A 72,089-nucleotide genomic window follows, 5' to 3' on the forward strand; every position below is an offset into this window, starting at 1 on the left:
CCCATAAAGATTGTGTCTGTATAATATCTTCTGCCTTTGTCTGCCTCCTGCTGCTCTCTGCCCGGCTCCTCTCCTCCTCATCTGCTCCACATGGGGGGCTTTTTCCTCTTTCCCTTATTCCACCGTCTCCCTTTTTACTCGTACCTTTTTCAGCTGCTCAGTGTGGAGACTCTTCATCTTGGCTCTTTCATCCCTTTAACTTGCCACGACTCCCTTTAATTGTACACTCATCAGATGGCTTGTCAAACACGGACCTGGCGAAACGACTTAAGCTCTACTGTCTGAACACTGTCACTGGCAGCTTTCAGTCTCTTTGTCAAGTTGGATCAATGAACTTCACTCTCTCGGCTGCAGCCAGCCAAGCGGGGGAAACTCTTCGAAGTTGGAGGGCCAAAGGCTGTCAGCAATTTTACAATACATGCATGCTTTTGATCTTCGCTTTGCTTTGTACTTGAAAGCTTGAAGTTTTATAAAACTCGCATTGTAATAACTTCTACTTACAAGCATCAAACAACCAATACAGACTGTGAAACATACAATGTGGGCATCTGGATTAAAACAAATGTTCTGGTGTGTTCCAACAAATAAAGGCAGTTTTGATAACTTGGAATCATTAAAAATCTTATTTTCAGGTGACTAATAGTCATTTGGTATATTTGTATATACTGCAATGCAGTATTCTTCACTGCTATAGAAATCTAGCAAAGCCTGCAGATATCAAAATAATTATTTTTATCCAATAGTTGCTGCTGGTGGAGACAGATGCCACAATTGGGCAACAACAATAGAAAGCAGAATTAGTCAAATCACCGAATTATACCCCCCAAAAAAAGGTTTTATGTGAGTTACTGCTCAGTTAAATGGATTATTGTAACATTTTGACTGCCTTTGTATGTAGTATTGATTACAAGCTCGGAAATTAAGTACTTTTGGTGTCTGTCGTTGCTCATATCACAAGTCTACTTTAGAGGTAAACAAAAGTACATATACAGCTGCTTCCATTTTGCAACCAAAGGTCCACATTTTGAGCAATGTCCTCTTAGTCCCTGTGCTTATAGTATCCTGGCATGGCTCTTTTGTCTGAAGACGTATTACCCAGCAAATTCCTCGACACTCTTTGATAAACGCCCCCATCATGAAAACGTCTTACAGTTACACACGTTTTGTGAGAAATCACAGTGCTGGTGTTTGCGGCTCCTTCTTAAATGTAAAGAGTTCAGTCAGAAGTCATTGTTTATTTTCCAGCTTCAACAACACGCGTTTGTTTCCAAATGAATCAAAGACGAGGTTTATTGATCCTTCGTCATCCCCATTTCTGAAATAATTGTTTTATTTATTTTTGTTTTCAAATGAGCTGACAATTGAAATCTCTGTTTTGAGATGCACAAACTCCTCAGGTGCCAAAGCAGGGGCATTCAACAAATTCTTTAATCTACCCCATTGCTTTATAACCATGTTTGTTTCATATTCTTCACTGACAAGTGCTCGACAAAAGAAAATCACCAGCAAAATAACTTTCCTTATGCAGCATTAAGTGAAATACAGTACTGCTGCATACAAATATATTATTTGCAACACTTTTCCTTCATTCTGCTTTTAATCTTATAAATTGTACTTTTTCTCATCTGCCGATAACATTTAGACAGCTTAGTCCCAAACCAGCAGTAACAAACACACTAAGAAAAATAAAGAAATTGCACTTTAACTTAAGTATAGATGTTGCAAAGTGTTGTACAGGCAATCGGCACGATCCAAAACAACACAGAGTACGTGCTGCAACGCGCAGGCATGACTTGGGCAATCAACTGAATCAAGCCTTGTAGCAAGTCTGAAGCTTTTCCATACTCCGCTTATGTAAAATCACTGACATGGTAAAAAAAAAAAAAAAAGAACATTCCTGCAGGAGGTTTTGCATCCACTGAGTGAGGTTACTAATTTCACAGTTGTAATATGGGTCACATACTGTAGCCTCCAAAGAGCCGTCCCTCTGGGCTGCGCAAAGTTGGTGCAGTGATTAGAAATTCAAGCAGCCACTTTCAGTTTTTTTCCCCCCATATTCCAGAGAAAAATGGACAATTCAAGTTAAGCGATCCACAATGCGTTACTGGGTCTACTTTGGAGCATAGGTGGGATTGACTATTTTCTCGCTTGGCTTACAACTATGTGACACACTTCAGGATCCATGTACTGCAGTGCATGTCACTGTGTCCGTTATTCTATGGTGTTTCAAACTAAACTAATAAAAAAACTCATTGGGAGTATTAGAAATGACTCACCTTACCCTTATAAACTGCTGAATCAGCGTTGCCTTCATCAAGCGTTGACACTCCTTTTCTGACATCTTCTGCCAACATGCAATGTTAATCATTGGTTAACAACGAGCCACAAAGAAGACGACTAACAAAAACAAAGAGCTCAGAGTTTATTTATATTATATTTAACATTTATATGAACTATTATATTATTTTTAATAAAAAAAAAAGCTGAATGGGCAAATAGAATTAATGTGAGTTTTTGAAGATGTTCACTTGCATGTACTAATTTCTTGGACTGTTGGAGCGAACGATGAGAAGACATCACCTCAGGATGTGTTAAATTTGCAGCAGGCTTTCCACTTACATTTTTGAGACAAAGCAAAGGATAGTTTATAGTAGAAGTTTCAGTCATTGTAGCATTTTGTAAAAATAAGTCTGCCTCTTATTCCACTTTTAACATTATCTAGAATTATGACACTTCATCAACAGCTGATATCAACTGGCAATAAAAAGTAGCTTCTCCGGTTGGTAAATAAACTGTAATCTTTTATAGTCTTCTATTATTGTGTCACAATTCATGTCAACAATGATTTATTTAAATCATAACATTTTCCATACATGCATATATACTCACTTGTATTCAAAGTTATTGTATAAATGAACAAATATCCTTACAGGTATTGATTTTACATCCCCTAATACGTCACGTGCACGCAGACATTAGTCATGTATGAAAAGGAATATGAAGAAGCAAAGCTTATTTAATCTTGCATAGATTCTTCTGTGTGCCTACTTTTTTCCTCAAATAACTTATTTTCATCTCCATTACACAAACTGGAAATTCAGCCCAAAATTATGTTTTAATGAAAATATTACAACTTTTTCCACAGGATTCTGATTTAATTATCTTTTCAAATCTGGATGTATTTTTTAATTTTTTTTTGTCTTCCCTGACCCTGTAAGCTCCGTGGCACCTCTCCACAAAGTTCCATAAACGGTTTTTAATAATCAAAGAGAGGCTTTTGAAATAATCATATCGAGGTTTGATATTCCACATTCAGAACATTTTCTGTAACCCTTACATAAATTAAAAAAAATACATGAATGGTTAAAAAAAACAAAAACAAGAATTCCACCATGGAGCTATAAAGCAGGCATCCTAAATAACTCAACCAATATCAGGCTAATTGACCAATGATCTCATGTGTCCTGCTCTTTTTGAAAAGGATGTCAAGTGTTGGAGAACGATGGACTTGATTCATGTCCAGGAACAGCTTGGCGGATGTAGTGCTTATGGCCGAAAAATGGCCAAACATGAGGTGATTAGTTACATTGTGTAGTGACGGTATGTTGCCAAACGACTTGGCCGAGCGGGGCGTCTCTGTGACACGGCCAAGAAAAAGTCACTTTCTGCCTGAGTCAGCATGATGCCTCAGTCTGAGATGTGCTCGCACCTTTTGGCCAAACTATAATCAATACATACTTCCGTTGTTTGAGCACCACTATAGTTTAATCACCCATATTTGATTTCTCTTCAGGGCCTCCTATAATGCTGGCGGATCATCGCTTTTGGTCCTGAAATGGTGTATGAAGCACGTATGAAGGTCAAGTGTTGCAAAAAAAATTGTTTGTCATAAAAAAAAAAAAAAGTTAGTCACCATAGCCAATCTGATCTTAGTGGCTCTTTCAACAGTCATTAAAATTTTCAAGATGGTATTTCTCACATTAGGGAAATTATTGCAACAGAATGGTCAAATTGATGTGCATCTATTCATCTTCAGAATGGAGATCCTCTAATAAAAGTGAGCTGTGTACATAAATGGGCAGTCATTTCCTGCCTGCCTTAATTAAGACAACTTCAAATAACTAAACCCAGACAAAAAGACATAAAATCCTCATTACTTCTCATTTAGTTTTACCATTACATTTGATTATTCTCCCTTTTAAATGCAGACCCCAATGAAGTGGCCCTTTAATCTTTTTTTCTTCTTGGCTCTTTTGACGTTTTTCTTATTCAATAGGCACAAATGGCAGTGTCAGGCATTTCTTTAAAAGTTGCTTTTGATATTTCTGGGAAATGTTCTAAATTAATTAGTGATACTTTTAATCATATTGCATGTGGTATGGTTACAAAAGTACAGAAATCCTGAGGGCTGCCCCACTACAAAAGTGTAGAAACCTCACTTAATCTATGTCCTGGTATTGAAAGTTTAATATAAACTAAGTCATGTTTATGACAAGTACAAATGAATGTTGTTGGTGACGGGATGGAGGAAAAATGCTAATCGTATGAAACAGCATACACGTTCACTCTGTTCTCACATTCTTCAACATGCCTGTTGTGCGCTATGTTGAACAGGTATGTTATTTATCTCCATTTTCCATTGGCAATGACAGCGGCAGTATTTTAGTGTATTTAGAGACCCAATGTGCATGCAACCGACAGCCATAACGAGGCCCATCATAAACTCTTCCCAGTAGACCAGCCAGTCGCTGTGTGAATTTTGAATAACCGCAACAGCCATCCATCTTCCACATCTGCATGCTGAAGCCAATCCCAGCTGACATTGGCGGGGTACATCCTGGACATTTCGCCACTCAGTCACAAATGTGTTCAGATTGTGGAAGGCAACCCAAGTATCGGAATAAAACGGACGCGTCCACCGAGAGAACTGGCAAAGTCTAAACAGGCTCAATAAAATGAGGATTTTTTTTCTAATTGAATTCATTAAATGTTTTGTAAATGTACTTTCATTTTTTTTTTCTTGTAAGCCTTAGTAAAGCCAACATATAAAATAAAGTTTCTGCTGACCTTAATGAGGATCAATTGCATCTTCCCAGGTTGCTCTAATTATAAATAGATGCACTCTTTCCGTCCAGCATAATTTCCTCTACTAGCATGATGCTCCATGAAGTCTAAAAAGGCCTCCGGTCCAAATTCAGATGGTCTCTTTAATTAATTGGACTCATAAACTCAGTAATTGGTGAGATGTCACTGCCATATGAGGCTCGCAGACAAAGACAATGTTCCCAGTGGTGACAATGAAATGTCCATTAAGGGTACATCAGTATTGCTCACTCTACACCCCTCAGTTACTGCTGAGTCTAATGGCCATTAGACTGCAGTGCAGAACAGGGCCGGACAACTGCCACTGCCGATGACAGTTTAATCAAATGCTCCAAGCAGCTCTGCTGTTCTTTTCCTTTTATGTTCAAAAATGTGTTTACGCCGTTACTGAGAGTCCCGTCTGTGTAAGATTAGGACGGAGTTCGTGAGTGTGATTGTCCGAGGCCTTGAAGACACACATTTGGAAAGTGTCTTGCAGACATCGGATGTAGCTGTAACATTTACTCCTCAGCTCTCCATAAAATATCTATCTTTCCTAGGTGCTAGTTTGTCAGCAGTTCTTAGTTTCGCTATTTACTCCCGGCGAGGTAAACTCAGTTGAGGTTGAGCAATTTTAGCAATTTACCATGAGATAAATAAGTGGGTCTAGAGCTGCAAGATGTTGGCAGTTGGTGTTGATGGTTGATATCTTGAATTAGTGACACACTTCCAGGCTAACTGTTTTACCTTGGGAGATCTGTGACCTCCAATTTGCCTCTATTTTGCTTAAGTCAGCAGGGTACCGTGTGTCATTTCAGTGAGTGGATAACAAAGTGCGCCTCAGATGCTATTTTTCTTGTGGTTTGTGTAGGTTAGGGAGGACAGGAGTGTGTGTACATGTGTGTGTTTGTGTGCATTGATGTATGAATTGCAAATTATCAGTCAGCAGGAGCGCTGGCATTCTCCAGATATGGCTGATTTATTGGCTGTAGATTTGATGAATGCTTAAAGGCACTAAGTCGTTAAGATGGCATGATAGGGAGAACGGATGGCGAACATCAACAAAGTTTGCCCGTTTCTAACCCCCGTGTGACTTTCAGTGACTTTCATGCAGTTCAGGATTTTCATCAACATGCATCTAAATTAAAATGTTCCAAAGGTATTAACAAAAACACAATGAATGACTGTGTGTTTAGGGATTTCTTTTTCATATTATACTGTATTGTGTTATAGTCAAACCTCTTACCTGATTAGAACCTTCGTCTTTACTGTATTCCTTGACCGTCTTCCTGAAGAAATATTTTGGCTACTGTAGTTACCAAATGTTGACTAATGCAACCTTGTGGTGTTACAGTTAGGCTGCGTTCACACCTTTGATACTCCTTTCCGATTTCCTGCTGAGATTTACTGACGCGAATCCTCAAGGATTAATGCGGTCGCCTGTGTCTACCATGTCCGTTTCTTCCCATTTTTCCTCACACATTTTTGACGGTGGCACTTCCTCTGAAGCAGATTTGTCAGTCTCATGTTAATGACGTAGAAGTCTCATACACGTGACTTGACCATTCAGACAGCGGTCACATTGAAAGACATCAGAGACGTATCCCATTTGGTACCAGATAGGATCGAGGCTTGGGGTCTGGCGTGCAAATATCGGAATTGCATCGTTCAAACAGTCACAAAACTGATCAGACATGCGTCAAATATGTGCAGAAAATCAACAGTGTTGCATTTGCCTGCAGTGTGAACACAGCCTTAGATGATGCATCTGCACATGTGTTGTTTCATGTCTAAAGTGAGAGGGCTGGAGATATTGGGAGCTCAAGTGTATTTACGCCTGACCTGTGACCCGGATTCACGGGTGTCTCCATTTCACTTTGCACTGGGTTTTTATTTGAGCTGGAGCAGCTCATCCCTCCGAGGTGTGAACCACTCTTGTGAATGTATATACAAGTCTGTATTTCTTGGCAGCTGGCTTGAAAGGGATTTTTAATCCCGCTCCCTGCAATCATTTTAATAGTGTCTTAATGCAGCCAAATCCACATTATAGTCACACCTATTAACAGTTTCTCTTGCTATCACCCGTCAGACACTGAGCTGAGTCTGAAATTTGATTATGGCCTATTAGCTCTGTGTTTACTGGCAGTCTTTAGCAAAATAATCAATAATGGCATCATTGACAGCACGCTGTATTTTAAGATTGGGAGTATTACTTATCAAATTAAAAGAGATGAACCAAGCAGGTATATTGCAGGTTACACAGAACCTGTAATTTTTCCAGTGGACATTGGTGATGGAGTAGAAAGGTGGTTGCCAGGTTTTATTATTTGTGTATAATGACTTATTTTGTCTTTTTTCTTTAATATACCTTCAGCCTGAAGCCTCCACTGATGTACAGTTTGGAACACTTAAACCTTCACCCACGAAAACACAAAAGCGCAGCACAGTTCAAGACAAGCATAAATTTGGCATCGGGGTGTGTCCCGAAGCCCGCTTTCTCCCGGCCCTATACGCCACCTCTGCCCTCTTGTTCCTTCTTGGCTCTTGCTCTCCCTGAGGATAATGACTTTAATTAAAACACTTCTGCTCCGCAGGTCAGGACAGAGGAGCGTAAGAGGTGGGTAAGATAAAATTTCTGAAGGGGGAAAAAAAAAAAAAAAAATCCCTTCCATCCCTCTATAATGTTCTCTCCTTCACTCATGTTGTTCTTTTTCTTTTCGGGTTAAACTACTCAGCCTCTTCTGTGACTCATAACCTCAAAGTTAATCACAGCAGCGGCCGGCGCGTCCATCTGTCAGTCTGCCATCAAGTCACTGAAACTTCAAGAGCTCAGTAATTGACTTCTCTAGTCCCCTCCAGTGAAACGTGCACAGTATACGAGACGTCGTCGACTCTTAAATTTCATCCTCCATCATATCGCCACTTCCCACTATACTCTCATGCAATGCAGATCTTATTTGTACTCCTTGAGGATTTTCTTTTTTTGTGACAGAAATGTGGGCATATTCGTTTCACTTGTTCTGAAATTGCTTTCCCGTGTCTTTTTCTTTACCCACTAGTTACACTTTTCTGGTCATATTTTTTTTTGCTTTTGGCAAGCTTAAATGTAAATGAGTCTGTGTTTGAGAACATGGTGACTGAAGCATGCTAAGCTCTGTGCTGTCACAGTTGCTCACTGAATGGTATAGAAAACCCAATTGTTAAAAGAAAATTCTGCTATTGACAGCAAAAAGTTTCTGTGACCTCTTTTGCATTTTCTATATTTTCATTATGCAATACAATATCCAGTATATTTAGTCATTGAGGCCTTTAATGTGAAGTGTTTATAAAATACTTAACAAGTTCTTCTTTGCTGTTGTATAACTTTACCATTCATTTCAAACTTTTGGACCGATTCCCATGCTAATTTCATTAAAAACTCAGGTTTTATGTTTTTTAATTGACATATCTATTGAAGCGAAGAACATTTATTTATACATTCTCCGCCTAGTTTTCAAAAACACATTCTCTAAACCTCAGTCATGGATCATAGCCAGATATGACAGTTTGGGGATCCAGGAGCTTATTTAATATTTATGTCTTTCTCTATCAAACTTGCATTTTGAATGCTGCTTCTTCTTCTTCCTTTTTCTTCTTCTTTTTTGGCTTTGAATTCTTCTTAACAATAACTTATTTTAACTTTAACAGAGGAAACTTAGGCTAAATGAATAGTAGCTTGGCATATTTATTTGCTTATTTTGTATTGGAACCCAATTTATGATTGTGTTCTGAGTCTTTCTTGTTTAGAAAGTCTTATAAAGCCTGACAGGATTGTGGCTCTTTGACAACATTAGGTTACTCACCCTTAGAGTGCACTGTACAGATATTGATTCTGACTATGCTTCAAATTTCTCTTTCCAATATGCCAGGAATGCCTTCACTCGAGTGGCTAAATTAAGGTGAAACCCCAATGAAACTAAGAGAAACATAATAAATGCATACTTCTGTCATAGTCTGAGGGGTAATTAGATTAATTTAGTTTGGAAAAAAGATGTATATTATACAGTCCTATTCTTATTTTTACCTGTCCAGATTGGAGGGATTTGAATGCATTTAATAAGTGAATTCGATCAAGTGGTCTTGGTCTTTATGGTTTGAAAGAAGTTTCATCAGTTTATGATTGTCAGGAGTATTTATCGCTAAAACCTCAGGGAGACACAATACACTGTAATCGAACTGCGAGTGATTTAAAAAGTTTAAGACAATTGTATTGCATTGTTCTTGCAAGAAGAGACAATGTCACGGTATAGCCTTTGCGTGATTGGCCAGGAGTTTGTCTAACAAGGAGGTCAGACAGCGCCTTCTTTAAAGCTGAATTGTTTTGAGAAAGATTCGGACAAACAAAAATTCAACAAAAGCTTCTGTTTCCATGTAAACAACAACTTGGTAGTAATGCAGAATGCACCCTGGACAGGTCGACAGGCCATTGCATATTAAGAGACAGTCACGGACACTCACATTCACAACTATGCCCAATTTGGACTCACCAAATGTCTCAAACACATGTTTTCCACTGTACTTCATACAGAAATTCTACCGAGCCCGGGTTTGTTATATTCCTGCTGTGGGCTGAGAGCTCTAACTTACTACACAGAGTTGCTGAACAGCAACATGTCATCAAAATCCTCTCATTTAGCATCTTATGCCAACACGTATTCATTTCTCCAGTGTCGTTTTAATGTGTTGCGGAGTTTGCTGTGCTGCAGTGATGTTTCATCAGGACTATTAATCTTCGTATTTTCTTTTGAGCCTTTCAGATAAAGAGCTAAATTTAACAAAGATACTGAACAATTCATCCTGAAAGTTTCCCACTCACGTCACCCTTCCAGGTTTTATGACTATCTCTTGAGATTTATCATAGCAGCAGCACACTGCTCAAACCAGTCATGTGTCATCAGTCAAGATCTTTGTGTGAGGATTGTGCAGAGTGGGAAGAAGTGGGGAAAAAAAACCCTGCTGATTTTCACATTGTCACATGTGTTCTTCTTTACCTTGAAGATTTCTATTGGAGTACTACCTTTTGACAAGACAAACTCTTGTTTCTGTCTGCTGCAACTGCATGTCTAACAACGTGAAGATGTTTGGTCAAAGAGTGTCCCGTCTTGATGATAAACAACACGTTGTCAAAATACAAATACATCTGCATCTCCACCCATGCTTTTGTACAGCAACTGATAAAAAAAAAAAAAAAAAAAGCCCAAACGACCACATGCAAATGTGCAAACATGACACGCTTGTAAGCAGGTACGGTGTCTCGATGCGTATTTGCACACTTGTAAAGACATGCAGATGCGAGCACACAAAGACATTCACACCCACTGTCACGTGAGTCAGCATGTGAGTCCCAAAGACACAGGGAAAGAGAAATGCAAATGCTCCTCTCTTCAAGTCCGTGACATGGCATCCATGGGGAGATGAATGTGTGTGAGAGAAAGGAGATAGTGAGGGAGGGAGATTTAGAAGGGGAGAGAGAGATGGCGCTGATTCACTGTGTATTCACTGTGTCTTCCCCTGACTTGACGCACATCACTGTGAAGGAACATGCTTGTCAGGCGGCGGAAATAGATGATACGGTCTCGGGAGGATGTGTTGTTGCCAACAAGCCTTTCTCTGTTTACCTATTTTTCCTTCTTTCCCAATGTAATGTTCCTGTGCCTGTTCTTCCTCGTAGACGGCGATCCATGCCGCACGCCTCCCTTTTCACTCCCTTCATCTCTCCAAGTCCCATTGCTGCTTTTCTTGCACAGTCAGGTTGCAAGTCGTGTGAGAGCAAGATTTGCGGTAGCACACGTACGCTGCTGAGACGCCATGACTGACCTGATTTCTGAGAAAGAAAAGATGGGAAGTAGAGAAATAGATGAGATAAAGGCTGCCATGTAGGCACATTTTTTTTTTTGGGGGGGGGACATTTGAAATTAGTTTGCTTTTCCATATTTTTATAATATATTCCCCACTGCAGGAACTACACTGTGTATAATTGACACGTGAGGATTACTTCAGATTGTAAGAAGGGAGACTAACTTTCATAAAGTTAGACGCTATAACCTTATTTCTAGTTGCTCTACCAAGCTTGTGGTTATATAGCTCCTTGCTTCAAGGGCAACCTGAACAAGCTGAAATTGCTGTTTGTGAGTGTGTCACCGGCCCAAAGCAACCTTTACTAATTTCTGCTTTAATATCCTTCACGTGTTTGGTTGAGGCAAGTTGAGTCTTTGTTCTTAATTGAAATGACCTTTTACAGCCAAAAGTTTCAGATATATTATTAATCTAGTTGAGAAGTATTTTAAGATCATTCGCTTCCATCCAGATTGCTCTCAAAAAAACATTGTAGATAACAGATGACAGGATAATGGTGAGAATGATATGTTCCCACTGATCTTATCATGAACTCTCCTCTGGATTATTATCATGGGCTTTAACAGCAATATGAGGTGTTTCTGCAGAGGTAAACAATAATTACAAAGAAACACATCAGGCAAGCAGCAGTTGCCTTTAAATGAAACGTCCTCTATTCTTTTTTTTTTTTTTTTTTTTTCAGAATACAGGCTCCTAAACATGTAGACTATGAGCTAATTTTGAACCCTTATATGGTGATCACTCAAATCCATAAAAGTGGACTTTTTTGTCCTAAAATGCTATTTTAGAAACTTTTAGTTACATTTTTTTTTTAATTCATCCAAAGATTTTCAAATATCTTACAAGAAAAAAGTATCTGTCTGTCTGTCTGATCAATCAGTGACTGAATACAGTATCCCAGTATCCAGTATCATTTGCTCAGGTGTTCATGCTTGTGGCTACATGTTCAGCAATGAGAAGACACCAAGTACTTGAGTTGCTGCCGTCTGTGGTCTCCTTCATGCATCCATCACAGTTGTTTTGAACTGAAACTTCTGAAACTGAAACACTGAAATGCACCACATCCCCGAGCTGGCTACTGTTTTCAGCAGCTTGCCACAGAGTTTTTTTTTTTTCCTTTCTTTTCCTGAAGCACCTGGTGTATTGGCATTGTAGTCCTGGCCAGGACACACCAGGAAGAAGGACGATGAATTTACTCCCAAACTGCCACCTCATTAAAATAAACAAACAGTTGCCGTTGGCTGTAGCCACGTTGGAGCAAAACAACAATGCTGCCGTGCTGATAACTACCGGCACATTTTCCATCCCTCAAACACTCCCCACCCCCCATAGGCCCGTCCTCTGGCCTCTCAACCAAATCAATGCCTTGGCACGACACAGGCGACACGAACAAGACTCAACATTACAGTTCAGTTAACAACACTGAATATATTGAACATTATAAGGTGAGTGATGCTGGAAGCTGAAAGGAACTTTCTCAGGTCCTCTGAGGCACAGGTGATGTTGTTCAAATCCAGGCCCAGATTTAGACACTTTCCCCATGCAATTATTAAACACATTGGCTAACGCCCCCCCCCCCCCCCCCCCCCCTTTAAAAAAAAAAAAAAAAAAAAAGTTCAAAATATAGATTTAAACAATACCTTCAATCTTGGGTTGGGTTGAATGAGTGAAACTTTATTTCGAACATACAAATATAAAGAAAAAAGAAAGAAAGGAAAATGGAAACATTTAAATTTAAACTGATAAAACAATGACACAACACATCCCACTTGATCCACATTTGTATCACGGAAAGGAGTAGGAAAAGAGGTGGAACTAATTATTATCTCCCACCCCTCAAAACACTCTGTGACAAAGGTCCCTCATAATCTAACACCAACAATTGCACAGAAGATGATGATAAACTGTGGTACGTTTGATACAGTATTCTCTATTAAACAAGCAGACATCACTAAGATAAACTGCTGTACTTGTCAAGTACCAATCCCTTATATCTTTTCTTAAATTGAATTATATCAATATATATATTATCTATCTATCTATATATATATATATATATATATATTATGATCAATATATGTATCTCTAAGTGTTTAATATGATATAAAAAGGCAATTTGTCTGTGCTGTGAATCTTATCATTCAAGCCATTCCACACAATCAGCTAACAGACCACATACATACATACATGCATACAATCATGCATGCATATGTTTTTTGAAGTGTTCTCTTCTTGGAGCTTATGCAGACTTGCATATTTTACCAAGACCACACATATTTTTTGATTTTAACCTTAACAAAAACCTCAATTGAATGCATTTCTCACATGGGTTTACGGATCAGTTGTGATCCATGACGAACTTTGCTGTTAATCAAGATGATACCACAGTAGAGTCGACTATACTGATACCGCAAGTCGTTCATATCTTTACTCCATTATCGCTCCCGACCACCAATTTTCATCTTGAGTTCTCCCACATGCATTATTTACTGGTAATAATCCATATAGCCTTTACTATTTAATTTCTCCTACAGCAAGCCGCTGCCTTTTTTTCCGAGGAGAATAGAGGATCGTCTGTTGTGCTCCCGACCCTGTGGCCAAATTCAGAAGATGGTGGATTGAAGCCCAACTCATCAGAGATATATTTGAACCTTGAGGTAGTGAGATTAAATATTGTACTGTCTCAAGGCACTTACCTTCCATTAACTTGTCATTTTTACCCCAAACCTGTCATTTTTAAAAACTCTGAAGCCACACCACATCTGTGCTTCTATTGCTCACTCCTGCAATTCAACTTTCTTATTTTGAGGAACAAGTGATGTTACCCCCTTTTCTCTCAATTCCACTACTTGAAATATGGGGATCTGCTGATAACAACGTTCATCATTGCAACATTCAAAAGCAGGAGCGACTCCAGCAACAGATGCAAAAGACGGTAAACGGTTGACAAAACCAGTTGAATATACTGAGGTGTAGCAACGCCGAATGCTCAACATCGACATTGAGCTGACCACGTCCACCCCGAAGTCTAAAAGAGAGCCATCTCAAAAAGTAGTTACCATATTTAAAAAAATACAGAAATGGTATACCAGGCTGTATTATAATCCATAATTGACCAGAGTGATTTTATTTTATTTTTATTTTTATTTTAGCCTGCGTTGTAAAAGTACTGGTAAAAGTCATTGATTTATTTCTAGGTATTATCTTTTTAATAAAATCTTTTTTTAACTTACGCAATCACTGGGATGTCAGAATGATGTGTCAACTTTGACGAGACGTTTATGACAACCACTTCTCCAGATTGATTCTGGAGATCTGTGCTTCTTGTGGCCGTTGAGCTTCAGAACTCTTCTTGTCATCTTTTAATGTAGAGTCTTTCTCACTGGGCACACATTGTAATTATTTCTTTCTTTCTTTATATATATATATATATATATATAATTTCCTTCTAATGCTGTAAACTCATACTGTGTGGAGCAACGTTACCAATAATTCCCCTCCTGGGATTATTAAAATATTTTGAGTTTAATTGTGTTCTAATGCTATTGTTTTGGTTGTAGTAGTTGGCACTTTTGTGCCACAATATCTCCAGTTTGAATCTAGGCTTTGGCTTTCCGTATGTGTAGGATTTGCGTTTTCTCACACTTTTTTATTTGTCGAGTTTCTTCCCACAGTCTAAAAATGTGACATTAATTGGTGACTTTAAGTCAGTAGTAATCTGCCTTCAGACCCTTAGATTAAATCAGATAGAAGATGGATCGATAGATTAGTTATGTTAATAGGCATGTTAATCTGTGATTGGTCCCATTTTATCAACTGTATTTCCATTTTCTTCAGTAGTAATATGGATTTATAATTAACCATGACTGTCTGGATTCACGTGGGTATACAGTGACTGTGTTCGTGTGTGGTGTCATTATATTGCAGTGCTTGTGTAGACACTAAAAGGCACTTCTTCACTTTGCGGTACACTTATGTGGTTGTGTGTGTTGCTCCCCAGAGCAGAAGTTTGTTAGTTCAGCCAGCCTACCTACTCACCTGTGCTACCATATATCTCAGCTCCTTAATCTGATTTGACTGCATTCCTCCAGCCTCTGTCTCTGCCAACAGCCATCAGTGGGATTCTGTTTTCTGGCACAAAGTAATGAAAACACATAAAGCTCTCATTATGTGCCAGTGGCTGCGGAGCTGGACGCCATGTATGCTCACTCAACACACATAGTGGAGACGACCCACAGCCGAGGAGCATGCTCCATCATAACACACACACACACACACACACACACACACACACACACACACACACACACACACACACACACACACACACACACACACACACACACACACACACACACACACACACACACACACACACACACACACACACACACACACACGAGCCTGAGGCATGCTGCAGTTTAAATTACCCAGCTGTCATCAGCCTCTGATTGATGGTTCCTCCTCTCATCGTTCCTATGATAAGCTCTTATTGGCTGTGTAATTTTACTGTGGCCACGTTTGGATGGGTGGGCAAACTGATTTGATGTAACACTGAGGCACAGCTTCACATACATCTAGATTGTAGCCGCTTGCTGTGATATCTCATTTTGCCTGCAGCCACTTATCCAGCTGATGTTTGAAAAGCAAAAGAAAACAAACCAAAAAATTTTATTTTTTAAATTTTTATAAAGACACTAATACTAAAATGACTCTTTTCAATCAATTTATATGTTTTTATATGTTTTCTGTCATATCTTTATATGTCACACAAGGACTTGATGAGTTTGATACTGTTGGTCACCGCAGCACAAAGTAGATAAATTGAGTTGAATTAATTAAAGTAATGTATTAGCTGAAACCTTGAGCTCCTTTTTTGAAATTATTCACATTTTGTTTCTGCTTCATTGTTGGGATACTTGCATTTTAATCTTCCGGTTTATGCGTGGCTTGCTGAAAAGTCAATACATGATAAAGCCAGTGCAAGTGATTAACCTTTACAAATAAATTATTAAGCATGCACATACACACAAAGGATTTTTATTTGCTTGGAGCCTGTTCCACTAATAATACCCCGATGTGGCCTTTGTCAGTAAAGGGACTAATGTGATTCCTGTAAAGGGCTCACTGGGGGACCCGGGGATCAGTGTGGGTGAACTTTAATCACTCACAGAAAAAGGTGGAGGGACTTGGGAGGAGAAATTGGATTTATTAGAAAGATATAAAGTAGTAACAAGTGTATGAGGGTGGAAAGATGAGATGAGCGGACGACAGATAAAATAGAAGTACTGTAGAAAAAAGTGTTGACTCTTTGGGTTACTTTTTAATTTTTAGATTTGCTCAATCCAAACAATTAGGACTGCTATAAGTTAGTGGTGCTTAATCTTGATGACATTCAAATCTAAATACCGCACCCTCTCTTCATCTGTGTCACTAATGTGCATCTTCGTCTACATAAAACATAATAAACTTTCGATGCCATCTCTGCATATTGTCAGACTCTTCAGGTTTGGGACAAATTCTTCTGTTTCTATATTTCTTATAGTGTTAATTCACCTTATTTATTTCTAGAGCACTTTAGACGCAAATGTGTTCGTCCTCATAGACGATGATATTGATTGTGATGTTTTCGCTGTTCATCTGTTTAAATAAATCATTCTAACAGTAGTGGGCAGCCGTCAGAGGCAATCCATTTACTTGTGAAGGAAGTAGTGTCACAAACGTGTGAGATGCTGATGGGTTTAAAAAGGTTTAGTGCATCAGAGTCTCTCAGGTGTAAAAAGTGTTATATAGACCATTCAGTGTATGGCTGTTTGTATATGTTCCAAGTGCATGCGTGACTGTGTCTGGTACTCTAAATATGTGATAAATCCATTGCTTTACATGAATGAACTACATGCAACAACTCTTAAATCATCAAACTGTCATGGTTGAAGTATAAAGAATTACTATCCTTTTCCTCCTCTCTCTCCCCTCGTTTATTCCCACGTGGCTGGTCAAACAGCCGAGTTACTGTGCGTCATTTTGTAGCTGCTGCTGTTCACTCTGTGCTCCAGGTCATAGACTGAGGCAATGGGTGTGCAATAGAGAGACATGCACTGAGGAGAAAATACACTTCCAGTGTCGAGCAGAGCACCTAAAAACAGCTCCATGAGCGTGTCAGTTGAGAAAAGAAGAGAGATAATTAATTTCTTAATGCTGCAACAACATGATTTCTTAAACCATGATTAACTATTAAATGTCTACAGCTAAACTCCAGACGTGCGCACCAAAGAAGCGTTCATCCCCCTTTCAATTTAAAGTCTCTCAGCAGAGGAACTTTTGGCAGACAACGGAAAAATACCATTAGCTGTTTAGTCCATCGATTAGTTCACCTTCTGGGAATGGTCAATTCTGAGAACACACTAAACGCCGAGTAAATCTACACTTTGACTTCATTATGAATCTTCACTTGCAACAAACTGGGCTGAAGGAAAACTGAAGGGATGCTCAATGACGTTGGGAACATAAATCACAGTAGGATCTATTGCGGGGTAATGACGAGCAAAGATGCTTTGCTGGGCTGTCGAACACAAAGATATTTAAAATAAAGTTACACAGCAAGGCTATTGTGGAAGGAGGTCACATAGACTGGTGTTTTCAGTTCTTATAGCATTAATTCACTGCACATGTAGCCTTCAAAATGCACTATACATTTACAGTTGGTGATAAATAATCACAAAGGAATCAGTTTTGTACAGTTGATTTCTCAGAAATCTATGTTATCTCATAAATCTTAGAATGTTTTAGTCAATCGGTATATTCAGGCTTCTCAAACCGTGACCCTTGAAATAAGGACGATGAACTTATAAACCATAAATCACCCTCCATGTACCTGTTTCTCCAAGGTTAAGGTCTATATTTGCATACTGCCCATATTTGGTTGCTTTAACTCAGGGCTGTCAAACACGTTTTAGTTAAGGGGTCACCTACAACCAAATGTCATCTTGAATGTGTGGACCAGTAAAATAGTGCCATAATAGCCTTTAAATTTAAAATGTCAAAATATTTCTTTGTTGGTGAGCAGAGTATACGTTTTGAAAAAGTGCAAGTTTTTGAAAAACCAGGCATTTTGTACTATACATACTTTTACAATCGCACCCTGGCAGCTTGGTTTTGAGAGCAATGTTATATTGCTTGTAATGACCTCTGGGCCACAGCGTTGTGTTGCGTCCACAGTCCTCTACTCTTAAGACATGTCTGAAGGACAAAAACAAAACTTTATTTTTCCTCATGTTTTTACCATTTTCTTGGTGTTTGGCAGGTTAGATATATAACCATAACCAACAGTCAATATGTTATACAACCATAACATATTGACTGTTCATAGTATTTACAAAGGATACTTTTAATCATTACAGGGGTCCTCAGGACCGAATTTACCAGCAGGTCAGGTAAAAGTAATAAGCTGATCTTAACTCCCCCACTATGTCATGATGACCTGCATGTAGAGCTTAAGAACTAGAATCAGACTTGTTTTAGTGATTTGAAACTAGAACAATGGCGGAGTGTCGTTTCATTAACATTGGGCATTAAAAACAACAGAGTATGTTTACAGATAAAGGATTTGGAGGTCATTTCTTATCGGGGTTCAAATAATAACCACATGGCTGGAGAACTATGGTCTTGATCATAGCCAATCAGATACTGAAGTGAGCATACGCAGGATTTATTCATATTTTTTTCTAAATCAAAGGTAAGTTGTTGCTCTAATGTGCTCACAGGTGGTTCACAAATGTATCATCAGGAAGCCCACACTTCTGAGTGAACTCCGAGTTACTTTTAAAACCTTGATAATTCATGTAGAACTTCATTTAAATCTCCGCCAACTGTCAGTGCTGCTCCCTCATCATCCTCCCTTCCTCCGGGATGGCCTTCAGGGTCCGTTTAAATCCGCAAGTGAAACTATTTATTGTCGCTTCCCTCTTTCCTCGCACTTTTCCTCCATCTGTCGTTCTGTTCGGTCCGGCCGTTGTTTCTCACCGCTTGTTTTTCTCCCTCCTTTGATCAACATGCATCTTTGTGGCAACATCCTCAGGCGAAAAAGTGTAAAGTGTTATGTAATTCTCTTTCCTTTTTTTCCGTGCCATTTCTTTGGGATGCGTCTCTTTACATTCTCGCTCTCTCATGTCATTGAAGCCACTGGTCAAATTAATTGTCGTTTCGCCGCTGCCTCTTTCTCTCTCTCTTCCTTTCGGTGTTTGATTTCCTCTCTATTGCCATTCTTTCTTTCGTCAATTTGCGTCTCTTTTACTTGCGTTTCTCACTTTCTTTTCAACTTTTCCTTTTCCCACTGAATTTCCCCAGGGACGTCTTGTTATCCTCAAGCAGTAATATCTATTTCTCCTTACTATTCATTGTATCTCTGGCTGGTACCCTCCCCCCACCCCGATTTCTCCCCTTTCTTTTAAAACATTTTTAGCCATCTTGATCTCCACATAAACTCTATGTGCCTCTGTGCTCCTCAAGAGTGCGGCTGGCATCCCACACCAGTAAACCTCTGCTCCTCTGACAAGAAATCCATTATCTCCATGATGTTCCTGGACTTGGAGGATATTGTGTTACGCAACCCTATTGACTTTCCAGGGCTTGGAGTACTTTTGCCCCAAACTAACTTAAGTCTCTTTTTGTCTCTTTTAGTCTCGTGCTTCTGCGCTTTTATTTGGCGGGGGATTTAACTAAATCAGACTAGTTCTCCTTGAGATGACAGTCAGTGCCGGCATGCAGCCAAGAATGCCACATAAGTGACTAACCACAATGTTCATAAGAGGAAGAAATCCAATCAAAGCAAAGTGCAAAGACAATGCTTATTCGAGGCACTGGAGCGTTTGAGGCTAATCCAATAAGCCCTCTATGTGCTACACATTGTGATTCTTTTACCCAGGTGCTAATCTGTCTAAATACTTCAGTTCGTGATAATTTAATCTTTTTAAAACTGGTATTTTAATCATACTCTAAAACCTTTTTGTTCAAAAATCGGCACATGTTAATGAGTTGTATAAATCCTCTATATTTCCCCCACAACAAGATATAACCCAGGGATGTCAAACATATGGACTGTGGACCAAAACTGACCCTGCAAACTATATTTTCTTTGGACAGCAGGGTATTGGCGATCGTAAAGACTATCCCTCTTATTGCTTCAGATGCATCAGTATACTGTGAGAGTGAATTTGTAATAAAAATCATGTCTTGAGAAGTGGCTTTTTATGAACATGAGCCGAAAGTGAAAAACTGTTGCACACTTTGAATAAGAAATACACAATGTAGGTAAAGGATGTTGTTTATTTGCATTTTTCTTTATTTTCTGCACTGGGAAATGACTTGAATATACAAATTGTTCTTGTTTTCTAAATTTAAAACTTTATCAGGTTTCGTGAATGTACTAATGTACTTTGCATTAAAACAGAGGGAAATGAGTTTGACCTTTCTGGTATGACCCATAAGTCATGTTTTGAATTCACCTAAATTGTACCTAAAAGTAAATTGGAGTGCTCTCAGGCAAACATGTTCTCACTTGAACAGTTCATTTTAAGTTAAGAAATGGAAGAAAATGTTTTGAGAGTTTGAGCTAGTTAGTATAAGGAAATATGATACCTCAGGCAGTAAATGGGGCAACACCTTATGAGGAGAGCAACAGACCCCTTGGGCACAATACGTCCGTGACACTACATAATTTTTGGGTATTAATATAATTTGTCAAAATGTAAGTTGAGGGCAAAAGCATGGTGTTGCAATAACATTCATGTTGAACTATTCTGTTGTTGATCATTTGTGGGATTGGTTGGGAAGCAGTCAGAGAATCAGACTAAGGATTTCCTGTGAATAATGAAACTTGACCAAATTCATTGGGTATAACTATGGTTGGAAATGGGAGTACCTGAAAAAAATTAACTTTTGAAAAACATGCAAACTCAAGCCCAAACTGCACCCAAACCAGGGACATCTCACAATGAGGCCGGGGCGCTAACCAAAACACAACATGTGGCCTGAAGTACACAATTAGACTTGAATTTACAAACAAGTAAATACTTTTATAGACTAGTTTGAATCTGTTATAAATGTAGATTTTTTAACGGAACAGTTGTTTTTGTTTGCCTGAATTCGAACAAGCATGCCTAATGTGGATTCTGTGTCTATAATTAAAATAAAGAGGAAACTATCCTCTGTGTGTTTTGGGTAAACTCATCCTTTGAGGGGGAAGACGATGGCAAACACAAAACTGTGACACCATTAAGACTTGGCAAGCTGTCTTTTCCTGTTTGTACCAATCAAGCAGAGATATTCATGATTGTTAACCAAAAGGTTAACATTGTAAAATGATAAAAATCAGCCTGTGTTTTTATTACAAAGTCGGGACTAATTCACTGACAAATTAAAGTGAAAAAACAGTAATTACATTCGGAATCAAGCCTCACAGGGTAGCCGTCAGCTACCAAGAAGAAGATTTGCATGATGCAGATACTGACAAATCATTCACAATGGATGACTTGTGAATGAACCATGATGACACGAACAGTGATGATTAAAATGATGGACCATTGTTAAGCATGGGAAAATGTTGTAATTAATTTCTCCTGCCACAGCAAGTTGTGCCCGGCCCCCTGCTGATGTTCTCTAATTGCTGATGTGCTGAGCGTGTTCTCACATCTGTTAACAAAGCGGAATCTGACAACTCGCAATCCTGGAGCTAACAAATTGTTTGCAACAAGCCAACACGCTCCTGTCCGCATTTCCTCGTCTTTTCGTTCTGTGAGTCATGAGCATTCAGACAGAGCGCATGAATAAGGGTGAAAAGATCAGAGGATAGACATCTATGAACGCAGTTTAAAAAGATGGAAATGCCGATGCTTCAGTCAGTCTATTTCATCCCCGGGTTTTTATCTCCCTATGATGCCTGGCTCATCGAAAATAGAATATGCTCAAAGTCTCAGGTGTTTTTGCCATGGCTGCTGCCTCACTGACAGTTTTTTTTGAGCTGTCAAACTGACTATGCTTTCCATAATAAACATGGTTGTCCTCCACAAACATGTTAGACTCTTGGTAGAGAGTGATGTTAATTTAAAAAAAAGTCCTTCATTTACACTATTTTGACTTTTCTCGGTGTTTGCATGCTCTCCGTGCTTGGGTACATTGGTTTCCTTGCACAGTTCTATAACATTGTACGTCTGCCATGAAACAGTCATTTGTATTTCCTTTTGAAGATCATGTTACATCACTGGGAGTTTTATTCAGTCCAGGTTTGAGACATTTTTCAAACAGTTCAAGTCTAATTCTTATTCTTCATCTCATTTGTAAGCCATCTGAATATAGCGAGTGCATGATCCAACTCGAGGATTTTATAGTTTCCGACCGTCTTGCTTCATAAATATTCTCATACAATCGCATCAACAGCTCAATCATCACTGCCAGAGAGATCTGTCAATATTAGCTGCTTAAAACACTTCATCCGTGATGGTTTAAGGAGAGGTTAGCAGGGTCAGGAGAAAAATAATCCTCCATTTATACACCAATTGTACAGCCAGCAATACCCCATTACTGTAATTGCATTTTTTATGGAGCCGCTTTGCTTTTACGCATGTTTTATTGCAGCCCTTTAAAAAAATATAACTTGTGCGAGGTTACGCAGGGGTGAAAGGCTACAATGGGGAAAGTGCGAGGCTGTATGTCAGCACTTTAAGTTGTCAGCTCTGAGAACAAGTTCAGATGACACTTGATAGATTGATTGGTTTCTTTATACTGCATGCTTGATGCACACGGTAACTGTCAAATGTTGTTTCGTGAAAGCAGTGAAGACAAGATGCTTATTGTGTCTCCGCATCTTGAAATTGTGGGGAATAAAGAAAAAAAGAAAATGTGTCAAAGCGATTATTAGGCCCTTTCAAATTGTGTGTGAAGATACTTCACACACAATTTGCAAAAGCTTAGGTCAATTAGTGGTGAGACCTTGAGGGCTCTCATTTAGTTTTTTTTTTTTAGTTTTTCTTTTTTCTCCCTTTGGGAAACGTTTTGAATTCTCTGTCTGTCTTGTCTACTTACTCTCCTTTTAAAACACTGGCTCACTTTGGCAACTCTGATGAAAGAGTAATAAATGTGCTAATTTATGGCCTCTCCTCTGCTCTCTTTGGATATTATGAAGACACCCATTTTATGATGAAACTACTTTGAAATGTGAAGTAATGTTTTAGCATGCATTTCACAATTAGAGTTTGTGAAACTTCATGACGCAGCGTTTTTGTTTTTTTGTTTTTTTTCCACCATAAAGTTTACTTTAGGTATTCTATACAGTAGCCTCAATCAAAGGACAACGAAGCCTCCCTTAGATTTGGTTGTACTTAATGGATGGAAGTATAAACGGATCAATAGATACACTCTGAGACTGAGAAGTGGGGGGAGGAGATGTAGAGTGAAACTCCGCAGTACAAAAGCTGTATGACAGCGACCACTTTCTGACCTCATTGGTGCAAAAAGAAATCTACCTTTTTGGGTTCAAAGACCTAATGAATATAAATGAAAGGCATCGACAAAAATGAATCAGCTGCAGATTAAAGATCAGAGCCCTCTGTAATTGTGATTATGCATGCATTCGCCCCATCGAACAGATGAAAGATATCAATCGATGGCAGGCATCAGCACTTTCTGCGTTTTAAAGGCCAATAACCTTTCCTTTTTTTCTCCTTGCAAGCTGCGTGTGTGTGCGTGTGTGTGTGTGTTGTTCTGTTTACATGCATACACTGTAATATTTGTAGAATACCAACCACATAAACCTCTATTGACAATTACTATCGCTATACACCTGTATGTTGGTGCCTTGCGCGTACACTTTGTACCATTTCTTTAAAAGTGTCGCCTTATTCTTCTATGAATTGTGGGTGCGTGTGTCCGTTTGTGTGTCTGGATGAATATCAGATCCTGTCAATTCGCCAGCAGGACTTTAGAAGGTGCTGATCAGCAAGAGCAGTGATGAGTTAAATACCCCATGTCTCGATGCTTTGATCTCACTGCTGACAGAGTGAGAGATGGTTGGGGTGGGGTGGAGGTTGACAACGTGGGAGATGAAGGGAGAAAGGGCAGGGGGAGGTAGATATGGGGCTGATGGGAGGGAAAGCAGTGAGAAGAGACGGCGCTTGAGGTGGTGGGAGGGAGTAAGTGTTGCACTGCAGAAAAAAGAAAGAAGAGAGGAGGGAGTGATAGACACAAGGTACCTGCAGCAACAAACTTGCAATAAAATTATGTAAATCCCCATTTCTACAGCGTTTTTAAACTTTAGATTACCAATTGTGAGGCGGAACAAACTGATAGGACACAACAACCACCACAGATATTCAATCAGATAACGTTTTCAGTGTATAGAAAAGCAGGAGGCTCCGCACTAGATGGCATGGCTATCGCAGAACTTATTTCCCAACATCATTCAGTCAGTTCGGTGAGAAAAAAAATTTATAGAAACAAACTCAATGTACACTGAGAACTTCTACCTCTCCGCATGCTTGAGCTGCCGAGAGAAACCGTGTCAGTGCTCAGATTACATTTGGTATGGGTGTAGAGATGTTTTCTTGAGCCTTTTTAACATGCTTGTAATTTGTCAAATTAAAAAACTTTACCCCTGTACTGACTGAATGAATGAATGAATGGATGGTAGGGGACTGAATGAATGGATGAATGAATGGATGATGTGGACATGTTGTCCACTTGGTAAAATTGTCCCTCAGAAAAACAAAGTAATGATTGAATAAATCCAGAGTACAACTTGATCCAACCTCTTGATCGCAAAGAGAAATGCAAGTCATCCAATCAAAAAGGCTTATGCTTCGTCCCCATTTCACGATGTCTTTGAAGTGTCAGGCTCAGTTAGGCATCGTCAGACTTCTGTTCGATAAAATGCAGAAATGTCCACATTGGACATTCAAATGTAACAAGCTCTCATTTAAAGTCTTTGCAGACTGAGTTATCTGTGTGCTGCAGGGACAGATTTGTTTGCTCTCTCTAGATTTGCAGGTACCTTGTCATGACGTGTCAGATTTGACGAGGTGAGAAAGTTGACATGAGTAACTCTAAATGAAAATGAACAAGATTGCCTGTGTAATTAAGATTCAAACTGTGGGCCTGGATCTGCCACAAGCGCTAAAACTGTTGATGGAAGTGAAGAATCATGTTTACTTTGTGACAGAGACACTTGTGACACAAGTTGACAAGTCCCAAGCAATCGCTCCTGGTATACAATAGTAGGTATCTCAAACGTGGTCGAAGAGATAAGAGCTGTTGTACAGACTCATGGGCGCCCACTTTCACAGCGTTACGAGGGAGGGCTGACATGTGTAAGCCGGTCTTATAGTAGTATTACTGATGTACAAATCGCCTGCTACCTAATAAATTGCGAAACATCTGTGTGTAAGGTTGTGTAGCTATTGACCTGTGAGAGGGATTAGGCATCTGATCACACCAGAAAGTGCCTACAATAGCACCTCAGGGTCAGAACTAGATCAGGGAATAAAGGAGGATTAGTTAGATGAATCCTCCACAACCCCCCCCCCCCCCCCCCCCCCCCCCCCACTCCCCACAATGGAGGGAAAAAGGCCAGCATGCTGAAACAATATTGTCCAAGTCAGGGTTGCAATATAGAGAGACCAATAATCCAGACATAGCTGTCCTTTGCTTGTCCTTCAGCTCCTTTGGGGTTACTCAGAGTGTCGTCCAGGTCAACAGAGTCATGCAATCATTCCTGCAGATGGTGGGATTGACCATTGGGGCACTGTAGAATTGGCTTGGTACAGTCGATCAAATCAGTTGTCTCACTGTTTCTTCATATTATTTAGTTTGTCTTGGATGGTTCGAGTACTCAAACTTTTACTACAAGATGTAAGGCACAGAAATCATTTTAGCCTCTTGTATCCATTATCCATTTCTTCTTGTCATGACTTAAAAAGAAAAAAAAATATGGTGTTCTATGCAATTTCCTTCTGAGAAAAAAATGTATCTTGGGGCTAAAATTTGGAAGATGACATTTCTCTACACACACATCATGATGAATGAAAGTCCTATCTGTGTAAATCATAAAGTGTGACTGGAAGAGAAAAGTATCTTGGATCCTGTAACTGGAAACTGTATTAAATGCATTTTCTTAAAATTAAATTCTGTCAGCAGCTTTGGACACTGACGGGAAATTATCTCTCCTCAGAGGTAGTGATCAATCAAAACTTGAAACTTAAATGAGAAAAACCCCTTGTAAATGATAATTCTGGAACATTTTGTGGAGAGAAAGTCGTCCTGACCAGTTGTTCTCCGCTTCTGACACTTTAATATCCCCTGGTGCGATTGGTAAACATGAGCTGCTCGATAGTGACAAACCACTGTGGTGTTTCACAAGTTTTGGAAAAACATTCTTAATTTGCAAGATTTTCACACAACATCTCAGACAGCTTAATATAATCCTGAATCCATATGCTGTTTTCATGTTTATATCTCGCCCTCCTTTATTCTATGACTTTTGTGTTCGAAAAAAAAAAAAAAGTTTCCATGGAGAATCATTAAAGATTCATTTTATCTTCATAGTGAAAAAGTCAGCCAGACAGAGAACAATACAGACGGAGACACTGAGGAAAATAGGACAAGACAGAGAAGGGAACGAAATGTGCAGACTGAGAAGCAGGCAGGCAGATAGACGGATAAAACGGACCGACCGACCGACCAAGGCAAAAAAACAGATGCTTGCTCCCTGTTCTTCCTGTCCTATCTGGCTCTGTGCTCTCCAGCCCCAGTCTTCAAAGCCACAGCAGGAGGTGACACTCACAGCTCTGCTCCCTGGCTTCTATATAAAACCTCCCCAGTCTATTTACCTTCTGCGGGGATTACACTCAACACTCATCTTTCACATGCAGCTCGTTTGGGCAAATCCCTCTTGTGTCTCTCTGGCTCAGGCAGTGGATGTGTGTGCGTGTGTGTCTTACTTTGTGTACTTGTGTGTGTGAACAGTGCTCAGGAAGAATGTGTCATCAAGAGAATAATTGTGTTTATCTGTCTGTGTATTTCTGTCATGGGGGTTTCATTTCTACCTGTGAGGCTACTTTCATCCACGAGTGTCTTATTTGGCACAGAAAGCTTTGTGTTCTCCTCTTACTGGCTGCGTGCTTTGTGATTTTCTCAGCAGCCGTATAAAAAAAAAGAAGAAACAAAACAAACATAGGTAGCCCAGTGTGTGTTGTTGGGATATGGGTGCAGGTAATTCTTTACTTTTAGAGCTCACTAAATAATAATGTAAATGTTTTTTGGTCTGCATGACTGTCACCTTAACAGTCTGTAATAAATTACATTGGAGAAAAAAAAGGAAAATAATATATCCGAGTCAATTAAGGATGTTTGACAAATGAACTAAGTGAAGCACAATGCAGCAATCACAAGTCATTTTATAGTGTGTCTGCTCTCAGCAGAGCAGCATGACAGACACTGGGAGACTTCTACCATGTGCACCCTGGTGTAATATACATTGATATTTAACATCCTTTATTTTCCCCTATCTATTTGTACATGACAGCTACATGAACCTATTAGTAAGTTTCCTTGTATTAAACAATGTTTCAGTCGAGTAAACAGGCCCGGCTGCCTGAAAATTGAACCCCCTTTGTGGAAGCCAGAATGCTTCTGTTTGAAATATGGCTGTGAATTCATCTTCGCCTCCGGCATCAAGCTGCCTATTTACTTCACACTTTTTGGTTGAAAATGCTTGATGCACCTCATTTATATTGTACTTACCTCGGTGTGGAAACTTGTGCAGCAGGGATCTCTGTTTAGATTTAAGTCATCCGTGCTGTTTCACTTGTTTTTTTTTTTAACACATCACTGAGATTGGACACCAGCGGTAGTTTGCTAAATGTGAGGATTCATTCCCTGGGAAAATAGCAGCTCTGCTTGTTGCACAGTGGTATTGCTGTCACACCTTGCTGCAGTGTGTCTGTATGCACCACTACCTTTGCTTTTTTTATTTTTTTTGGTAAACCATTGTTACCCTACCGGAGGAAGAAGGAGAGCTAAGGCAACTTGGTGACAGTAACAACAGTCTCACACCTGCGAGTCAGTGAGATGTGCTTCCACAACGTCCATCTTTCTCCTTTCAAGGCATAACTTATTCACTCTTGTGGAAATCCTCTGCTCATACCTTCAGTAGTCAGTTTTATTCTTCTGACCCTGCTTTTGTACCTGCTATCCCCTGAAGGTTGCCTGACTGGTGAATGTAACTATGGTAGCAAAGCCAGTTTTTCCTCACCTTTCCGTTGACCCAATCTGGAGACATTTCAAGGAACTGTGAATTTTCTTCAAACTTTAATTTCTGTTTGGGGAAAAAAAAAAAAAAAAAAAAAAAAGCCCAAGCATCACCATAATAACCAAAAGGGCTATCATAAGAACTGATTTCCCTGCAGGACCATTTGAAACGTGGTCGTACTTCCATTGGTGTTCCTCTATTTGCTCCTATCCTCATGACAATGAAGATAATATTTACAGTCTCAGTAAATATCAGAGGACATACTTGTATTGCCTTTCAATGGGGCATGTTTGCTGCTTGTTAAGGCGTGCCTGAGGAAGCTGTGGACATTAGCAAGTATGTGTCCATTCCGATGGAATGTCAAAGAATTGGATCATTTAGATGGTGCAGTCCAATATCAATTGCCTTTCAGCCACTGGCCTTGGAATGGTAACAAGCTCACAGTGAGTCGGGTTCTATTATATGCTAATGGTGAGCATATTTTCCTCTTCAGGCACATCGTGTCATTACTTTAGGGAAAAAAAGGTTGATTAGGAGTGCATCTGTGACTACTACCACACTGTTTATACGTCTTATGTTTACCAGGATAACAGAGTGAAACATTCTTCATCCCAGAGGGGTAACTAGATTGTTTTTGCCTCGTTTTGGCCACAGACACGGGAAGGACGAGCCCCACTGAAGCCCGGAGGGCAACATCGTACTGGCAAAATGTTGGGTAAAATTATTTGGACTGGCTCATTATTGTGAAGTGAAAGTCAGTTACAAAGGAACATAAGTTTGTAATTGTAATTTATTCTTATCCAAAGAAGTACAAATAGAGTTAAAATGCACATTCTTAGTGGTACAAAATATTCAGACATTCTGTTAATTGATTTTTTTTGTGAAGTGAAAAACTATTTGTGCACTCTGGGGGTGCTTCTTCTAATTTTGATAGTTTTATATATATATATATATATATATATATATATATATATATATATATATACAAATGATAAATGCTATATGAATATTTGTTGCCATCATTGTGAAATAGTGTAACAGCATGATACTTGAACATTGACAACACGTATGACAAAAAGTGACCTATTGGTCTATCCATTCAATTTTCTGAAATGTCTGTGAAATCAGAACAGAAAAGTGTTTGATGACGCTTTTAATTGTAACTCATTGACATTTCAGGGAAGCTCAGAGTAAATTACATAACTATTGTCAGGTAGAATAATAAGTGACGTAGGCCTGGGATGAAAAACAACTGGTTTACTGTGGAAGATATTTTATGACAATTGTCATGGTTTTGTTGACCCTAAATATTGAGAAATCAGCGACACTTTCGGATGTCAAAATGTGGTTCAATCCTGCAATTTAAAAAGTTTAATTGTCACATTTCTTTTCAAATAAAGAAAATTCAGTTGTCACAAACGTTCCCAAATTCATATCAATGCACAATAAGGTCCCATTCTATGCAGAACTCAGCTGCCTCTGCCTTGTGGAGCTTATATCCTCACAATAAATGTGACAAAGGTAACAGGAAAGGCAAGATTTAGCATAGCAAGATATAGACAGAGCGGCTTTAGGGTTGTTTGCTTGCTAAACAAATGAAGATGGGGTTCAAGTGACTATTGATAAGTTATTTATATGTATAAGTGCGTATGATTTAAAAACAAGTCTGCATTGCAATTCTGTGTCGAGGAGATCTAGGAGTCTTTTGAAATATAAAATGACATTCTCAATTTCAGTCAATTTCTGCCTTCCGAGAGACTTCAGTAACCTCAAACTGGGTTCATAGTCTAATAAAACTTGAAAAGCTCCCCCTCTGCGATCACAGGTAGCTATAAACCTGAGCTGGAGTTGTCCAACCCAGGTGACTGCCCTATTCCACATATTCCTTTCACTGCAGAAGTGACTGCTCTTTGCCTTGCCTCACACTGATGGCCACTATATTAGCGCTCAAAGTGCCTTTTGAATTCAGCCGTGTGTGCCTCGTCCTTGAGGCAGTTTAGTCGGTGGCATGCAGACTTGCCACATAAATCTGAATAAGGTGTCAGGGATATCTTGTATGTTCAAAAGTGCTTATGATACCTACAATCCCACACTGAACTATGTCGGTGTGGAAAAAACAAGAACAACCCAGCCTTGACAAAAGAGCATGAAGGATGGAAACTAAGAGGCTTTTATGTTACTCTTTTCTTTCTTTCTTTCTTTTTTTGATGGGGTAATCATTTTTCTGAATTGAAGCCTCACACCTACCTGTCAACCTGTCACCTCAAAAACTCCTGCATCAAGAAATATCGAAAATGTTTTCAAATGTATGTTGTATATTCGGCGTGAAAGTACTTTTACGATCAGAGTTCATGGGAGCCCTCTTCACCTTGTATTAGAGTGGTGAAAAATGGGATGTGAGCTGTAACAGAATGGTGTTAAGGGATGACGTTGCAGGTGAATCACCTTCTCTCTTTACTCAGTGGAGCTGACACATCGCCAAGTGCTTCCGTGGATGTGTGCAGAGGTGTATTTCATTATCTGTGTATATATATCTGTTTGTGTGCAAGTCGAAAGGTGGCCAAGGATAAAGCGCCTCTGAGGCCAAAATCACTCTAACCTCCCACATTATTGTCTCTTAGTCAAGTGTGACAGAGAAGGCGGCGGAGAATGAGACAAAGTGAGAAGGCCTGAGTGCACAAAAAGACATGTCCAAGCTAATAATCTAATTTCATATCCACTTTGTTGAGGTGGACACAACACTCTCTTCTCTTTCTTTCACCTTCGCCCTCCTTGATCCTTCACAGTCACACATCTCTACCTCCCTGCTCTCGCCTTTGCCTTGCCTGAACACTGCGCTCTTGCCAACTTTTTCTTTTTGCAAGTGTATAGCGCGGGTAATTTTAGCTTAAAATACACTGCTTACTTGGCAGCATGCATAATCAGCCATGCGTGCGCGCCTGTGTGTGTGTGCGTGTGTGTGTACGTGTGTGTGTGTGTGTGTGTGTATGTGTATGCAACTTTAGCGAGCTGTCTTCTTAGTGTCACCTGTCAATGACTCTGACAGTATATGTGTGTTGCAAGCAGGATTACAAACACACTGTTTACTATGAGAGGGAAAGTAGTCGATTCATGGCGTCGGGATAATGTCTGCTGCACTGTTTAAAGTGCATCACTAATTAAAATAAATGTTATGTCAATAGGTGTTGGGACTTAAATATAGAACTAGTTATGGATGCCACCGAGAAGATTGTTCTGAAAATGAGCTCCAGAGACTTGAAAAGGCTTCGGAATTTATGCCAAAATACAAATGTATTGCAAAGTGTAGGTAGATATAAATGTTTAGCACTGCCCTTTGCATAAAAAAACTTATTGAATTTTATCTTCAACACTGACATACATTCACAACACAATGTTGTTTGTTGCAATATGAAGTATTTTCTTTTCTTTATTTATTTATTTTTTAATTCAGAGACACAATACTATGAAAAGCCCGGCTTGTAAAGTGTTTGACCCACCCAGTGACTTACAGGGCTTGTTTGTGAAGTACTGTGCCTGGGAGCATGGCTCCGAGGATCCAGAATACATGTGAAACCACAGTGCACGTTGCCTATTTTTCTAAAGGATTGGAATGACATAGTGCTTGACTATCTAAAAGTACAATTGTAGGTCCAAAACTCTGGACACATAGAGGTTGAGAAACTATCCTGTCACATGAGGCACCTTTGCAAATGGTCACAGTCTGATTACACCTTAGACAAGTCAATGTGCAATGGCAATAGTCCACTCGTCCTATCCAGAGGGCCACGGCTGGTCTCTTGTCAAACCTCCAGTTCGTTTATGTCCTTGCACAATTGAATACCAGTTGAAAATCACTTCATCAATTTAATAGCACATTTCTTAGCTCTAAAAACCTCCATCATAAGGTAATTGAACAGACAAGTGGGATAATTAATTGAGCATAATAGGTCAGCATGTTTAACAGTGAATACTCTCCTGTGTGGCTTTACAGTGTGAGCATGTTTTAGCCGTTTCAATCAATGGTGAGTGGAGTTGTTGTAAGTCTGTGGATTTAAGAAAAAAACCCAATATAATCCTAATAAGTTGTTTTTTTCTAAAGTTGCCTCAAACATGACCTGGGCTAAGCAAAGTGATCACAATTAAATATAATCTGTGAAAACCATGTATTGGCATCTTTAATTAGCTTAAACATGGAGATTCAATTTGATGGAAAAACCCTCAAAACATCTTGGGACCTATTGATTTGTCCAAGATCTATTTTCCCTGTGGCCTAATATTGAGTTACTGATAAACATGGAAATGCTCTGTAATTTGTTGGCACACATATTTACTTCAATATGTTACTCAAAGGACAGTAAACCCGTATAGAATACTCAAAAATCTTTGTCATTGACCTCTGTCTCGTGACTGACTAGAAGCCATGCTTTTTTTTTTTTTGTGAGGCCAGTTTCCCTTCACACAAAGGAGTCTGAAGCACATAATGAGCTGCAGATAAGCCATCTGTCTTCTCAAAGGTCACTCCTGACAAGGCAGGTGGCCATTGGTCAACAAACGTCAATTTCTTTGTCAGAGTTACCAGTGCTGAACTTAAAGTGAAGAATTTATTTCACGCATGTGAGCAGATACACCCTTCACATTAGTTCGGTGAGAACCATTAGGCTTTGGTTCTGAATGCTTCTCTGACCTTCTCTTTCCAGTTTCTCTTACATCTCTTACATGTATTTCAAATCGATATTTTTCTTTTGTCAGTGGTCAAAATATAATTATAATGATTGTTTGAAAAAAAAGAGTCCTTGAATTATTGATCTGCAGGCCATAAAAATGACCAGCACTCCCGTGAAAACATGTCTTATCACACAATCATTTAGCTGATCACATTTCAGTAACTTGATGTATTTAGGATTGTACGCTTGGTCAAGGTGACGAGCTGAATTTCGAACTGAGCTTGAGAAGGGGGAGAAAACGGATGATTTGTGTGACTTGGATGTGGCATGGCTGTTGGTGCCAGACATGTTAGTCTGAGTATTTCAGAAATGATTGCTTATCATACAATACAATGTCTAGTGTTTATAGAGAATGCTCGGAAAAAAGACAAAATATCCAGTGAGCGGCTGTTCTCTGGATGCAAAAGCCTTGGTGACACCAGAGGCCAGTGGAGAATAGCCACATTGCAAGATAATAAAACCAACGGAACTCAAATCACCACTCATCGCAGCCTACAATTCTAAAGCATTTGTTGACATGCCTTGTTAAGAGTCTTGTCTCCAAGAATTAAAGTAGTTACATATATAAAAGCTCAAATTCAGCAGGAATCATCTTGGGTCCTATGTCACAGCATTGCTCAGTCTGGAGAAAGTCGATAACCCTGAAGTTGGCTCGTGTCTTGGACGTGACAGAAAAGGCTGACCTCTTTGTCAGTTGACCACACGAGAGAGCAGCAGGATCTATTTATCGCCATCTAAAGATAAAACTATAAATATGGAGCACCTTTTAAATCTCTTCCAGCACATATTTTCCTACGCTGCTTCTTCACTGCTATTTTTACTATTCTCACCCACAGGTTTATGTAAACACACATAGTGACATTAAACACTCAAATAAATGACCCTGTTGCCTTCTGAAGAAGCCTCAAGCAGCCACTTTTTTTCATTGCAACATTTTCTAAATGTCCATTAAAATTAGTTTGTGATGTATATTTTATGAGTTTTGATAAAGGTGGACAATAATAGCATATTAAAGCCAACAAGTCTTTGGAGTTGCCATTACCCTGAACCCTCGTTTGTCTCATATTGAATATATAGGACAGCACATATTAGCCGGAACCTTTGGATGCTTATTAGTTTGATTCAATGAAGCATCAGATACCATGAAGTAGATTTATGCATGCATCCGATTTAACAATCCTGAATGAGCTCATAATTAAAAGAGGGAGAGAAAATCTAAACATGATTTGTACACAATATCGGACTTCAATTTAACAATTCTCTTTATGAGCGGTCACCGAAATTCTTCACTGGACCAGTTGAGACTCCGTTGTCTCTTGATATTGAAACATCTTGTCAGTGGCAGCATTATTTATTCAGTATTACTGAAACTGTGCTCCTAAGATTCCAGTGCTCTGTGCTTTCAAAAGGATATTAATGTTTTTCCCCACCAGATGCATCCTCAATTTCTCTTTCCATCAGACTTTCATATGGGCTGAGTGAAAATCCAGCATCAAAGTGTTTCTCAGTGGCTTTGTAGGCAAACCCTGAGATTTAAAATTTGGCTGAATCAGCAATGTTTGATGCTTAATTTAAGAGAGTTAGGCTTTCAGCATCGGCTCAGCTCTCTTCAGATTGGTTTGACTGTATAAAGCAGGCATTTCCAGCTTCTGGTGCAGAGCTAAATGTTTCCTGGTGACCTCTGGGACAACTGAGATCATTTTTAGTGATCCAATCTTTTCTTATGCTATAATTCATTATGACATATCTCACTTTATGTAAGAATAAAAACATACAGTTGCAGTATGTCAGCATTTTTTTTACTGTGATCCATCACTGCCACAGGATTGACTGCAGAATAACTGCATGTTGAATACAAACTTAGGGTGATGATTTGGATGATATTAAAGATGGAAATATTATTAATAACAGTCCAGTGGCTACTTTCTGAAGTCATTAATGTTCCCGTCATCGTTCACTGTCTAAGGTGACTTCCCTGCTTGTCATATTATCTGGGCTAATGCAGCATAAGACTGTGGAGTTGGAGATAATTCTCTACACACAGGGGAGTAAAGTCAAAGCCATAAAGTAAAGTTCACGGCCATATATTAGTAAGTTGATAGGTTTTGTCATCTTGCACAAATATGCGTGTGGGTCAGACCTTTTTAGTAGGGGGCTAAAGGGCACTCTGCAAGGATATACTGCTGACTTAACCTTAACATTTACATTTGCATTAGCATATATACATTCATGCACACACACACGCGCAGTCAGGTCTTAGTCGGTGCTAGTCAGAAGAATATATCTGATATGCTTAAACTCAGACAGTCTTTGATACATAAAATAAGTCAGTTTTGGGTTTACACCACTTCCTAGAAGTCTATTTTTTACAATGCTCTGTATTTTGCGCGTCATAAATGTACCAGTATTACGTTGTTTTTTTTTTAACTATCCATACAGTGGCTGGTGGTGGCTGCATTTAACCTTTGTCACTTTTTTCTGCTTGTTCCAAACCTTGAAGAGGAAGTGACTGACCTCCAGCACAGCTGAAAACGCATCAATCTAGAGCTGTAATAATATTTCCATAATTTTGAGCCCTGTCTCTGAAGTTGCAAAAAGTCAATTAAAGTCACCCTCATTTTTTTTTCTCCTTTCAACAACTCTTATATGAGGAAACATTTTAAAGCTGGAAATGGAAAATAAATAATTTCCTGCCGGCTCCTTATCTTGAGTGCTATGAGAATGTTATATTTCACTGTGCTCCTTCTCATTATGTCTGGCTCTCGCGTAGGCCTATCAAAATAGAAAAAAAAAAAAAAGATGTTCAGTCTGGGTGCTATTTTCAGACAAGACAAACGCAAAACGCGGATATTTGGTGCAAATTCAAGGCTTAGTGTTGAGGTAAATTAAAATTATTAGGCCGGTCATGGGCATCGTTCACCGCAGCAGTCTTAGCTAATTGAATAATTTGCCCCATTCATGCTTTGCCTCCAGATGAACAAATTAAAAGCCCCATTTTCCTTTTTCTCTGATTCAATTAAAGTTGGCCTACTTTTGAGAAAACCTTTCACCATTTTTTAAGCCACCATGGATATGGTTACCAGAGGGACAGCAGTCAAGTAGTTCCAGTTTTTGAAGTTCTTCTTTTATTGTAAAGATTGAAAACTTTCCAAAAGCTGTGTGTGGATACAACCTAATATCACCTTGAGTGGGCTAAACCGGTAAAATAGTGCCATAATAACATTTAAATTTAAAATTTCAAGTTTTCCTTTGTTGTGGCATAATGTACATGTACATGATGAAAATTACTACAACCTCAATGTGAAGCCAATTTCAATTATGCCTTCTGGTGCAAAATACAGTGAAATATAAAAAAAAAAAACGGTTGCATTGTGCATGTTTTTACAAACTTGCCCTGACAACACGGCTTTGAGGCTCCTGCTTGTTGGGTCGCAATGATTCCAGGGTCTCAGTGTTGTGTACGCTAATCTTCAGAAGTAATTCTGAAAAACAAACATAAATATGTCCACATGTCTGCTTGAAGTTACTATTAGAAATAAGAATATACAAGAATACAAGGCACAAAGGCATTCCCTTCATATTTGCATTGTTGCATGTATGTACGGTCTTGATATAACTGTGTTTTTACAATATTATTAAACTGCTGTAATTCAGAACTTATCTTATGATATCATGGAGCCCTGTAGTAAAGTCCTCAAGAATGTGCCAATATACACAGCGATCAACTCATAAACAAGACATCACAAATAATATCTACACAATTGATGAGAGTTGGATATGAAATAATATACTAAAATGAAAATTAACATTAAACATAATTGCCATCCAGTTTGGGATCTCAGGTGAGCTGAGCTTTGCAAACTCGAGATGTCCAACTTCACACTTGACCTTTTTCAAACGTCGTTGTCTTGTCATCACTTGTAATTGTCAGTATCTCCGTCCTTTTTCTTCTTCTTTGGTTTTGTTTTTTTCTCTCAGTTTAATCTCGTGCTGCTCAGATTTGGCTTGTAAGGGAAAGTCACCTTGGGTTAGAGCACATTTAAAACTTTCAGCCACAACACTGCATTTACTTGTTGGGTTATCAAGGCCTAGAGTGGACAAGCGAATCGCCACATGTACCGGGATATTATTAGGAATATCAAGCAAGTGTTTGTTTTAAAAAAAAATCATAGATAGGAGGAAGTTAAGCAAACAGTAAGTTTACCAGAAATGAGGCATGCATCAAAGTTGCCCTACTGTTGCTGCTCTCGAGATGCAACCCCACTTGGTTAGTTTGATTGCCTGCTTATGAAAGCAGAATGATTTACATATGATCTGCCAGACCGTGTCCAAAGCTTATTATTATTCCTGGTTGCTCCAACATGCTTTTCCTGTGTGTAAATGTGAAATATTCCGAAGTACATGCAAACAAGAAACCACAAGAAGTTAAAATAAACTTTGATTTATGCTTGCTGGTTTGTTTTTAATTGATCATTGCCTACTTTTGTGCTCTTCAAACAGACTTTACGTTTGCTTTTCTTGGTTATTGGTTGGGGTCGATGTTACTGCAACAGCAGATTTCTCCCATCACAGCAAGGTCGCCTCTCCTCTCTGGGATGAACTGGTGCCCATTGCTGTTGAAGCTCGCAGAGAAGTTGATAGAAAGTAGAAAGACAAATCAAATACTTTGTATGAGAAACAACACAAAGCAGTTCAGAGCCATATTAGAGTGATATATTCACTTGGATTCTTTGTGTGATTTTTTGTTGTTGTTGTGATTTTTCCAGTGAATCCAACTCACCACTAGGTGATGATCAGGAGACATATCCCTTATGGACACCCCCGTACTCGAACATGGTGTCCCTTATGGCCACACTGTGACGAGCACAGAAGTCCAATAACAGAACACTGCTCAGGTTCAGGTCGGGGAATCACCCCCTTCCATGTCTCACCGTCGTTGCCCACGTGAGAGTTGAAGTCCCCCAGCAGAACAATGGAGTCCCCAGTTGGAGCACTATCAGCACCCCTCCCAGGGACTCCAAGAAGGTCGGGTACTCTGCACTGCTGTTTGGTCCGTAGGCCGAGACACATAAGCTATTTGTGCAACAAAGAGACATTTCCAAATATGAGCTCGTTTGAAAGTGCCAAGAAAGTGTTAATAGAATAATAGAAAAATAATGCTATAATGGTCTTTCAGAGGGACTGCAAAACAGATTTTCAGTCCATACAGTACAAAATTGGCATAAACACATTAGGATTGTGAAATAAATCAACTGTATTCAAGTCTGGTATTTTGATAAGCGCCACATTTTCAATTTTAACTGACTATTTTAAGCTGTGGGAGGTATTATCAGGTCACTTTTGCTTACAATGTAAAAGGTTAGTTAGTAAATGTTGGAATTTCTTGTTGGCTGACATATTTAAATTTTGACAGGATTGCTATTCCCTTTCAACTTCAACCTAATGTTCATGCATTTGTCTGTAAATGAATGGAAATATTACTGCCAGTGCCTGAGCTTCTTTATCAACTTCTTTCTCCTTTTTTCATTGCTTTTGTTCCTTTCCCTGCCTCGCCGTTCTTTATCGTTACTCTATATGGGTTGAAAACTGTCCATTCCTCTTCCTGTAAGAATCCATTTCGCTCTCAGTCCTTTACCATTTTGTGAATATGTGAGCAGCTCATAGTGGCTGAATCACTAAAAATGTCAGAAACCCAGGAAAACTTTGCCAGTGGCACTTGTCACAGTCCCCCAACTGCATCAAGTTGATAGCCTTAAAGTTATTTTAGCTTTTTTCAAATTTGATTTATTCCAAGCAAGTAATGCGTCAAAGATGCCCTTCTCGCCGATTGTCATTGAACTGAAAGGGAAAAAAAAAAAAAGCATGAATTTGAAAACAAGGGCACACTCCAGAGGAGCTCTGAAATGAATGTAGGGAAAGACTTTTAGTTTAAAGGGTGAGAAGAAATGAAAGGGCACTTTTTCTGACTTCTGTTTGTCCTTTACAGCAACACAGACCTGGCTGCAACAGCAGGGTCTTGGACATGAGCAGCTTATGTTCAACAGAGCGGAGTATATTTATTAAAGCTCATACTAGTACTGCAAGATCATCGACCAAGATCATAAATCCTATCGATATTGACATTGTGGTCGCCATTTTGTCCAAATGACTGTGAACCTGTGAAGGTTGTGTAGCATTATAGACTCTCGCTTCAAATCCAACACGACCAGTCATGTTATAAACTACTGCTTGAATTCTCCTGTTTCTGTCAGATTATAATTTTTCAAGATATTCTGACAAGTTGAAAGGTATTGCGTCTCGACAAGGTCAAGCAAACAGCCAGTGAACCCCAAACATATGTTGCTTGCAGTAACACTCACGGCTGTGAGGTAGTCTCACTGTGAAGGTGCAGCTGGATTTTCCGAGTTCTCCAGCGGAGCTGCAGCATAATGGTGTGATAACACTGGGCAGCTCCCAGGTGTGAGTGTGTGAATTAGTGTAACCATTCCTTCACATGCAGCTACTCCCCCAGGTTTCCCCTGCAAATAAGAAAGTGACCTCAGCAGGTTGCCTATACTAAATGGAAAAGAAAAAGTCCCTATGCCCAAAGCACTTTGAAAAATCGAGGATAATTCAAGAGACAAATGGAAATGGGAATAAACAGGTTTCACTTGGATAATGTGGTGAATGCACACACCTGCAATTGTACAATTACGTCTGCACTTATTGCTTGAAATTTCTTGCATCCAGAATAAGATCTTGGTTTGAAGATGGCATATATAGTGTGTTTTGAATGAATGGGTACTTTGTGACACATTTTACATAATCATTTGTTTCTTCTATTTGCACCTCTCATTGTAAAGTGAAGTTGCTGCAATGCAATGAGTTTATCCCACACACAGTAGTATTTCTATAGGACATTCTTAAAGTTTAAACTCGTTTGTCCCCTGAACCAATAAACTCATTGAACCTTGGTTCAGGGGACAAATGTAATTGAATTTAATCTAAACAGAACCAGACCAGTAAACTCAATAACAGCAATACTAGTAATTAATAATCATCAATACAATGTTTTTACTCAGTTTTAATGCAAAGTTGTATGAGCGCATCATGAAAATGTTGACGTTTTATGTACTTTTTCACTGAATCTGAAAACTCATCTGCCATAATGTTCTTCACTTCTCATCCTTCAACAGTCCTACAGTTTTTAGCATACATGTTTTTACTGACTCATCTTCCTGGTAAGACTTTGATGCTAATACTGTTTTGTTTTCTGTTCAGTCCCTGATCTCACGACTAGAGCATAGTTGGCATCTTTTCTTTTTCTATTTCTGTTTCTCAGTAGCTGTGTCTACTGTCACTTTATTGTACATTTCCAATCAATCGGTTGATCTCATTGTCCCGTTTATAAGGACACTGACTAAAGTGATCAGATTGACATATTGGCTGATCAAGAATGCCAAACATAAATTCTCGTCATTCAAGAAGAGAGAAGCACTGAGTATTTTCTCTGTAGCGTTTTTCAACTTCTAAAATCTTTTGATATGTTTAAGAGAGCAGAGTTGTCTCCTGCATTGACTGCTCCAACATGTGTGCAGTGGGACGTGGCGGCAGTACGTAATACACATGCATACCGAGCTCCAACAGTGGGAATCAATGATGTGACATTTACATGGATTCCGATCAAATTACCACCTCATCCCAGCGTAAAATCAATCATATAAGTGTTTAACCACAGCTATTCATGTGGTATGGCCTATCATTATTGAAAAAAAGGCAGTTAATATTGTGTTTGCTTTGTGTTTGTTTATAGTTCATCTCCCTCCTGCAGGGAAGGTTTTAGCCCTTGTTTCTGTTCGACAACTTTACAATATTGAGTCTACCTTGTAAGATTATTCTCTTAAAGACATTGTAACTTTGTAAAACACAATACCTTCCGTACTTACTACTCTTTTGATTTGTTGGACGCTTTCGTCTCTATTCGATAATCATTATCGATTGTTGAAGCAAAACACAACAAAATAACCATGTTTGTGATATCAAATCTACATTTTGTGAACTTTGTCGTTCTTCTACTTGCTTAGTTTACTGACACAAATTAAATGAAACCAAAATGTAATTAATCGAAGTTTTCTTTCTTACATCTAGTAGATTTCAACAGTACTCTTGAGTTTTAGATGAGTGTTTTGTTGGATTTGTCCTGTTGGCACTGAGTCAAGGACTACAGACTTGGCTTTGTGCCATAGTTACCGTAGTTAGTTTTTAGCTGCCAGAGGTCATAGCTGTCCAGCCCATTTTTACAAATATTTCAATCTGGAAAAAATTTGGAAGGCATGACATCAAGATGCCAAAATTTTCCAAGTTACTAGCGAGATCTATTTCATCTTACAATTATTTGGAAAGTTTTTAAATGATTGTCATTGTTAGTCAGGGTATTGGAATATTATTGCGATCCTAATATATGGAACGATTTTCTCTCTATTCCCACCCTGTGAAAATAAATCATATCAACTTCAACTCTCAAATAAATTTACTGACCCAGAATTGTTGGTTTTATTTATGGTTACAGACAGACGTATCTTAGTCGGGCCGCCATGCCACTTCTCCTGTGTCGTTGGCTTGAGGTGTTCGTGCCTGAGTTCAACATGTCCTTCAGCAGGAACAGTGACGGACACTCTTGATATGAAATTTGATGGCGTTGTGTTTTGTGCTAAATTGAAAGTGTTAGCATGTCAGCAAGTTTGCCAGCGTATTAAACATTATAGCTACCTCCATAACATCTGCGGGATTGCAATGTTGTGTGGAGCAGATGCTATAGGAGGTGTGAACACCCAGATGTTGGTGCGTAACTCGGTTTCATTCTAAAAAAGCTAATCGCATTTGACCTTGAACTTAAACGCATTGTGGGATTGCTACTTTCTAACAAAAGTGTGTCTTTGTGCGATGCTTCCACATCAAAATTTTGGGAATATTTTTCAGATCAACCTCGGTTATATTTTAGTAAACACACCGCAAACAAATACATTAGCCAACTCAAAGTGGGATCCCAAATTGACAATCTAATTATATGTGTGAAATAGCTGACAGGAAGATGATTAACCCTGAGGGACTCTATGAAGGGTATTTAAGAGGCGGTTTATACCCCAAGCTTGTTATATTCACAAACAAATAACTGCAATAGCACTGTTCTGTGCTTTAAAATGTATTCCTAGCTAAGAAAATGGTCTGAATGGATACATGTCTCGCTGCTTATGAAATACTCTTGACTCATGCCACATGCTCCCAGCTGCTAAACACACGCCCAATGGGCCTCCTGTCACCTATTTTATGGGGGTGAATAAGATTGTGTGCCACTAACCTGGAGACTCGAAATCAAAGTCATCGTTGCCTTGGGAGAAATTAGGGACTTTCCCCAATGTGCTCACTTGTTATGATTGCCAGATAAATGGTAACTGTCCGCTTTGAGTATATTATGTTGATGTGTTCATAACTGTACTGTGGCACAACAAATACACATCAGCATGTGTGGCCCACTTGTATGACTTATCAAGTTTGCCTGAAGTAATCTGAGTACAAGGTTGTCCTCCCTGCTGGTGTATCAGTAACAACTGATACGTTACCTATGATGGTAAGGGGGAAAGGAGACATCAACACAACAATCAAAAACTAGATTGGAGTCAGAGCATGTGTGACACAAAGAAAATGGGTTATTAAACAACAAATCGAGTAGAGGAGGTTGAGCCAAGCAATATCATATGAATACAATGGAACCAGTCCTCACTGTCTCTTGACTTAGAAAACAAAACTCAAACAAAAGCCGGACTCACTTATCTAACAAGAAATGAGTGAATATACCGTCTATATCCAGATTTGCACAAGTCCACACCTTACACCCCACACTACAGCAAACTACTGTCTTGTGTTACCGTAAATCAATTGCATAGCCTGAGCGGAACACACCACCGCAGCTCGTCCCGGAAAACAGGAGAAGCCCCCCACCCCCCCAAAAAAATTGAATCTCTGCAGCTATCGCCCGTTCATGATAAGAACTGCTGGATGTGATTGGTCAGTCTGGAAGGAGACACAAGCTACAGGTGTGGGCCAATCATTCTGATGACACCTGACGAGCAGGAGGGAAAAACATACCCGCAAGCGAAAACTTCACTTGACCCATGCCTGGCATGTAACAACTACGTTAGCTCTTGACCTTGAGTGTGGTAGAACTGTGTTCAAATCCTGGTAACAGCAGGGAATTCATCCTCTGTAAAACCTAGAAAAGTCTACTGTGCAAGTTGCAGTACCTTGATATGGCATCTTCTGAAATGGACTGGCTAACTACACATGTCTTATAGGTTTATTTACCAATTACATTGTAAAGCAGCTGGTATAACATGCAAAACTCATCAGATATGCATAATAAAAATATGCTCAAGGTACATTATTGTACAGTACAATGGTGTGGAATCACACATACAGACTCATTTCAAGAAGAAGGAAGAGTTCTTCTTCCAGTAAACAGGAGATTCAGTGCTTACTTTTTAAAAGTAATTCAATAATTCACGTTATGCCACAATATTTCAGCTATTTGTGGCATTTTGAGAGCAATGACTTAAATGTTTGAATTCAAAAAGTGGAAATCAAAAGTTTCTCTACAAAAATAATAGGTAGTTTTTTCCATTCGTAACAAAAGTTCAGATTTACCAGTCCCCAGTGAGGCTGCATCGTTTGCAACACAGACCTTCACCACAAGGACAATAATTGGGCCTGCAGTGCAGCCGGTGTGATATTCATTACTCCACATCTCTTTCTCGGCGTTAGTTTACTTCGTGTGTGTGCATGTCTGTCTCATTAGGCAGTGCTTCAGTGACATTGTTGAAGCTGAGGTCACTTTCTAATCCTCCAGAGGTCCCACGGATCTACAAGGAGAACAGATGACACAGCACACAGGTCCATGTTGTCTGGAGAGAGTCGGTAATTAGGGTTACAATCAGTGTTTAACAGCCAAATACTGTCACCACTATTGCAAGTGTGCAATGATTCACAAGGAAAAAAAGAAAAAAAAGAAAGAACTTGCCCTTAGCTGCGACTATAAAGATGACTGAGAGACGAGAGCAAATTAAATTACTTCTCGCAGCACTTTTGTATAAAAAGAAAAAGGCACTTTTTCCATTGACTACTTCTCACTCCACTCGCACAGGCGATGAAAAGATACTATTACATGGCTGGTGACAGTCAGAGGATTTGTTTTGTTCTTATTCTCCCATTATTTCTCAGTATTTTTTCTCAGCCAGACGCATGTTTTGCATTTGTAATTTGTACAAATTCAGGGACAAGCTTGATCACAGTAATACCACAACAATAGAGGAGTTTTTTTTTTTTTTTTTTTAAGTTTATTATGTTCATTCAGTGCAATTATACTATGGTGATGGCTTATCAACTGTCCTAGATGTTTATCAAGGGAAATGTCATTGCTTGCCAACATATTTTTATGTAATACATGCATTTTGGATTATCATAAAATATTTTTTGGGATGAAATATGAGCAATTAAATAATTCTTGGATCAATACACAAGATTGTGTTATTATAGGATGATATGGTCTGGTGTAATCAATTGGTGTTGACTTTTTGTGATATTTGTGTGTTGATGTTATAAACTGACAAATACTGACTTAAACCCTTTGCGAAATGTTATTTTCACACTGTTGAACAACTGACAGATGATTCATTGTATTTTAAAATTATTATTATTTGCAACCATGGGGAATATTTTAGGTAGGGGTGTTAAAATGTTAAAAGTAACTTAATCTGAGACACAGTTTCATTGAAGTTGTGATTTAACCTTGATTTGTTAAGGACATATGATGAAATAAATAAACCTCAAGCATGACTGAGCATCCAATATAACTTAACAAGAAAGATATTGGCGCCTTGACATGTAATGACACTGCTTATACATAAGTTACTGATACGAGGTACAGTTGCAACATTTGGGTGGGTGCCAGTGTATCTCACAAACTGAAGGGTTATCCTTCATTCAATTTTTATTAAAGATATATCTGTCAGGCTCCATCTGAACCGAGTTGAGCTGGGCTGAAATCATCAAAGCTGTTGCCTCACAGTAAGTGAGCAATAACTTAGGTCATAGGTGTTTATGGGTAATTTAGTGTCATCAATCCACACCAGCCTCAATAGGCGTGTGCAATTTGGTGTGTCACTTCTGACCCACAGGCTGCTGTTTGTCGCACACTGTACAGATCCTACGCCTTTACATTTACAAATTCGATCAAACTTCTTGGTGACTGCTTGCTTGAGAGGAGGCGTCAGAAAATAAACAGTTCCCAAAACCCATTGAATTGTGAAATCCAAAATGTTCTTGTGATTCACAAAGTAGAAATGTAAATCAGAAGTTCACAGGCCTCGAGCTGGGATACTTAATACCCTCTGTCAGTGGCAAGATTCATTTGGATTGACTAATTGGTAGGCTTACTCACAGTTACGTGCTGCACACAGCATTGCATCTTTATGATCATGAGTCATCTGACGTTCTCATCTTGCTTCGCACTATCAGTCACAGATATTAGGATTATAAATGAGGAATGAACATAATGCAAAAGCTTATGCCTCAACAGTTAAGTACAAAGATCACAGAACTGTAAAAGCTGCTGTCTTTTGAACTCTATAAAAATAGTGCAGTTTACCTGCACTTGTTTTTCTCACCACAAACTAAATATCATTATTGCTCTTGTGGTCACTGTGGCCTTGTTTCTGTGGCTGCTGAAAAACTGTAATGTAATGTCATTTAATGTGATATAAGGCCAGGTCCAGCTCTATAAATTATTTGCTCAAATTTCAAGACTCATGAGTCCTTTAAAATGGATATGGACATGTTGTGATTTCTGTCCGAATAATTAATAATTTGGTCTTTTAACCAATGGGGACATCTTAAATTGACAAGTAACCTTGATTTCCATCAACTGAGTTTTATTCTATTTTAGCAGATACCACTAACTTCACACGGATGTCAGTTTTACTGATAAACGATGCGGGGAACGAAGGAGTGTGCTCAGCTCAGAAAACCAGACTGAATATCAATGATATCTAGGTGGCTGTGGTTCAGAGTAAAGTATACAGCACCGCCGTGCACAGAGGGGTGAATGCTAATTTACATGCAGTGGTAATGGGAATGCGGATATTTGTGATTGCTTGGCAATGCTGCAAAGCACCGCTTTGCAAAATGAAAACTTCAATTACACACCTTCAATATAACATCTGAGATCCTCAGTCTCCTAATTTATGTGAAAAAGCTGCCATGTCAAATACGTGAGGAAAAGGATATTGTGTGTCCTTGACACAATGTCAAGGGCATATATTTATAAATGCTGTTCATATGTGGAATCCAGGTGTTTCTTCTTGTCTGGACTCATCCTGCTTTACTCTGCATGAGTAAAGTCTGATTCCCAGACTGTTGGTGAAATGGTGACAAGTGCTTTTATAAGCCGACTGGTGCGCAGTGGAAGCATCACTGTTAATTAAACTTGGAATGTCATAAAAGGAGAGCGGCACCAGTGCTTTTGTAAATCCACATCCATCATAGGTAGTTTAGCCTCCCTCACTTGGTTAAACAAAGCTGCCTCTGGCCATATCCACTCACTGACACAATAGACGGCGAAACAAATGTTAGTCATTCCCAATCAGTGCACCTTAATGTCAGCTTTTGTAGCACGAATCTTGGGACAAAATGAATCCATATTTTCAAGACTGAACTTTAATCATCTAGCAAAATTCAACTCTATTAATGATGGAATCTCCTCCTTGAAGATTTATAATAAGAAATATAAATGTATGGTATCCAGGACAAAATAATTTCATATTGGAGGATTTCTTGAGAACAAAAAAAAAAACGTGTTTGATGCTGCGTATATTGGAGATCCACACTGGCAGGTGATTCTTAGATGCTATAAGACTCAGTCCTTGACCTTCAGGTAAGATAAATGGGGAATGAATTACAAAAAAAGTCGAAAACGTTGTGCGGTTAATTATGGGATCAGATGCAAATCATATAAGGTAAATACAGATGAAATATTTACCAGAGGCAGCACAGGATTAGTTGAAAAATCTTTGACCACCTTAATGAATCTTTAGTTTTCCCAAGTCCCACAACCTTTAGGGGGCAGTGTTGGTTCATATCTCTTGCTGGGGACTTGTTGAAAGTGCTTACAAGTAAAGGTATGGGGGAGGGAAAGGCTGAGTTGAAGGAGAAGAGGCAGGGAAGTGTAGGAGTTTGGAGACAGAAGAACTGTTGGGATGGAGATAGAGAGAGAAGCAGGACAAGTGCAGATGCAAACAAAAAGGTGGGTGGCGAACAGTGGAGGAGTGCGAAGTTTCGAAAGGCTGCAAAATCCTCCCCACCAGGGTATGATGGTGATGAAGGAAGTGTGATGCAGCAGATAGAAAGTATATTTAATTATATTGTGTTTACTGATTCCTCTGCTCTCCTCTCCTCTCCTCTCCTCTCCTCTCCTCTCCAAATTAATGAGCATCGTGACACTGTGCAAAACATGCATGTACTGTATTTAATCTACGATTCAAATGCCACGAGCAGAAACTGACCAGTGGCCATGGACTGTGAATGGGACAAGCGTACTAGTGTATAGTTTAATGTTTAGTGTTGCATCTAGAGGTTGCTAACGCTTGTTTTTGAAGGCTGAGTATATGGCAAAAGTGTGGCTCCTCACCCTTAACTGAGCTCAATGCATTTCTTTCGCTTCACTCAACCTAACTCCTTGGCCAATCCTTTACTTCCCAGTCCCTCATTCCGTCCTCCCTCCTCTCGTCTTCACCCCCCCCCCCCCCCACCCCCGTCACGCTCTTGTCCTCCTTCTCTCTGCTGTCTCTTCAGGTAGATGAGGTCCTTGATCAAGCGCAGCCATTTATGTCAGTGTCGTGCTGCGGTGCTGATGTGAAATCAAGCTCAATCGAGAAATTAATTCACTCCAAACAACATGAAAGCCAAAATGCTTTGTCTTCAGAAGTAGGTCAAGGGGGGATATGGAAAATGATTCAGGGGCGAGTATACTTGGTATCCTTTATCTGCATGTACAACATTAATTCAGTAACAGAACTTTCAAAGTTTTCAGATCCGCACAAGTAAGTTAGTTCACTGAGCGATTAAGTAAGTTCCAATTTCAAAACATCCTCCAGAGCTCCTGCTAATCTATTTTGTACCCCGGGGAAAATACATCATAATATCCAAATACATCCTCTGGACAAGATGTGAGACTGTCACAGGGCCTAACGCCCAAACCCCTCTGTCTGATGTTTAGTCCCAAGAAAGGGAGAGACTGGCTCACATTTTCACGCTGTCATAATCTGACCCACTTTTTGGAGGAGACACACGAGTGTAACAGCAGAGGATAGAAAAGAGAAATTCCATTTGCACATGAAGAGATGCCTCATAATTGTACCAGTCTCTGTAAAGGTATTCCATAATCTTTTTTGTGATAGGCCATTTAGATAACATGAGGATAACATCTCGAGGCCACTCTGATTGGTGCGTCCATGTCGGTGTGGATGGCTCTTGCATACTGTAGGAGCCGCCATGGTATTATATTACAATGACACCATGTCGCCAGCAGGAATGGGCAAAATATTGGAGTGTATGTCGAAGGAGGGTGTGCTTGATGGTAAGCAAATGTAAGATGGATTGCAGGTTACCCACTGGTGATATGTGGAAATAGAGAAATATATGCGGATCATGACCTTCCTGGTTTTGAAATCTCACAGGTTGTTATGATGCAGAGAAATTAAGCAATGTGACACAAGAAAAGAGACCCTGTAGCGCACCTGCTGGTTTCAAGTTAGTCATCGTGGGTTTCTAAAATGCTCCAGTTAAGGTTATACGCTACATTTGCTGCATCGGTTCTGAAAATCCCACATAATGACACATATCTGGATGTTTTTCACCAGGGGAAGTAACTTTAAATAGGACCTCCTGAAAGCACCCTGTGCAACATTCAGGCGACTGTAATGAAGCCAATCACTTTTAATTTAGGCTCCCTGCGTCAGCTCTGTGATGGTATAATTGGGTTACATAATTAACACTAGCAGGAAAACAAACCGCAGCCCTTCTATCAGTGTCTTCCAGGAGGACGAGGAGCTGAGAGCTGTTTCTGGGAGTCTGATTAGGTTGCTTCTGCAACCGCGATGGGAGAAAGTGGATCTGTGCACTGACAGCTCTTCGGCTATACTGTGCTGGAATTAACAGGTGAAACGGTAAAAGGTGAAATAAGAGGCAAGCAAAAAAAGAAAAAGAAAAAACTAAGTGGGATGAGATTAATGAAGAGTGGGAGAGAAATGAGAGAAATAATGGTGGGATTTAGAAGAGTGAAAACAGAAGCGGAGAGATTGGAGAGCAGAGGAAATTACTCCCGTCTATGTGTAATTGGCTTGAAATCCAACCTGCTAAAGTAAATGTTAGGCCTGAAAGGTCACCAACACGTCCCAGTTGTATTACAAACATTTGAATCATTTTGTCATTTTAATGTTGGCCTTAAGTAATCCTCAAGTGGTTTCTTAAAAATCCCTTCAAGTCTGAGTGAGAAATATTCATGTTTTTTTTTTGGTCACAAATACAAATGAAGTAACTCATTAGTGAGAGGGATGAACACATATTAATAATGAAATTCCCATATGCAGTGCGTAGTAGCGAGCTGGTAGACGAAGAAGAAAGGGTTGATGAAATAGAATGCAAGTTCTTCATTAAGTGTAGTGACAGCAACCTGCCTTCGCTCTGTAGGGAGCTGCTGCTCAGGGACGGCCTGTGCTCCGAGGCTACGACATGTACGGGAAGACTGTAGCATTTGCTTTGAAGCTTGACAAGGCGCAGAATTAGAGCAGCGTTGGACAAACTTTCCACAGATTTGTCTCGTGGTAGAGAGAAAGGATCCGAGAGAACGGGAGCAATCAGTCGTCACTCTGACTCTGCAGCAGAAAGCAGCCAATCAGAGTCCAATCAAAATCTCCCCTCTCGGGACATCAAAAATAACTTACTGTAATTCACAAGTACAGACCGTAGAGATTCATTTCATCAGCTGAAGCTTTGCTGGGAAGGCAAAAAAGTTACTTCAGGCTCAAGACTCACATTTGAACTTTAAAGTTTTGTCGGCTTTTTCAATTTCTTCGTGCATGTTCACAAACGATATTTAGCTTTTTTTCCCCTAATGTTGCAGCCATTGTTGAAGTAACGCCAGTTGAAGTTTAGGAATATTGTTTGAATTTTTTTTTGTAGTTTACCACTACTTATTCCAAACCTTTGTTTAGCTATATTGTGTTTTTGATTTAGGAGAATGTTTTATTGTTTGAGCCAGGAAATCTTAGCCAGGAGTTCTTAATGAACAGTTAAATGCCATCAAGTTACTTGCTGAGCGCTGCTTTAATTGTCATTTAATATTTTGCAGTGATGCATTTAAAAATGTAATCATATTCATTAAAAACTAATCAGGTTAAAGCAGATGTTGCTTTTTTTCCCCCCTTGAAATTAAACGAAGAAAATCCAGGCATGCATCACAGCTGATAAAAAAAATATCCAAGTCTTGGGCCACACTGTGGTGAAATGGTGCATGTATGTTTTAGTAGTTTTTTTCCCCATCAGGCTTCATTCTACAGACTCATTCATGACTCAGCATTCCATATAGGTGTGATTGCGAGTGTGTGTGTGGTTGTCGTCTGTCCCTCACCTACTATCAGCTGGGATTGGTTGCAGTACCCCACGACCCAACGTTGGATAAAGCAGTTCAGAAGATGGATGGATGGATCCCCAATCTAAATCACATTTATCAGTCACAGTGACACATCTTTCTAAGGTACAGCCCAGGGATACAATGCATTGAATGGATTGAACCGTTTGGGTCTTCTGGTGCATTTAGTATCACATCCAAACCCAGTGTTTCGTTTCAGGTAATAGTTTGGCCTTGATGTATTCCACACAGTTTCTTGTTTACTCTTTACACCACACTGGCCAGTAGTTGTTATTGTGACTGAAAACAAATTTAAACTTACCATACTGTACGGGCTGCTGATCCATTCTCAACTCAAGATTGCTTTCTTGTGTTTTGAAACAGAGGTAGATATATCACAATTGGCAGCACTGTGAAATATACCGTGATACACTGGAAATCACTCGGCTCTAAAAACAGCTGTGCTACATTTTGAATTTGTCTCCGTGTACATGTAATGCTTGGCAGTTTGATATCATGAGTTTTTTTTTTTCCTTCCCATGCTTATGCTTTGTGTTTAATGTGTGTAAGTGCTGTGCGTTGCTCACAGATCAAAAGCCTGTGACTGTTTCTCACAGTGGTAAATGGGGTCTATTAGAATCTGCGTCAGGTTTACACCTGTCGAGGAGGACTTTAGACTGATAATCTGCTTAGAGACACCAACATGAAAAGAGAGGGTGGGTTCTTGGAGACAGGCAGGAAGAACAATATTTCAGATCCATCAGAGAGAGGGGGAGGCAGGGAGAGTGGAGGACAGATTTAGATGCCGCTAGAGAAATGGGGAAAGAGAATGGGCTGAGAACGGGGAAGTGGAAGACGTGACAGATATGAAAGACATCCAGGGAATGCAGTGACATCCGAGCATGAGCCCATGAGGAATGTCTGGAATTCACTATGCAAATTCTTTATTTAATTATCAGAGTAAATGTAATCCTTTGAATTTTTTTTGTATTTATATTCTTTATACTAGGACCATTGACAATGTGAATGCACTGCAACTATTGAAATGTTACCTAACTGAGTTAACATGTGGACGATTGTGTCTCCGCTTGTATACTTGACAAAACAACCTCTCGATAGCCAATCTCTGTGTCTGTGAGTTTTGTCTGCATGCTTTACTTTCAGCTGCTGTCAGGCTTCATTATGAACAGACAAGGGAAGAGAGTTTGTTACTGATGTAGTGCGCCCGCTGTTGTCTCGGCCTGCATGGTAAGGATTGAAGCAGCACACCATTAAGTTGGCCCTGAAGGGATCGAGACAGAGGTAGGGAGACTTTTATGTATCCATTAGCGCAGCGTTGTAGCTTGTGTCGGATGTCAGCTGCTCAGAACACGTCTCGAATGTGGTGAGGTGTGTGTGCGTGCATGTGTGTATAGAATGCTGTGCTTAATGTGTATTTGTGTGAGACTTAATGTGTTGCTCTATCCTGCAGACTTGCAATGTACACTTAGCATCATTCATCTTGATGAGGATCGCCAGCAGGACTCCGGCAGCTATGTAGTCCATCTGTTTTCCTTTGACAGCGGACAGTTGTGCGTCTTTCACTCAGTGATAAACTGGCCTTCAACCGAGGAACTGGCAGCGTGCTGTCATTTTCAAGCTAAGGACAGTACAGATTGTTTTTTTTATTTTTTGCCAAATCTTATCTTATCTTATTTAAAACAGTGCAAATAAAAAAATAAATGTGACACACAGATTTGAAAACAATTGATCAGTTTGTTATAAGGAAAATGTTTGCCTTATGAGTTAAATTATTAAATTAAAATAAGATTGGACAGCATTCATTGCTCTACAGGGAAATTAGTTTTTACTGTCACAACATGTTGTCTTGTGTCATGAATCACACAATGCTCGACTACCGTAGACTCACTAAAATCAAAATACAGCACTGCACAGTACACTGCAGTGATGGCAGATAGAACAAAGATTGTGTTACACAAGCCTGTTTCTATTTCATAGTTGTGTACCTTCACCCTGAAGGCTGCTGTAACACAATGTTAATTGAGGTGGATAGTCCAAGTCCAAGGCTATTGTCAGTGCAAAGTGTATGTCACGCCTTTGTCGGTGAGTTCTGGGAGGTGTTGGGGATGAAGACCATATTGTAGAAACAAGGAAAACAGTACAACAGAATTGGTCATCTGAGGCTTTAGTTCAGTCCTTTACTGATAAACGACACTAGAAAACCAAACATCAGGTATATATAATCAGTTGCAAACAATTCAGAGCCCTGGATGTGCATTTCGCCCTTCTTTCATGTTAATGACCTGCACAGGATGTGTCATGCCATTCGGCTGCACCTTGGTCGAGTGCAGGCTCTGATGACGTTGATCTGAATTATTCAAGTTGTGAGGATGGTGTCACAATACCAGAATCCAAATACTATGACTACGATGGCAAACGGAAGGCGCCGTGGAAGTGCAATAAGAATTCCAGGGAGGAATGAAGATCTCTAGGTGATCGGATATGACTTAATTCACTGTGAGATCAATTGTATCAAACAAAATTAGTTTGGGGAAACTGTGTCCAGGTGGTAAAACGTATCATCTTCCAATTACAGGTGGGAGTTTGATGCTCATCTCTGCCTGTCTTTGAACCTTACTTGCGTCAAACAGTGTGCGAGGACCTTGTATGGCAGTTGTATATGCCTGTCTTCATGAATGGGGCTGGGTGTGACTACTCATCTAAAGCATGTTGAAACTCCTGAAGCAGCAAACACGTGTAGTATAGGACAAGTTTACCGTTCACTAGTGTGTTATGAATTTCAAGCAGCTGACAGTTCAGTATTGGTAGTGAAACAAATTCAACTCAAGAATTGAGCGTTTGATGTAAAGAGGTGTTTCAGTTTTTGCAGGTACATCTACAGTCAAGACGATGCTGCTTAAATCAGAGCTGTGACTGCATGAGAAAACTGGCAGAGGAAAAAAAAAAAAGAAACTTTTGCTGTCGAAAAATGAAAATACCAAACAAAAGTACGGTTTGTTAGTGAATATATAGGTCTTTTGGAAGAGTTTGCTCCTGGAGAGATGGCTGACGGTTCAACACTAACAGTTGACATGTTTGGTGCCGACCTGAAACAACTTGTGAGGAGAAAAATCTCATGCTAACTGTGAAGCATGACTATGGATATGTATATATTATATATGCCAGTGAATTGACAGCTGACAGTAATTGATTAAACTGTAAATTCTGCATCATAAGCAGAATTTATGCATCATAAAGGAGAAGTTGGAGATTATGTGAAGCCAGCTGTCCAAAAGGTGAAGTCAAATCGAGAGTGAACCTTTCAACAGGATAACGGCCGTATGCATTGTAGAAACTTCACATAGCCAAGGCTCCTAAAGAAGGAATAGATTATTATGGAGTAGCTGACTGACTAAAAAACCCTATTGAAATGTTATGGGAAGGTTTTAGAAAGGGCACTATGTGCAAGGGAATACAGCTGAAGGCAATCTGCATTAAAGACTGCTCAAATATTTCAGAAAGCCACGACTAGTGGACAATGATGCAGGCAATACTCTCTTCTGAGATATAGAGGGTATACCTATTTCTTCCATAGAAGGCTAATACACCTTGGTATTTTTATGACATCAATTATTAAAATGCTTTTTTCCTTGAGTTGTTGTCTTGCTTATTGAGCCAGAAATTTCACAACAGCATTGAAGCCACGACAAGCTATTTCAGATTCATTTCAGACGCAGCTGCGGTTTTTGGAAGTGTCTATTAGTCAAGTGGTAACCATTAAATCTCTCATCCTTCACATGTTCCTTACTTCAGAAGCGATAGAGCTCGTCCTACCCCCTTGTCTAATGTGGCAAACATACTGTTAATCACATCACTTCTCAAACAGCAACTATCTGAATCACTGGTTGGGAACATTGCAAGGCTCGACACGACTAAAACTCTACATGTTCCATTTGCATTTGCCCTTAATTTTATTAAATTGACTATAACACATGATTAAATAGTGCGCATTGTCTTTGTTTTAGAGGTCATAACTAGACATTAGTGAATTTGGTTGGTCTAGTCTGTTTAGAACACTGGTGTTTTGAAGAGGCATGCTGTTGTTTGTATTGAGGCTATTCGGCTTAGTCATAGAAATCCTTGACACAAAACAAATTACCCCCAAACAATGCATATTGAGAAATTCCGAGGCACAGGGAAATCTGTCTTTTGTGTGTGAAAACATACATTTTTGCCTTGGATATCACATGCATGCACCACACAACACACATGCACATTCGTCTCCCTGCTTTTATATAAACAATACATGCCTCTGTTTATGTGATTAAAAAAAGACGGATTTGCGGTCGTGTCGGGGGAGAGAATGCGGTATCCCAGAATTTTCACAGTCGCCTGCTCTCCTCGTCGCTCTCTCCACTCCTCGCGCCCCACCCCCCCCCCCCCCCCCCCCCGACAACGCCACACCCGCCAGGGAGAATGAGTACAATCACTGCAGCAGCTTCAAAATCCTGTTTGAAGGGATGATTTTCTTCATGGTTCAGTGGAAGGATGTCTTGAGAGTCGCTACAAATAGGAAAGTGTGAAGTCTTCCAAGTCAATGTTAATGTGGGCACTTGGGTCTGAGAGCCAATGGCACTCTGTAGAGTGGGCTCCCCGGAGAGTGTGGCATTGACAGCAGTACCCAGAGCACTGTGAACAAGCGCAGCAACTTGGCATTAGTGTAGTGTTAAAGACGAGATTGGGTGTATTTGGCCACATGGGATAAAATAAGGACGTTTTACAAAAGCTTTTTCAATTCTAACATGTTTTTTTTTCTTTTCTATTTTATGGGTGTGGATGTCAAGAAAAATAACACATTTAGAAGAGAGAATGACCGTGTCATTGAAGCTGTGATTATTTGCATAAATACCCCAAATCTTTTTTTAGGCAAACTCTGCACCGAGGCCATTGGAACTCTTTTGTGTGAGGAGTTTGCTTTCACAACCCAGTAGCTGCCACATACATGATGTGCTGCCACTCGGCACTGTGAGTTTCACTGCCGTGTCTGAGAAAAAAAAAAAAAGGTTCTTAAAAGTTTGAAATGGAAAAGTTTCCGTGCACTGGTGAAAGCTCAGCATAGTGGAAAAAAAATTGACCAAAGTTACAGTTAAGACTGCGATACAAAAAGAAAAAGAAAAAAAAAAAAGAAGCTGAGAAGTGGGAATGTTATAACCTGAGGCCAAAGTGTGTGTGTGTGTGTGTGTGTGTGTGTGTGTGTGTGTGTGTGTGTGTGTGTGTGTGTGTGTGTGTGTGTGTGTGTGTGTGTGTGTGTGTGTGTGTGTGTGTGTGTGTGTGTGTGTGTGTGTGTGTGTGTGTGTGTGTGTCCCAGGTCCCCTGGTGCAATGCTTCAAGGTTAAAACATCAATTACTTGTGATGAAAAGAAAGTAGAAGCGGGGAAATCCGAGACAAAATGCGGAGCTAAGGTGAAACGTGGTCAGGTGAAATTTGTCGTGGTGCTGCCCTGAGGCCTCGATATGGACAAGATGTTTCTCAAATAGTTCTCCCCATCAGCAAAAATTGTAGAGACTTTCCTGAAGTCCTCCCTACCCCCCCATTGCTCTCCTGTGACATGGAAGCTGTGTGTGGAAGTGGAGCTGGACAAGGCTGCAGGACTGGTTAAAGTTTAAAATTTTTCAGAGGGAGTTGCTCCGAAAACTATTTATTTCTTGTTTTTCATATTGAACTTAACATTTGGGAAATCAAAAGAAAGATTGCAATCAAATCTAAAAAGCCATGACCTTTATCAGATAGAAGAATATACACATCATTAATTCCTGCAAAGGTAAAGCTGCAAAGGTAATGTCAACATTGACCAAAATGAGAAAATCTGTATGTTTTTGGTTTTTCAACTCTCCTGCCACATTTATACATATATGTGTATATATAAAACCTAAAATCTTAAAAGTAGTTTAGGTTCAAAAGTGTTGAACGTTTGTAGAGAATCTGTCATCAGTCTTGGAGCCAGTACTGCAATGCAATTGAATGCAAAGCAAAAAACAAAACAAAACAGTAAAATGCATATGTGTCTGTTTTGCATGTTTCAATTATATGCAGTTGCATACATTCCCTGTCTACATTCCTACTCATATGTATGTGTCTGCAGTGACGCGGGACTGCAAACTTTCTGTCAGGTGCTTTATCAGCAAACCCCTTCCCTGCCTCCCGTGTGCTCTGCCAAGTGTGATAATTTCTCCACATAAATGACTCCGGATATAATTATAGATAGCCAATGGCATATGTAGCCAACCAAATTTCTCTGAGTAGGGTGCAGAGGATGGTATTGGAATTGTTAAGCACCTGCATTTTATTTGTAGAAACAAAATACCCATAATCTTTCATTACAGCCAGAAGTCACCTTGATTTTTGTTTATCTGGACAAAACACTCAGAGGATTTAGGGTGAGTTTAGTAAGCCCTTTCACTGAGATGGACAGGGATTATTAACACGATGAGGTTTTAGCACACACGCAGAGGACGGCACTGTTCAAAATGTTGTTTGGAAAAGCCACCAGCTAAATAATTTAAGGCCTGTTATTTTGCTGTGGTCAGTTTGGCACAAACAATACATCATAAATGATTTTTACTGGAACTAGTTCATACTGAAGAGAGTACATTTCCTCCAGGTCTGGAGCTTATCTACCTTTTAAAAGACACACTAAAGTTGATTAATTTTGATCTGTAATAATTAATTGTTCTGTTTGCCTTTTTTCAGGAGGTGGCAAAAAGTGAAGTGCTTGGAAAGCGTTTGCTATAAAATAGGCTGTGTAATTTATGCAAACTGCTGAACACAGAGATAAAACATAAAATTATAGCAAATTAAAACCGAACAAGAAGTACTTTTTTGCGGAGAAAGATATATATGCTTGTTAAACCATTGCACCTTCAAAGAACTAATATAAACACAGTGCATGTGTAATTAGCTGCAATAAATAATCATACAAAGTAAACAAGTGAGAAAAATAGTCACCCAAAAAAAAAAAAAAATCATACAATTAATGACGAATCATGAAATGCAAAAGATCCCCAAATATAAAGTGAATGTGGAATGTGACAGGCTTCAGGGTGTTTTTGTGACAAGTCATTGCATGGTGAGCATGGCAAAGTATTTCTTTCTCTTTTTTTAACCCAGTTGATCAAATGAGAAATCATCTCAAAGACATTGTTGCATCAGATAGGTGTCGAGTTCCCTGTTTGAAAAATTTGAGAGTTATGGTGTCACCGGCGGTTCACTCCTCAGCTCGCCACTTTCATGCCTTGAAAACTTTGAAAGAGTGGATATACGAGAGCTGTGGCTTATCGCGGCCTTGAATTCTCACTTCGGTGAATATATCCATTACGATAGCTATTTTCAGTGCTGTGAGATTGAATGTATGCACTGGTAGACACGCTTCGCATCTGTATTGCGGATGGATAGACTATTCTGCCATGCACGATGGTGCGCATAATAATCTTTACCCGCGCAAGGGTGGTGACCTAAAAAGAAAAAAAAAGACGCGTCTTTCACAGAGTTGATATGAAGATGAGTAAGGTTTGAGCTCTCAGTGAGACTATCAGCCTTCTGGTGTGCATAGTTTTGGTCTTCCAGAAACCTGTTTTTGAAGAGACACATTGCACATAACTGTCCAGTTTGACTTTAAACATCAGGTTCTCACTGTGAATTCCCGAGGCGAAATGATAAGAAACGGCTGAGAACCTGGCTGAGAAGACAATCCACTGCCAATTTGTCTGACATTCTGTCTATCTGTCTATCTTCTTTCATACTTTATCCAACTCAGGGTCACAGGGTGCTCGAGCTGATTGCATCACACAGCGAACACATAGTCTGCGTTCAGAATCGAATAGACCTTTATTTGTATTGCCCCTTTCAGTGACGTGTTTAAACTGCAAGTCTTGATGCTCAGCTCAGATTTGCTGCCTGAACCCAATTTCTTTTAACTGTACGATAGCGCATGTTTTATCCAGCGACCCATGTCTGATTCTGGGGGTTACATTTGCCTACAACATCAGAAACCTCACGCATGCATACCTGTATTGTTTGAAAACATCAGGCTACTTCTGAACCAAGTGCTAACTGCGAAACCATGGATGATTTCATATGTTTGCTATTGTTGCGGTGCCTGAAATTTTTGCCAAACATTGCCACAATTTTTAGGCAGAGAAGGAACAAACGGTCCATTACTGATTTATTCTCTTGTGCATTTGCTGCAATTATTTCAGTGTCATGTGTCCTCAACTGAGCACTGTGCTGGATTTTCCTCTTGTCGGATAGCCTCCATGCTTCCTATTTCTTTTTTCTGCATGTTCACTATTTATGCTTCAAAATAAGCTCGATGGTTGCAGATTCGATGTTGGAGAGTCAATGTCAAGAAAATCCAACCAGCCGGATTCCAAATCAGTCGCATTGGCACATATCCGATATGTATCTGATTTATTTCCAAATATGAATGAGGCCTGTATCTGATCCCCCCAAAATTGCAATGTGTGCATCTCTTTTTCTGCTTGCATTGTCCAAAAGCAGATCCGATCTGTGCCACATAAGAGCAAAACATCAGAAATGGGTCACATTACACCAGGAGTGTCCAAGCTCGGTCCTGGAGGGCCGGCGTCCTGCAAGGTTTAACTCTCTCCCAGTTGGAGCACACCTGATTGCAATGAAGTGCTCGTTATTGGGTTTTTTCTTTTTACAACCATGGTGGTGACATCATCATTAGATTCAGGTCTGCTGAAGCAGGGAGAGAACTAAAACACGGACAGGATACCGGCCCTCCAGGACCGAGTTTGAACACCCATGCATTACGCCAACTGTGTAAACATAGTCTCGGAGACATACGTACAGTCACAGCCGCACTCTCATTCGCACGTAGAGTGAGTTTGTAATCACCTTCTCGTCACCTAAAGCTCATTCTGGACTTTACTTTACTACGTTACTTGTATTATTAATAAGCAATCGTCAATAGTTTCAGTCTGAAGGAATCCCTTTCGTGTAATTTCCTAAACGTAGTATGGCTTTGTTTTGTTTTGTTTAAATACAGTTGTCTCATTAGTTTGGAGTCACTGCCTTTCAATATTGTTATGATTCGACAGATGAATTAATATGGCACAAAACTGAGTGCATGCTAGTTGTGTATGCATGCGTGTGTTTGTGTAGGCCATACGGTGACATTTGTATTGCTCATTCTTCACACTGACTTCATCTCAGCCCTGCAGTAACGGGTCACTTTCTCCACCATGGCATTGGGATACAAAATTCATGAATGGTTCACATCATCGAGACACCAGAGTGAAACATGAGTCATGTATCGCCAAGTGACACACGCATACATTCACACTTTGCACATATTTTTTGTTTAAGGGTAAAAATCTCCAGATGGCTAAAAATCCTCTCTAAAACAAAGGAGGGTAACCTGAGGATACAGGCACATTTTGATGTACAAATAATATACTTAAAGTTAATATTTCATACAAGATGAATCACTGAGAGGTCGCCAAATCAGTTTGCTAAATAGGCAATTATTCATTCACACCCCTTTGACTTTGCAAATCAAATCAAGACTGACTGTTGTTTTCAGCTTTTTGTTTCTACTTGGACTTCTTTAGATCTTAAAATTGCACAATGTCTAAAAAGTCGGCGAATCTGTTAAAAGTACAACACTGATGTTTCAACACTGCTTAAATAGAGAACATTTTACACATTTGCATCACTGAAATGATCAGCTTGTGGAAACATTTGACTTTTGAAATAAGGTTGGCTTCTTTTTTTTTTTTAGATGCAGTTTGTGGACAGCAAGTCATCTGTTCAGTTGCTATAGGCTAACATTTCATCTATTCTTGCTCTTTATTATTTTGAAAACTAGCTTGTAGCTGGTGTTGATTTTCACATTTGACTGTAAAAGTTGCAATGAAGAGAGTCAAAAAGTAAAGGAAAAAATTCTGATTGGGACAGTTCACTATTTGGAAAAGCATCACTGTTGCTGTATCTCTCTTACATTTCCATTCCATTGTACATTTATATATTTATTCATGCCTGATTAACATTGAATTGAGGTTAACAGCATTAGGAATATAAAGACGCTTTATTGTCATAGCAATTAGAAATCACATCCTCACTAAAAAACATTTTTTTGCCTCAGAGTCTTTATGTAGCGAGTTTCCATTTTCTCTCTGACCTCTGGTTTCCTTTCACATTGCATAAACATGCATTCCGGATTAATTAGTGTCTCTAAATTGCTTGTTGTGGTGACTTGAGTGTGTGAGGTTGTCTGTCGCTGTGTAAAGAAGATGAATGTGTGGAACAACATTGTGTTCTATAAACATCACGTAGTAGTAATAAATAGTTTTTGTAAAACATGTATAAACCCAAACAGCCACTGACATACAATTGAGTCCCAGTGACGTAGAGCAAAAATTAGCATCGAGAAGACCTCGGCTGAAACTGAAATCCATCGCCTTTCTCTCAGCTAATTACAGAGCGCACACGGCCAAGTGTGCCGCCGTAATCCTCGGCTGTAATGACCGGATCTATTTAGCGATTTTAGGTCTCATCAAACGCACAGTTCTGAGCACAAAGAGAGTCCACTTCATTGATGGAGCTATTGAGGCATTATCTGTTCTTTCAAAAGACGTGAGAAAGAGAGGAGAGGCAGAGGTTGAAGAGGTCACAGTGAGTCGCACGATACCACAATAGTGACACGTTTCTTCCTTGAATGAGAAATCCTCCATCGCTATATGCACAGTTTCCTTGACCTGGATAAAGAGAGCGACCTGAAAATAATATTGTATCACAATGAGTGCCACTGGACACAGCCATTAACTTATTACACAACAATGTAAATGTTGTTTTTTTTTTAATTGAATAATGAAACTAAAAGATTTTCAATCAGTGTGTTTATGAAGGATTAAAAAAAAATATATATATATATTGACATTAGGAAGGACACCATGGTGACCCATATCAGTTCATTACTGTCCAACTATATCATCAAACAAGTTAGAACAAACTCAGAGCTAATTGAGAAGTTTGCTAAAAATCAAAAATGGATCATTTAAAATTGCAATAGTAAAGTTGCATCCCTTCAACATTCATTGAAAAAGGACTTTAACTGTCGCTGGTGAGTGCTGGTCTCCAGTAGGAAGATATCTTCACTTGATATATAGACCTAGAGGAGGGGTGTCAAATATATCTTAGTTCAAGGGCCACATGCAGCCCTTTTTTTTTAATCTTGAGTCGGTCTGACCAATAAAGTAATGCCCTAATAGCCTTTAAATTTAAACTTTAAAGTTTGTCTTTACTGTGCTATATGTGATAAAGATGTATATATTTTCACAAAACCAAATGTGGCAGTAATGCACGCCACCATTGGGTTCACCCCCGGAGGCACGGAGTTAGATTTCTCGTTCATCAATCTTTTGTTAAAGTAAATGAAAGCTCAATCAAAAACACACACAGACTCACAGCTCTCTGTCTCCAGGCAGCTCCTCCTTTATGAGATGACACTTTTAGTGATACTTTCTGGTGCAAAATACATATAAATGTCCAAAATAAAAGTCTTCGCATTATGCATGGTTTTACAAACACTGATGGCAGGTGTCTGTGTTGTGTTGTGTTGTGTTGTGTTGTGTTGTGTTGTGTTGTGTTGTGTTGTGTTGTGTTGTGTTCACCACTCTAAAAAATTAATCTTTGCAAATAGCTTGGTGGTCTGGTGGGTTGGCTTTGGCCCACCGGCCTCACCTTTGAAACCCTTGACCTTGAGATCCACTGATGTAAATGCAGGCTGCATTTTTTTATTGTGAGAATACACTTGTGAGCACGTTTTCTTTCCCATACCACAACAACGATAGATGAATGAAAACGGTTTCATTGTCTAATTTCACTTCATAATGGATTCACTTCATTGAAGTATTTTCTTGAGTATCTTCAAGCATGAATGAACTATTTAGGAGCAAATCTTGGAATTTGCTTGTCAAAGCCTTCAACTATAACAAACTGTATTAAACACAGCTCAATGTGATTTTTTAAAGATATGTAATTATTTATTATTCTATACTGTTTCCCAAATGGGAAAGATTGTACATGCCATCTTATATCAGTGCTTCTCCACACTTTTGTCTCCGACTATACATACGGGATAAAATTTAGGGCATTTGACTTCAAAAACACAGCTGCTCATCTGAAAGAGCAATCCCCATGATGCTCCATTTATTATTCATCTGTGGGATGTGGAGGGGGGAGGGTTGGAGGATGAGAAAGCAGAAAACGAGGTCTGAAACTTTTAAAGATGAGGCAAAGTGCTGACTTGTGAACACTGAAACCAAGACGAGTACAGATCTGAATACAGACAGGTGGGAGGGAGAGAGTGTTGTATCGTCGAGTGTGCCAGAGCCCTTTGTAAGCATTAAGCAAGAACTGTGGTACACAGTTTAATTAGCTCGAGAGCCAAGCAAGTGGTTTAAATTAGGATGAGACTTTTGGAGAATAATAATCAAAAATAGGCAAGTGAGAGTGGAATTTGTAATGAATGGTGGCAGGGATTCAGGGCCATACAGCTGGAGCTTCATAGAGAATGGCTGGCGAAGGTCCCTGAAACTGTCCTCAATCCGTAGAGTCAAGTTGGTTTTCTTTTCAGAAATGGAGTTATTTTTAAGAGAGAAAAGAAATGACATAGTCTTATGCAAAATGCTAATCTGGTCACAAACCAAATCATTTATGGCCATTCTGAAAAGGCCAGGGGTGCTTCTTTTATTGATGAAGAACCATTTTCGATTTGTCCTGGGGAATGAATGCTTGTGGCCTTTTGCGGGAAATGACTGTTATCCTGTTCTCATTTCATTCTGGTCCCATGGAAATCCATTTGACTCCCCCTAAGATCTGGCAGAACCCTGTCCTTTTGCTCATTTTTTTTGTTTGTTTTGATTTTGTTTCTTTTCAATCTATCAGACAGAATAATTTCCAGGACGCACTATTTGTTCACTGTAGCCAAAAAGCTTGTTTACCTCCGTGGGTCAGGTAAACATAATCCTGTATACTGACACCAGACCCATTTGCACTCCTGCAACAAATCACACCATCCCAAAAGCTTCCTGTTGCCGAGAGAATGTGTGTGCTCTACTCCTGTTGTTTAGTTAAGCTGGATTACACACACTGCAGTATAAGCCTGTTGCCTGCAGCTCCTCGTACTAAATCACTTAGAGTTTCCCCTGTTCTGTTCATCACTGCAGTGTTTAAAAACCAACTGACTCCCATAAAACTCTGACAATTGTGTAGACCCTTTGACTAAACAATGTTGATTTGGCAAATATGTAATCTGGATATGAAGTGTTGCCATTTGGTTTAGCAAATTGAATCCAAGAACAAGAAGCATAACAATATTGAGTTTATTCAGTTTGCAGAAAGCATAGACACCTGTATCCATCTGCTATCCTGCTTTGTCCATCTGACCGTCCTGGATTCCCGGAGAAATCCCAAAGACGAGACAAAGAGAGACAGACAGTCACATACACTCAGGTTTACCTTGTTCGAAAATGTCCCCAACTGAACTTGAATCATTGTCATTCTTGCTTTGAGGATATAGTTCCAAACACAAAACGTCAGCAGCTGCCTAGTCCAAATTAAGAATAATTTGGATGATATTCTAATTGTATTTACTAAATGAGTTTTCTTTCTTTTCTTTTCTTACTTTGCTCCAGCTAATCATTGTATCCATCACATTTTTGCGTTTTAATTTAATTTAATTTAATTTAATTTAATTTAATTTAATTTAATTTAATTTAATTTAATTTAATTTAATTTAATTTAATTTAATTTAATTTAATTTAATTTAATTTAATTTAATTTAATTTAATTTAATTTAATTTAATTTAATTTAATTATTGGATTTATATGTAGCTTTTTTCAGACTGACTCAAAGAGTGTACAGCGATTCATTCACACCAGTCCCACCAGTGGTGGTGAGCTATGTTGTAGCGTGCAACAGTAAAAACAGATTAATTAATTCATATTACATTGATAAGGTTTATGCATGTTACCATGAAGCATAGAATTGATTCAGCTTTGTGTTTTGTTTTCCTTTCAATGTCAATAAACCTGTAGACAAGAGCACAACTGTCTTCAGAATCTCGATGTTTGGAAAGTGTTGACTGCAGAGTGATATACAGCATAAAACATTTTAGTGAATTTAATCTTTGTATGTAAAAAGTACGTGATTCTTCCTCCTTTTACTACAACATATAAAGTGTAAATGTTGGTCAGAATTTTTTCTGTATAAATCTACAGTTGTGTAGGAAAATATAGATTGATGATAATGGTGGTAACAATTGGGGGGGAAAATGGCCTTGCTATAATTTCATTTCAATTTACTTCCATATCCATCTTATCCCTTTCTTTTCCCGAGAAATATATATATATATATATATTTTTTTTTTTAAATGACACGATAATTTTCTCCCTGTTTCTGGATATGTCTTTGTGAAAGGCTGGGTTCATATCTCCCATTGTGCAGGTGAGTAGAGTGATTGGATTTCTCTATTATGGGGAGCTGTCAGTGGATTCAACTTGTGATAGTGAAAAGAGGAATGGAGAGGAGCATGTGGAGACGGCACTCCAGGGAGGAAGAGAGGCTGGGACCTTTGGATCCACATATAGGGATGAATGTTTGATGGTGGTGTGGGATAAGGACAGCTCGCCGTGATGGGAGAAAAAGTGAAAAATAATGAATCTTATAACAGGACACCTATGTTTTTTTTTTCTTTTACTCAGAAAGAAGAGAAGGTCAAGAGTCATGTTGCTGAAGATGGAGCTCATTACTGAGCTGTAAAAGTCCCAGGTTTTAGGAACACAATATCACCTCACACTTTTCTTTTGGAATTTCAAAGACATTATAGCAAGTCGATAAGTCCGCCATACCTGAGCTCCAAGTTATGTCAATTCTCTATGCCTTTCAAAAATGACACAGCATTGTTAATGCTAATTGTCAGTTCATGCATCTATCCATGGCATTTAAAGAAAAAACTAAACTTTTAATTTTCTATTGGTAACCAAATTTACAAAGATATATTGACAGATATGTAATGCCATACAATGTTAGTGGGATTTCCACAGTTTTTCAAATACCAAATGTAGCATTAAAATACATTAAAGACAGAGCAGAGTTTCTGCAAGATAACTCAGGAAATAGGACCAGGAAGGACTGTCAGTGTTGGCAAACAGGCGCCATATGTACTGTATGTGTGAGATGATTAGTTCTCATCAGACGATGATTAAGCTGTCAAGTTTTGCTGCTTATTCATTACTCATTTTAGTCATTTCCCATTTAAAATGCAAGTGATTCTAAATGTGAAGATTTGCATGTGATGATTTCTTCCCTGTCATCATGTATGCATTAGTTTGATTACTTAGTTGCTTGAAAGTTGTGTAGACAACACAAATATGAAAATGGCATTCTTGGCCTGATTTGTTTTTATTTAGTTGTTTTTTTTTTAAAGATATATAGACATGCATTCATAAAATAATCATCAAATATATTCATAACTAAACAAACCAGTGCTTGCAACTGTACTGCAAATAAATATTGGGTTGTGATTGACATGATTATTACGTCAAATTTGGTTTACAAAACCACAGAGAATTGAATATTAAAGCTCGAAGACAGTTGTTGGTCTGCTCTAATACCAAACCAAAACTTTTGTTCACTTGATCCTCACATCCATTACATTACGTACACAGAAGCTCATGTGCAACAGCAACTGTTGGTAAAACAAAAACAGCGTTTCGTAGCAGGATAGCTGAAAACACAGAACAGACACTTACTGTCCCTTGACCTTAAACAAGTCAGATTTCTAAGACGAGGGGATGATTTACCTTTCAATTTAGAGTGTTTTGTAATTCATTTGACCTCAGCAACACAAAAGGTCTTTGATATGATATTTCTCATTAACATTTTGTCTGAACTTGTTTTATTTTAAGTCGAGGTCCATTGGTGTCAATTTAGTATACACATGATATAAAATTCTCCATTGCTTTGGTATTTTGAATTCTCATTTTATTTAAATGAGTCTGAGAATACATATTACTTATGTATTCTCCGGATGGAGCATAAGGTTAATACAAGCGCTCGCCACTGAGCTCCCTACTTTGTTGACTTCTTGTATTGATTCCTGTAATATGGTTGTTTTAACGAGATGAGGTTATTAGCCTCGTGCTCAACCCCCACCGAGAAGACCAGGGTTTTTTTTTTTGTCTAGGTTCCCTTCCTATAGATCAGTTACTGTTGAAGGCTATCGAGTTGTTTTGACTTTTCTCTCCAAGATGAGTTACCAACCAACGTTGTCGACCTTCATCTGGCTGGCTATTTACGCATAGCTGGGGTGTATCGCAGACACCATTGGATATCCATGTCTTGCATGTTGTGCATCTGGGGGCCTCGTCACCTCCCAGACCTTGTGGTTTAGCCTGGGGCCGTACGGTACCCCGTTTCCATCTGCCACCTCAAGGAGGATTCCATATCTAAGAATGGAGTGGTCTGAGAATACATATGGCATACTGTACTTTGGGGGTTAAAGGAATGCGAAACTTTGAGCAATTCTACCTTCCCCAACTATTTCTGAGAATTTTTTCAACTAAAATGGGGATAAATAGCAGTTCCTGTCACAGCTACTACTTCCTCTGCTGTCCCATCTGCCAGCCTGTCTTCTCCACCCTCCACAGTTTGACAGCATATTGTGGTCATATGGTGATTGTGGTTTCTGTTGCTTTTAGAATGCCAATATCCACATAATCCTGGTTTAATGGTGCCAATCAGATACACACTCTGAAAGGCATGTGCTGACCAGAAAAACCTTTGGTCACTCAGTCTGCACTGAAATACCCTGACAACATGATTTCATACATGTTAATTTTGCAAGAGCATTGTATGTAAATGCTTTTTGAAAGAAGTCCAAATTACTTCCACAGCAGGTTCCATAACAGACACAATGACTCAAGTGAGCCTGTGCTTGACATCGTTTCAAGTTTTGGCCTTGCTGTGGAGACGTCCTCTCTGCATTTCAACTCTTATATCCTGTTCCTCATAGCTGAGCACTAGAATGTCTTCTCTCAATAGCGTCGAGTGAAAAGAGCTCAGTGGGGTTTCAGCCAGGAGATACAGCATCCCACACTCTTTAACAGCACAGACAGACCGTGTTATCTTCCTGCTGACTTGCCCTCAAGATGCTCGCCACCGGGGCCTTACCTTATAAGCGATTAGGATTATTTAATTATCAAGCGTCTTGTTTAAGAAGCCAGCATAATTTAAGTTGACAAATCAAGTTCCACTTCAAGCTCTGTGGGAAAGCAGAGTGACGACTGGGATTTGTCGGGCTTTTTTTGTCATGTAATTTTCTCTCTTACTTTCTCTCCTGCTCCTTTTCTTTTTTTTTAACACCATGATCAATGTCAGTAGATGATATCTGTGTTACCCCATCTGATACAGTTATAATTCTGCTCACTGTCTGTCTATGGGCTTATTTTAGTTGACGAAAAAGTTTGCCTCTACTCTGTTTTACACACACAAAACCTCAAAAAGTACATTTAGTGATCATTTCACTCAATGACAGCTCAATGTTATGGCATTTAGTATAAAATACAGCTGTCTCGTACAGTAAACGGTCTTTTCAGTGGTCCTCAAGGACACTTTAGAATGTTTGACATTTACGGTGGAGAAAAAACTCACAGGTCAGTACGTGATAACTGTTGGTGTGCATGTGGACACAAATTAAATTCATTCTGAAGTAATATTGCTCTGTGTACTGCAGGTCCCTTCAAAACTGGAGTTCACCAGTGACATTTCCTTCCCAAATGCAGTGAAGATGACCAAAGATGTCCAAACGACACAATTTCCAATATCGCATGTGAAATATTTCACGAAACACTTAAAACCATTAAGTAATGATTTCCTGCACCGTCACCTCTATAATGACCTGCATCCGGTCAGTTTCCAGACCAACAGATTACAACTTCATCTGGGACCATTTACTGTATGTGCTTGCCTGGACGTTTGTCTGGCTCCCATCTGTGAGAGTAGCAGTGAATTGCACCATTCATGTTCAATAGGAACAATCAGGGCCGAACATAAGAGGGAGACATAAGACACCACTTGTCCACCACCTTCGGTGAAGTCTTTTGTTCCCTTCCCCAGATGACTGAACTCAAGTTCGGCGAGGTGACCCATTCATTCGCCCTTCAGTGGCTTTGTCAGTGACACAAAAGCTACTCGGCACAACAGAGGGGTCCACCAGTGTAAATCATGAAACGCCCATAAAATGGCAACAAATAAAACAGGAGCAGAGTCTCAAGCTGGGTTAAAAGCCCAGGAGTAAAAATGGTCCCTAAAATGAGTTTGAAAAAGTCAATTGGAATTTGTTTTAATGACTACCCCAATCACAGTTAAAAGAAAAGTAACATTCAAAGAAATATTGAGTATCAGAGCAGCTCGTTCATTATAAATTGTGTTTCGCTTCTGCTTTTCCAGCTTGTGGTATTGTGTCATTGATTTGTTGCATTTTATATCAATCACCAAATATATACACGTATTATTCATGCAAATTCCCTTAAATTTGACAAGTCATACCCAGTTTGAATAAAATACATACTTGTTCAAGTTCCTCTAATTTCCTCTTTCACCTTAAGCAAACTTTATATTGAACAATCGAGATGAGCGTAAAACCTCATATATGCAACAGATGCTGTTTAGCAATTAAAAGTAAAAGTATAAAAGATCTGAACAAAGCAATATTAATTAAAATACACTCAAGTGGGAGTATGAAATGTATATATCGCTACTTTAATTTGGTTTTCTTCTACAAAATAAGGCTTAGGGCAACTTGTTTAACCATAATTAAACATTTATGTTCTCCTAATTGAATTGTTGCTTTATTGAATTAATTGGGCGTATATATGATAAATACTTTCACATTGTGTTAGTTTGGACTGGGAAGAAGTAAACAAAATGTACAAAAATGGGGCAAACGATTCACTTGTGTGTGTGGGGGGGGGGGGTTCAGGAGATGTTGTTCCAAGGTGCTGGTGGGTGTCGAGGGGTTTTTGAGTGATGAAGGAATTCTTCCTTTTGGACAGAGAAGGTGGTTTGCGATCAGTTGGCCTCTAGGGTTGCCTGCCTCTGTGACTTCAGAGGAAGTTGGAGGACATTATTATTAGAAAGAAAAAAACAAAACACACACACACCCCCCACCAAATAAAAAATAGACCATAATGTTATTCAACATTTCGATTTTTTTCATTTTTTAAATAGCTCCAGGTTCAGAGTTGCAAATGATGTACTTCTATTATTCTCAATAAGAATCATGGTTATGTGTGAATATGGCAGAGAATTGTTGGAACAACTATTTATAAGTTATATGTTTATTGAAATACTTTTGAAAGATTAATTAAATGTTTTCCACTTTATTGACTTCATGATGTTTTTTGATAAATTCTACTTCAGGCCATTAATTAGAGTAAATAATTATTTTATGCTAGTAAACTGACAAAATCACAAATTTCAGGATTTATAGCAAAACAGTCATGTGAAGGGATCATTTAGGGCCAATTATATGTGACTTTTTTTTTTCTTCAAATAATTACAATTATTACATATAAAACCCAACATACTACAAGGTGTCAGTGTGATCAAGTATCCTCAGCCTTTTCTTTCAAAGAGGAAGCAGCCAGGCAGCCATTGGCTTAAACCAGTGCTGTCAAATTTTGAGTGATCTTTCAGTTGATGTAAAATAACACAACATGACACTACATGGATGCATTGAAAGCTTTATTGAAGGCGATCATGCTGTACCGTGAATGTGACGGGCGTTGAAGGTGACAAATCAGAGTTGCTGCCTGCAACTATAACATAAAACTGCTCTATGGCCTTTATCAGTTTTGCCAAAGTGATTCCCAATCACAATCGAATCTTTTTTCATTGTGTAGTTCAAAATTAGATTATCATCAGAAAATGCAAGTGTGGAATGAGAACGAACACAAGTCCAGAGTAATTGGTTAGCAGCCAATATAAAAACATCACAGTGTTGTGAGCTTTTGCTAAACTACTATTTCATGCAGTATTAAGTGTATCATTGTTTTCATCCCCAGTGTAACATTTACCATCAACTCGCATTTGACGACGGAGAACAAAGAGCATCCACATACCTTCATCTGTTATGATGGCTGACTGTTAAGAATCCAACCATCTGTGACTTCTCTATCAGCTTGAATATGTCACCAGTGTAATGACGCAATTTCATGAGAGTGCTACACATAAATCGTTTTTCTCTTCAACCAAGCTCATGAAGGCAACCCAAATGAGAAAGCTGTGCCTCATCAAACTCATCCTGACCACCCTGATAGGCGACCGTCAGTGATAAATCCCTTATTTAAATAATCTCTCAATTTTGACCTGTCTTTACTCTGCCGCCTAATTGTTTGTGTATGATTGATGGACCTCACTGAAAAGACCACCATCTCTTTGCCCCATAAAGCCAAGTCTTTGTCTCTGGTGAGAAGCCATGCGGTATCTGTTGAAGCAATATTAAACCATAGAGGTCTGAAAGCTAATAATATGCACACCCTTAGGCCTGGGTGCGTTAAAAGCGATAAGAAGATTAATCTCTCTCCCAGATCAGTGCAATTCCACAGCAAACCTTGCTGGATATTACTAGCATGAGACAGCAAGGTTTGTTTTATGGGAGGCAAAATGATGCAATAAGAAAAGTACAATGAGGTCACCTCTTAATGTCAGTTATTTCAAAGGTCTTTGGGAGAGAAACAAATAGTAGAGAGAGTGATTGAGGGTGGAAAAATGAAGGAATAAAAGTGCAGCAATGGCAAGTTATTTTTGCCTTTGATGGTGCTGAAAAGGAAATGTTCTGGATAGACAATCCATGCCTCTGGTGAAAGTCTTTCATTGTGTTTCATTTCTCCTTCAGTCTCCCTCTTTTTTTCTCATCCCATTCTTTCTTCCTTTTCCGCTGCCTTTATTCACATTCTTCTCCTTTCCTTCTATGCCTCATTCCGCTTTCTTTCTTTCAGGCCCTCTTTTGCCCCCTTCTCCCCGTTTCTTTTTAAACCATCCATTCCTCCAAGGTTTTTTTTTTTATTTTTTATTTCTGTCCAGTCATTTGCAAATTGTCTTTTTCTATTTTTTTGTACTTATTTCTTTCCCAATTATTCAGCCTTTTCACTCCAAAAGTTTTCTGCCCTTTTTGCCATACAAGTTGTCTTCTGGGTGGATGCGTCACCGTATTCAAGCATGCAAAGCACACTTCTCTTACGATATCTGACCGAGCACCTGGCCATATTGCAGAAACCAGCCCG

This window comes from Blennius ocellaris, assembly GCF_963422515.1.
Source record: "Blennius ocellaris genome assembly, chromosome: 14".
NCBI classification, from domain to species: domain Eukaryota; kingdom Metazoa; phylum Chordata; class Actinopteri; order Blenniiformes; family Blenniidae; genus Blennius; species Blennius ocellaris.